General features: G+C 45.6%; 4 protein-coding genes and 1 non-coding gene across 5 annotated transcripts; 3 read left to right on the top strand and 2 right to left on the bottom strand.

The window, feature by feature from the left end:
* The first annotated feature begins 343 nt into the window (after nucleotides 1-343).
* LINGO4 (leucine rich repeat and Ig domain containing 4) lies at nucleotides 344-5,385 on the top strand. The gene is made up of 2 exons (XM_066366131.1): nucleotides 344-466; nucleotides 2,906-5,385. The coding sequence occupies exon 2, from the start codon at nucleotides 2,919-2,921 to the stop codon at nucleotides 4,710-4,712; it is 1,794 nt and encodes a 597-aa protein (XP_066222228.1). The 5' UTR covers nucleotides 344-466; nucleotides 2,906-2,918; the 3' UTR covers nucleotides 4,713-5,385.
* Nucleotides 5,386-19,513: 14,128 nt separating this feature from the next.
* On the top strand, nucleotides 19,514-40,597 carry TDRKH (tudor and KH domain containing). Its single transcript, XM_066362491.1, has 14 exons — nucleotides 19,514-19,612; nucleotides 31,284-31,432; nucleotides 33,240-33,346; nucleotides 34,249-34,438; nucleotides 35,210-35,349; nucleotides 35,462-35,783; nucleotides 37,187-37,347; nucleotides 37,528-37,700; nucleotides 37,934-37,998; nucleotides 38,273-38,424; nucleotides 38,644-38,742; nucleotides 38,952-39,048; nucleotides 39,231-39,320; nucleotides 39,481-40,597. The coding sequence occupies exons 2-13, from the start codon at nucleotides 31,309-31,311 to the stop codon at nucleotides 39,281-39,283; spliced, it is 1,683 nt and encodes a 560-aa protein (XP_066218588.1). The 5' UTR covers nucleotides 19,514-19,612; nucleotides 31,284-31,308; the 3' UTR covers nucleotides 39,284-39,320; nucleotides 39,481-40,597.
* On the bottom strand, nucleotides 20,492-20,567 carry TRNAS-AGA (transfer RNA serine (anticodon AGA)). Its single transcript has one exon. It is a non-coding gene; the product is annotated as a tRNA-Ser (tRNA).
* Nucleotides 40,598-42,292: 1,695 nt separating the features above from the next.
* Nucleotides 42,293-45,560, bottom strand: OAZ3 (ornithine decarboxylase antizyme 3). The gene is given in 6 exon segments (XM_066362494.1): nucleotides 42,293-42,478; nucleotides 43,416-43,501; nucleotides 43,985-44,160; nucleotides 45,090-45,164; nucleotides 45,166-45,226; nucleotides 45,493-45,560. Coding segments are annotated over 6 exon segments (561 nt in total). The 5' UTR covers nucleotides 45,513-45,560; the 3' UTR covers nucleotides 42,293-42,335.
* A 4,151-nt stretch (nucleotides 45,561-49,711) lies between these two features.
* Nucleotides 49,712-56,792, top strand: MRPL9 (mitochondrial ribosomal protein L9). Its single transcript, XM_066362492.1, has 7 exons — nucleotides 49,712-49,910; nucleotides 50,103-50,259; nucleotides 50,719-50,843; nucleotides 51,053-51,103; nucleotides 52,617-52,718; nucleotides 53,215-53,298; nucleotides 53,404-56,792. The coding sequence occupies exons 1-7, from the start codon at nucleotides 49,758-49,760 to the stop codon at nucleotides 53,536-53,538; spliced, it is 807 nt and encodes a 268-aa protein (XP_066218589.1). The 5' UTR covers nucleotides 49,712-49,757; the 3' UTR covers nucleotides 53,539-56,792.
* The last annotated feature ends 12,242 nt before the right edge of the window (nucleotides 56,793-69,034 follow it).

Consider the following 69,034-nt stretch of genomic DNA (forward strand, 5'->3'; position numbering starts at 1 on the left):
CCCAGACCTCCCCTGACGCGAATCAGGATGTCTGAGAGACCCTCTGGAGCTGCCCAGCTGCTTCCGCTGCCTGACCCCAAGCCCCGGGGGCTCCAGGGCTGGCCTCGGTGCCCCCCCTCGCCATCCCGTAGCGGCGCTTGCTGCAGCCCTCCCTGGTTGCTTTATTTATTTATTTTGCACCAACAGGGTTGCTGCAGACTCATTCTCGCCTGGTTTAAAAAGAGAGAGAGGAAAAAAAAAAAAAGAAGAAATGCTTTCTGGCTCTTTTTTCTACCTCGGTCTTGGCAGCAGCGGCCGCAGCAGCAACAGCAGCAGCGGGCAGGCAGGCAGGCAGGCAGGCAGGTGGTCAGGGGGCAGTGGGAGTGAGCACCAGGGGAAGTGTGGGCCGAGGGGCAGCTGGAACGGGACGGGCCCCAGCCCTGGACAGATGCAGTGCCGAACTTGATGCAGCCCTCCGGCTTCTCTGGTAAGTGCCCCCACCCCTTGTCCCAGTGCTGCAACTGCCCTTCTCCATAACATCCTCAGAGACAAGGCCAGACCCGTGTGCCTGACAAGGCTAGAGGGTTTGGGGCCTCACCCCCACCGCACCCCCAGTCAACCATTGATCCTGGCCCCACAGGACTTTGGTGAGAATACTAAAATGTTCCAAGTGCCCCCCCCCCCCCAGGGTAAGGACTCCAAAGAGATCTCCCTTCATCTCCCCAGTGTTCCCTCTACCTTTGAGAAGGATCTTCCTGCTCAGTGATCAGTGTGGATATTTCAGAAATCTTTCCTCCAAAAGCTCCCACCCCACAAAGGACCCCATGCCTCAGTCAGGTCTGCTTTAAAGAAGATATCCAGGTTCAAATGTGTCTCTGGACTGCCACACAGGGACAAGAAGAAAACATACTATTCCTTGAGGGGATGGTATCCCAGACCCCTGCCCAGTTAAGGACAGAGAGAAGTGGTTCTGACACCAGTCTCTTCCTGCAAAGTGGCCGGAAGCCAGTCAGTCCTGTAGCCATGGAGATTGGCAAGGGAAGTTTGTGATTAAATTAGCTGCCTTATAAATAAAGAAAAGGAGTTGGCCCCAGATCCCCCAGCCCCTGGCCCAGGAGACTTTGGGAACTAAGAGGGATGTCACAGCAGTGGGAAGGAGGGAAGCTGGGCTACATGCTTCACTGCACTTTTGCTGAATGCAGAGCCAGAGGATGAGTAGGAACTGCAGTGGTAGTGATAAAGGGCTAGCTGTCAGGGGGACTTCCCAACACAGGCACAGGGAGAATGAGCGAGGCTGGGGCATTTGTCTCCCTGGAGAACTCTTAGCATGCCATAGATACCTGTTTGGTTGGGGTAGGGACTAGAGAGACTGCTCAGCAGCCTTGCCTGTCCCATACATTCTTTCTCAAGCTCAAGCCTCAGTGTCCTATATCCCTCTGCTGTTTTAGTCTCTTTCTTCAGTTTCCCAAGTCCTACAATCTCTGAGGTAGCTATAGAATAGCCGCCACAGTGAGCCTTCTGGAGGAGGATGTAGAGTAGAAGGAGAAGCAATCACACCATCTCTTAAGCTGCCCCTCCTAAGTTCCGTGTGGGAGAAAATGAAGCCTGTAGTAGAAAGCTAACCCTTAGGGCCCAGTAAGCCTGAAGCCTGAAAGCCCAAAGGTGATCAGGATCTGCAGCTAGAAAGAAACCCAGGCACCCTTGGGTTTCTTTGGCCATCCCTTGCCAATTCCAAACCCTCCCTTGTTTGAGGGTCCCTGTTGGCATTGAACAGCATGAGTCAAGGATTCTCACCATCTCCTCTGTCACCTCAGTCAATGTCTGGTGGCCACTGTATTTAGTCTTCCTGATTTTGTCCAGGCCCCTGGACCCAGAAACCCACTTTAAGTGAACAGAGTGTGCACACAGCCTGCGCCCAGAGATCTGCTGTGTCAACCAAGGGCTGCCTTGCTCCCTGCCCACCTTGTCTGATCAGGTGCGGTCCCTGCCTTGTCTATGCCTCCCTGGCTCACAATCTGCTCTAGTATATTGCTCAGGCAGCTGAAGCCAAAGGAAACAGAGATTTCCCTCAGGTTCACACACTGGAGGGATACAAGAGAAGCTTAAGTCTGAGAACCAAGCAACAAAACTCCAAATTTGGGCATCCCTTGGGTCCCTCACATACCCCAACATCATGTATTGGGAGGAGTGATTGCCCTTGGGGTCCTTGTGAGAGGTTCAAATGGCACCTGTGTCCTGTGCCACGGCTAATGTGCAGCTTGGCTGTCGTCCACACAGGCATTCTGGGGAGACTGGGTCTTGCTAGTCCAGGGCCTCAGGCTCTGTGCCAGGATGGAGGAGGTCAGAGAGGCAGTCACTGGAAACTGGGGGCTGAGGCCCGAATGGTTCACAGCTTGGGCAACTGACTCAAGGTGAGGCCTCTCCAATCATGATCCAAGTCTTTGATTCCCCAGGAGCCTTCGACAAAGATACAGATGGACAATATGGGAGGAGAAAGTGGACAGAGAGGGACAGAGAAGTGCTTGGGGAGAGCAGACATCAGGGAGAAAGGACATGAAACATTTCTGGATCTCATAGATGTAAGGGAGACTCAAAATTACCACCTGCTGCTTCCTATCCCTGTCCCTGTCCCTGTCCCAGTCCCATAAAACTTCCCCAATGAAGTCACACTTGACTAGGGCTCCATGAACTAGTATCACTTGGCCTACAGGCACCCAGAGCCAGGAAGAAAGGAGAGATTCCCCAAAGAGGAGCCCTAGAAGGCCCCACAGAGGTGCACCTTGGAATTCTTCCTGGTCTGCACCCCACTTCCCGGCAGTGCTGAGATGGGTAGCTCTCTTTCTGCTCAAAAGAGACACAGGGAAGTGCAGGGTCACCATCATCTGAAGCCACTTTCCAAAAAGGGCCATGTCATCATCTGTTCCAGGATTGAAGAGGGGATGGCTACAGCTCCAGTAGCTCCAAAGCAGGCCTGGCCCCCCTGGCCCCCCTGGCCCTCTCTCCTTTTCTTGCTCCTCCTGCCCGGAGGCAGCAGTGGTGGCTGCCCAGCTGTGTGTGACTGTACCTCGCAGCCCCTGGCAGTGCTCTGCGCCCACCGGCGGCTAGAGGCTGTGCCTGGGGGACTTCCACTGGACACCGAGTTCCTGGACCTGAGTGGGAACCGCCTCTGGGGGCTTCAGCAGGGGATGCTCTCCCGCCTGAGCCTGCTCCGGGAACTAGACCTCAGCTACAACCAGCTGTCCACCCTGGAGCCAGGGGCCTTCCACGGCCTGCAGAGCCTACTCACCTTGAGACTTCAAGGCAATCGGCTGCGAATCATGGGGCCTGGGGTCTTCTCGGGCCTGCCTGCCCTCACCTTGCTGGACCTCCGCCTCAACCAGATTGTCCTCTTCCTTGATGGAGCTTTTGGGGAGCTGGGCAACCTCCAACAGCTGGACGTTGGGGACAACCACCTGGTGTTCGTGGCTTCGGGGGCCTTTGCAGGGCTGACCAAGCTGAGCACCCTCACCCTGGAGCGCTGCAACCTCAGCACAGTGCCTGGCCTGGCCCTGGCCCGGCTGCCGGAACTGGCGGCCCTGAGGCTTCGAGAACTGGATATTGGGAGGCTGCCATCGGGGGCACTCCGGGGGCTTGGGCAGCTCAAGGAGCTGGAGATCCACCACTGGCCAGCCCTGGAAGCCCTGGAGCCTGGGAGCCTGGCTGGGCTCAATCTGAGCAGCCTGGCCATCACCCGCTGCAACCTGAGCTCCGTGCCCTTCCAGGCACTGCACCACCTGAGCTTCCTCAGGGTCTTGGATCTATCTCAGAACCCCATCACCGCCATCCCCGCCCGAAGGCTCAGTACTCTGGTGCGACTCCAGGAGCTCCGACTGTCGGGAGCCTGCCTCACCTCCATCGCTGCCCACGCTTTCCATGGCTTGACTGCCTTCCATCTCCTGGACGTGGCAGATAACGCCCTTCAGACACTCGAGGAGACAGCTTTCCCTTCCCCGGATAAACTGGTCACTCTGAGGCTGTCTGGCAACCCCCTGACCTGTGACTGCCGCCTCCTCTGGCTGCTCCGGCTCCGAGGCGGCCTGGACTTTGGCACATCCCCGCCTGCATGCGCTGGCCCTCAGCATGTCCAGGGGAAGAGCCTGAGGGAGTTCTCAGACATCCTACCTCCAGGGCACTTCACTTGCCAACCAGCCCTGATCCAAAAGTCTGGGCCGCGTTGGGTTATTGCAGAGGAGGGGGGACATGCTGTTTTCTCCTGCTCTGGGGACGGAGACCCGGCCCCCACTGTCTCTTGGATGAGGCCTCCAGGGACGTGGCTGGGAAGGGCTGGGAGAGTAAGGGTGCTAGATGACGGGACGCTGGAGATCCGCTCGGTGCAGCTACGGGATAGAGGGGCCTATGTATGTGTGGTCAGCAATGTCGCTGGGAATGACTCCCTGAGGACCTGGTTGGAAGTAATCCAAGTTGAGCCACCAAATGGCACTCTTGTTGACCCCAACATCACCACGCCAGGGGTCCCGGGGCCTTTCTTCCTGGATAGCAGAGGTGTGGCTATGGTACTGGCAGTGGGCTTCCTCCCCTTCCTCACCTCAGTGACCCTCTGCTTTGGCCTCATTGCCCTCTGGAGCAAGGGCAAAGGACGGGTCAAGCATCATGTAACCTTTGACTTTGTGGCACCTCGGCCCTCTGGGGATAAGAACTCTGTGGGAAACCGGGTCACTGCCAAGCTCTTCTGACCTTTCCTTTCACACTGGGGACCCCACCAAGTCAGCTGGAGATATCAGAGGGGAAGGGAACCAAGGCCACTTAGACCAGAACCCAGTCACGGCAGCGCAGGTCTCCCACACCCCCAGCCTGCGCTGCGCCCGCAGCTGTGATGCCTCCTGGTAGTCTGCCTCATGCTTCTGCAGTTTGAGAATAGCACTGCCATCTTCCCTGAAGGTCCCGGGAGCTGGAGATACAGACCTTGTAGTCAGCCCAGCCCTTGCCCCACAAACACAAAGCAGGAACTAAAACCAAGGCATCAGTCTGCTAGTCTAACCACAAGGCTTTCTTCACATACACTTATACTCTTTAATAACCAATACCAATTGCCAACCACAGCTACAAGGTTACTTCAGGGGAAAGTGCCGTTTGTTTCTTGGAGTCTCTGTACCTCAATCAGCTGGCCTCCCTCTCTTTCTGCTCCATCCCCTTTCCCAGGCACAAGGAACCGGGGCCAAGAACCTCAGGATGGGGAGGACAGACTGACACTGGCACTGTGTTCTCATGAGCCTCCACCACCTGCCTCTGTCTGTCACATTAAACCTGCTGCCTAAAGGCCATGAGAGTAGCAGCCCAAACTAAACATGATTTCTGGAGTTTTCTTTACTTCAGACTTGTCCTGCCCCTTATTGCTGTCAAATCTCCCCCTTCCTACCCTTTCTGCCTGCCTTTTGAGCATGTATTCCAATAGCCTTGCCTGAATCTAATAAACAGGAGTTTGTGCAAAAGGTGACCCGCCAGGCCTGGAGAGAGCAGCACTCTCTGCCCATTTCCGTTTCAACCCTTTTCTCATATTCTGTATCGGGATGGGAGGAGCAACCCTCCACCTCACAGGGGTCCCTCTGCAGAAATCCAACCCAGGACACCCAGCTCTTCCATCCTTTGTCATTCTTGTCGGGATCTCTCTCTGCTTCCTGTGTCACGATCCCTACTGCCCTTGAGGGAAGGCAAGAGGGGAACTACTAGAAAATGACTAGCAAAAGCAAGAATCTGCCCTTGTCAAAGGAGAGACCCAGAACGCAGCAGGACTCGACTTGGAGGAGCAGGGGAGGAGGGGCACCGAGAGCTGTGGTGAAAGGCAGAGGCAGGAGGCAGCGGCAGGGATGCCCCCGTTCACTTCCACTGCTCTTCCACATTTCCCCGGGTGCCTGCGTGTTCTCAGTGTACCCCAGCTGTCTCCAGAGAGAGGTCAATGTCTGACGGAGACCTCTCATGCAGAGGCGGGGTGGGAGGAGGAGATGCTGACTGCCTCCAAGTATGCTTCAAATAGAGGACAAAGCGGAGCCAGGAAAAGTAGAGATGCCGAGAGCTCAAGGGATAACAGCCTTGGCAGCATCAGAAGGGGGTGGGGGTGGAGGAAAGGAAAGGAGCAGGGAGGAGGGGCCGAGAAGTGCAGTCACATGGCCCTGGAGAGCCTCTTTGCAGCAGCAGCAGCCGAGGCCTCTGCCCTCAAGAGCCCCCACCTACCCCTCACCCAACAAAATACAAGCATCATGAACCTCCCGATTCCTGCTGCTGCTGTCCTTATTCTGAGGAGTCCACTCATTGCTGTCCCTAACAAGAGAGAGGAGCAGGTACCTCGAGGACACAGCAGGACTTAACCTCCAGGCTAGCTCCTCATGGGAGCTACACTGCTACAGTCACTGCATCCTCCTCAGTGGGGCAGAGGTAGGGCGGGGTCCAGAGATGAATGCGAGAACCCGACGTTTGAAGATTGAGGCTGGAGAATCAACAGTCTTGAGAAGTGGGTATCCCTGAGCCTCCAACCCTACCCTCACCATGTACACACAATTCTCTTAGTATCCTAACAGCCTCCGATTCCGGTGTATAAGACGCCAGGAATGCTTCCTGGTGGGGCACAGCTCTCTCCTTCCTTCCAAATTCTCCACCAGCAGTTTATTAGGTTGGGACTTGGGGGTCAGGCGCTAGTGTTTCTCACTCTAGTTGCCCACTCGGCAACACAGAAAAGAGTGGAAGCCACATTGCCGTTTAGAGAAATCTCCGAGAAGTCCCTGAGGCAATGGGGACAGATGACACAGATGACATGTGTCTGGAGCAGGAGATGACCAATATAAATAGAATGGGAGTCACATATATAAGTTCAAATTTTCTAATATATTAAAAAGGCCAAAATAAACAGATACAATTAATTTCCATACTATATATTTTATTTTATTTAACCTAATATATGCAGACTATTATCATTTCAACACATTATCCATATAAAAATTAGTAAGGAAATATTTTACATTGTTTGCCATATTGTTTTGAAATCCAGTGTGTATTATATACTTACAGTACATTCCAATTCGATCACCAGTTTCACCGGCTTGAAATATCTGATTTGTTTAGGTTTCATAAAATTCACTGTTGAAAAAGTTAATTCACACATTCAAGCCATTCCGAACATATTAAAAGTTTTCCAATAACTAAACCAAAAATCAGGTTTCACATTTACATTAATGAAAATTAAATTTAAAATCCCACTGCTCAGTTGCACTAGCCATCTTTCAAGTGCTCAATAGCCATGTGTGGCCAGTGGCTACTGTGTTGGACAGCACAGCTCCAGACTGCAACTCTGGGCACAGACCAGGACCTCCTTGACAAGAGATGGGCAAAGTAGCCCTCAACAAGCACATTCAAGCCAGGGGAAATGCCTGTGGAGGTATTCCCATTGCCACCCCCTATGCTCCTTACACAGTGTTTCCAGAGACCTCGCGAAGGGAAGCCCATTAATGTAGCAAGGTAACTCAGATGAGCACTTCGACAGCTTGTAAAATCAGCAAGCCAGTCGTCATCACACCTATCTGGGAAGGCTGCCCTACAGGCTGGTGTGTGTGTGTGTGTGTGTGTGTGTGTGTGTGTGTTGACAAGTGTGTGAACGCAACCAGGGACATGTGTGGCTGTGCGCATGTGTGTGCATGTGCAGGGATGTATGGTCCACATCATTGGCACAATCCAATGGCACTCTCTCCGGGATGGGACAGAGGTGGAGAGGAAAAAGTAACATTTATTAGTGGGCCTAGTCTATGTCAGTGTCTTATCTTCGTTTTCTCCTGTAATCCTCGTATCAATTCTCTAAAACAGGGCATCTTTGCTGACAGAACTAAAGGTTAAATGGATTAAGTTGAGTACACAGGGCTAGTTAGTGAGGGAGCTGCATTTGAACTCACAGCTGGCTCAAAACCCAAAGGCCTCCACCATACTGCTGTACTGCTCTAGCCACACTGCATGCTCTTCTAACCCCTTCCCCAGGGCCTCTGCACTGCTGGGCCTGCCCTGGGAGAGAGGAAAATCTAGGGGTCATCCTCCACCTGGCTAGCTCTGAACAACTGTTTTAGAGGAACTGGAATCTGTTGTTAATCCTTACCTTCCTTCAGGAACTCTAATGCAACTGATTCTGGAAGCTCAGGGCTGGTTGGTTTTACTTTCTTCTCAGTCCCCTCTTCCAATGTCCTGGCCGCCTCTTTCCCAGGAATCAGCAGAAAGCAGAATTTCCAGGGATCAGACAGACTAAACTGAAATGCCTCACTGACAGCCACATAGCCTCTATGATTAAATACAGAAATTTCAGGTTTCCTGGGTCCTTTTCTGGGTTCCCACCTCAACAACACTTGAGTTTACAGAGCAGCTGCTCAGGGATATCTTGTATTGCGGAGCAACCTGTGAGCTGTTTCAAATTTGAGGGGAACTCGCCTCTGCCCACCTTCTGCCTACCCCTGTGTAATGCCGGTGGCCGAGGTCAGGCAGGTTCTCACTGAATTTGGGCAGACGGTAGAGGAACTGTGGAGCCAGAAAGCATTGGATCATACCCATTTATTGGAGGCTCACAAAGACAGGCGAACGAATAAACAAAAGGGAAAGAGCTAATAAACAAAGGAAAACCTGCTGTTTGCAATAAGGACAAGGGAGCAAGGAAAACCACACCTCGTGAAGGTGGGAGAGGGATCTGGAACCGCCACCCAGGGGAAGCACCCACAGCCTCATACAGGCTATGCACATGTGACTGCCATGTGCTCACGCACTAATCAAGCAAAGTGCTTGCAGCCAGTAAACCCGTGAGCTAGCCTAACACAGCTGCCCCACACCCTGCTTGACCAAACCTTCCTGAGGTCATTCCATCCACCCTCCATACAGCCCCCTCCACCTCTCCTCTCTTCCATCTCGGACATGGTGTCACCTAAGCTGCGAGAAATTTGGATCCAAAGATACTCTGGTGGCATTTCAGACTCACATGTTGGTTTCTAATGTATATATAATTTGATTTATTTTAGAGGGAAGTGAGAGAGAGAAAGAAAGAGAGAAAAAGGGGGTAGGAGTGAGAAGCAGTTGCTTCTCGCCTGCACCTTGATCAGGCAAGCCCGTGATTTTGAACTGGCAACCTCAGCATTCCAGGTCGATGCTTTATCTACTGCGCAACGACAGGTCAGTCTCTGATATATTTTGATACCTCTATTTCCTTTGTTGTGCTGGGTCCCTGATTCAAGGGATGAGAAGTCTGCAAGGCAATGATTGTCAACTTTATTTTTTGAGTCACAGACCCCTTTGAGAATACCTGCTGCAAGCTATGAACAAAAATGTTTACAGATTGTCCACGGTCATCCTGAAGTCATCACAGATTCCACAGAATGCGGGCAAAGCACCTCTGCTGAGGGAAGTCTCAGGCGGCAGGGAAAAGTTGAGGGCCCAGTCCAGGCAAAGAGAAAAGCCTGGGAAGGACTATGGTGTGAAGTAGAAGTTAGCACAAGTAAGAGCAGTTGGTAGGATGGGCTGTAACGCTGGTGGCTGAGGCCAAACAGGTCCACACTGGTTTCGGGCAGATGGTAGAGACACTGCAGAGCCGGAAAGCATTGGGCCATTCCGTTTAATAAAGTCTCACAATGGCAGGCAAGCACACAGGCAGGGGAAAACCTCTTCTCAGGCAAACGAACAGCTATATAGGCCATACACACATGGCACTGCCCCACGCTCATGCACCAGTCAGGCAAAGGGCTTGTAGGTGGTAAACCAGCGAGCAAGCCTAACACAGCTGCCCCTGTGGGTTGCTCGCCTCACAAGATACATTACATACATTCCAAAAAATGACAATTACAAAGGTACCTTTCACAATGTCTCCCTGAGCACGCTGCCCAGGGAGTTAGCTGAAGACCCACCTCCAACTCCCCACCCCACAGTGCCAACAAGGCCACCCATGGGGGGGGGGGGTACAGTACAGGGCCATGTCCATTGAGAGCAATAAGTGTCCTTGGTGAGTCTGTGCAACTGGGTGAGAGCAGCTTCCCGATGCAGGAGGGCCTCCACAGGTGCCAGTTCCCCCCATCAGGGTCTCTCATAGTACTGTCCACAAGCGACATGTCCATCCATCAAAGGAGCCAGTGCCCCTCTCTGATCGCAGTCCAAGAGTCAGTTCACGATAGACATCCCAGCTATCTGTGCAAATCACCAAGGTAAAAGTCCATTACAGGCAACTAGCCACACAGCTCTTTATTAACAGACCTCAGTGCCTTTCCATAAGCGCTCTGTCCGTTGCCACAAACCCCATCCAGACCTCTCAACAAGCTCACAGGGTCTGGCGGGGTCAAACACATTCAAGGCCTGTGTTGCCTCAACAGTTCTCTTTGCTGCTGCTGTAAAACAAACAAATAAACAAACAAACAAACACCTATTACCTTCTAATGCCAACACCTGCTGCACATTAGAAGGGATCAGTGGATTTTCCATTTCACACGAGGCCTCTGGCCCCTATCTGTCCCTGATGGATGGGTCCCTCGCTGTGGAGCAGCTGTGTTAAGCCTAACACAGCTCACGGGGTTACCAGCTGCAAGCACTTTGCTTGATTAGTGTGTGAGCACATGGCAGAGGCATGTGCATAGCCTATATAAGGCTATGGGGGCTTACGCTCGAGAGAGATGAGAGATTGGGGACTGCGGATATGCGGACTGCCCGCCGGCCCACCACTGTGAGGGGCCATTTTGCAGTTTGTTGCCTGAAAGGTGGTTTCCCCTGCCTGTGTGCTTGTCTGCCATTGTGAGACTTTATTAAACAAAATGCCCAACCTTTTCCAGCTCCACAGTTTTTCTACCATCTGTCCGAGTGGACCTGCCTGGCCTCGGCCACCGGCATTACACTTACCCTTCCCCCTATTCAAACTGGAGCAACGGGTCCTGGGGATCCTGCAACATGACCGCCAGCCATTTTCCTGACAGATGCCAGGGCCACCCACTTCCTCTGCTTTTTCAGCAGCTGGAATCTCTGTTCTGACTCAGGCTGCCACCAAGTCTCCCACAAGACTTTATTAGGGTTGCCATCTAATTTCTCCCTATCTGCCCCGGCCGCAATCAAATCTACCCACATCTGTGTTCAGGTAACCTTTACAGGCCCATTTCTTCTGTTAGTCAGGGGGTGGGGGGGCAGCATGGGAAGCAGCCCTCATGCCTTTGTGGTCCATCTCTGTTCCAGAGAGCATCATGCCATCCACCCCCTATGTCCCGCAGCCACACCAAGCATGCTGCCAGCGGCTCAGTGGGTTTCTGCCTGAATTTCACCCCCAAATCCATTGGCTCTGCCTGGGTGTAGGGCTGGACCACAGAGTGCTCCACTACCTGGGGAAGAGGCTGTGGCTGCCCCGAGGGACTCTTGGCTGCTGGGTCTTTACCTTCTTGGCAACTGCCAGCCAGGCTCTAAGTCTGTGGACAGCAGTTGCAGCCCGAGCCTCCCCCTCAGAAGAGGGGGAGTTGGAAATGCCTGCTCCTGTTGACTCAGAACCACTCCACTGGCAGGAATGCAGCTCCAGCTTCTGTGCCTGCTCTGGATCCTGCAGCTACCAGCTCTCGGACTGAAGCTGAGACTTAGCTTCTGAACCCGCAGTTGTTTCTCCAACAGCCATCACTGCCAGTGTTCAGCTTCCAAGGCAAACTGGAGCTCACGAACCTGCAAATCCTTCTCCAGAGATCGCTCCAGTTCCAGGCACTGTTGCTGTTCAGCCTGAACCTCACACTGCAACTCTCGAACCCAGTCAGCCTCGCTTTCTAGCACTCGCTCCAGTTCACGCTGCCACTGGTTCTCAGCCTGCAGTCTGACTTGCAGTTCTCAGGTCTGCAGCTCTTTCTCCAGTGACCATTCCAGCTTGTGCCGTTGTTGCCTCACAGTCTGCAGTTCACCCTGGAGCTCTCAACCTCGGGCCACCTCTCGCACAGAGCTCTCAGTTTCCTCTCGCAGGGCTATAAAAATCACCCAGCCTAAGGCCCCCAAAAGGACAGCCACAGGGAACCATACACTGGAGAACAACTACCACTCCTCCACCCCACCTTCGAGGGTGTTGGCAGCTCCATACCAGTCTGCTCCAAATCCTGCCCACTACGCCAGATGTAATGCCAGTGGCCAAGGCCAGGCAGGTCCACGTTGGATTTGGGCAGATGGTAGAGAAACTGTGGATCTGGAAAAGTGTTGGGCCATTCTGTTTAATAAAGTCTCACAACAGCAGACGAGCACATAGGCAGGGGAAAACCTCTTCTCAAGCAAATGAACAGCAAAAATGGCCCCTCACAGTGGCGGCCAGGCAATCCACAATCCCTAATCGTTTTGAGCGCAAGCACCCATAGCCTTATATAGGCCATACACGTGTGGTGCAGCCATGCACTCACACACCAGTCAGGCAAAGGGCTTGCAGCCGGTAAACCAGCAAACAAGCCTAACACAGCTGTCCCCAAATGGACCCTGTAAGAAAACACTTCCAGCTTCTCCCCTCCTCATGCCCCTTCTCCCACCATTATCCATCTCAGAGAAAGGCAGGCGACTTTGGGTGGGACTTTTGTTCTAAGGAGTGAGGTGGGGATTCAGGCTGGAGAGCACTGAGATGGCCCATGCTCCCAGCTGCTGGTTTCTGATGAACAGCCTTGAGTGCTGGGGAGGAAGGGGTGACAGCTATAATGGGCAAAGAGAGTGTTCTGTCGTCCAAAAGCTCAGGCAGCTGAATATCATATGAACAGATTGCTTGCATGTTGTCCACGAAGGGAACTGTGATCAGCCAAGGCTGACCAGGCTATTGTGTTTGAGAACCCCTCACAGCCCAGCCCCCTAGCTCAAGTCTACTTTCACAATTTGGCTTGTTGAGTAGAAACATCTGCCTACTGAACTCTCTAGGCAACCCAGACTTCATGTTAACTAGTTGCCCTATGCCTCCTGCACTCTGTTCAGAAAACCCTTCAAGGAAAAAGAATGAACTCTTTGAAACTGGAGAAATTTAAAAATTATAATTCACGCAATGTCATCCTCTCACAACTCAATCTTTCAATCATGATTTGAGCTCTTACAGGGGACATTAGATGACAAATTTTATATACACAGAGACTTGAGAGTTTGGAATCATCTCACCTAAAGTAGTCCCTTCTACTCCTCAACCTCCCTATCCAACTAAATAAAGTCAACTCTTCTTCAGAAAATTTCCTGGAGCCTGAACAGGCAGTGGTGCAGTGGATACAGCATCAGACTGGGATGCGGAAAACCCAGGTTCAAAGCCCTGAGGTTGCCAGCTTGAGTGGGGGCTCACCAGGTTGAGCGTGGGGTTGCTGGCTTGAGCGTGGGATCATAGACATGACCCATGGCTGCTGGCTTGAGCCCAAAGTCACTGGATTGAAGCCCAAGGTTGCCGGCTTGAGTAAGGGGTCACTTGCTCTACTGTAGCGCCTCCCCCCTTCATCAAGGCACATACGAGAAAGCAATCAATGAACAACTAAGGAGACTAAGGAACCGCATGAACAGTTGATGCTTCTCATCTCTCTCCCTTCCTGCCTGTCTGTCCCTCTCTCTGTCTCTATAATAACAACAACAACAAAATTCCTGGAAAAAGTGATTACACCTGCTTTACACTATTCTGATTAAAAAATTTCTCCTCTGGTTTAATTTTAAATCCTTCATTTTAGATTTCCATTTTATTTCCTCTTTTTTTTTCCTCCACCTCCCAGTGGAGCTGGACAACCAAGGACCCATAAAATAGGTCTGTATTTTTTATAGCAACAGTGGACATTTTTCCTTTACCTTTTAAAGGTAAAAATAACTACAGCAATTAAGGCATTCAAATACCTAAAGATAATCTTAAGCAATATGTAAATTCTATATGACAAAACTTCAAAACACTACTGATGGGATATCAATGACTTAAACATGTATATAGGAATATTCTATACAATAAATCTCCCTTAAGTAAAATTGCTCCAATCAAAATAGCATTAACAGTACAATGAAAAACAAATTGTGGCCTGACCAGGCGGTGGTGCGGTGGACAGAGCATCGGACTGGGAAGCAGAGGACCAGGTTTGAAACCCTGAAGTCACCTGCTTGAGTGTGGCGTAGCTGGCTTGAGCATAAGATTATAGACATGACCCCATGGTCACTGGCTTGAGCCCAAAGGTCACTGGCTTGAAACTCAAGTTCGCCAGCTTGAGCAAGGGGTTACTTGCTCTGCTATAGCCCCCCGGTCAAGGCACATATGAGAAAGCAACTGAAGAAAAACTGAGGTGCCGCAGCGAAGAACTGATGCTTCTCATCTCTCCCTTCCTGTCTGTCTATCCTGATCTGTCTCTCTGTCTGTCACACATAAAAATAGAAAAGTAAACTGTTGCATATTTCCACAATATACTATTACACAGTAATGAGAATGAATGGATTAAAACTACATATAACAGCCTGGTGGTGGTGCAGCTGATAGAGCATCAGCCTGGGATGCTGAGGACCCACGTTCAAAACCCTGAAGTCACCTGCTTGAGCGCAGGCTCACCAGCTTGAGTACGGGCTCATCTGGCTTGAGCGTGGGATCATAGACATGATCCCATGGTCGCTGGCTTGAGCAAAGGATTACTGGCTTGGCTGGAGTCCCCCTAGACCACCCCCCGTAAAGGCACATATGAGAAAGTAATCAATGAACAACTAAGGTGCTGCAACTACAAGTTGATGCTTCACATCTCTCTTCCTTCCTGTCTGTCCCTGTCTGTCCCCTTCCCTCTTTCTCTTTCTCTCTCTCTCTCACACACACACAGAAAAATTACACACAATATCACTGACTCTCACAAAAATAATGTTGCACAAAGGATGCCAGACACAAAGAATATATACTGTGTGATTTTCTTCATATAAAAAACAAAAAGAAACAAAACTAGTTTCTGCTATAAGGAATCAGTAGAGTTTGACCAGGCGGTGGCACAGTGGATAAAGTGTCGGACTGGGATGCGGAGGACCCAGGTTCGAGACCCCAAGGTTACCAGCTTGAGCGCAGGCTCACCTGGCTTGAGCAAAAAGCTCACCAGCTTGGACCCAAGGTCGCTGGCTCGAGCAAGAGGTTACTCGGTCTGCTGAAGGCCCGTGGTCAAGGCACATATGAGAAAGCAATCAATGAACAACTAAGATGTCGCAACGAAACACTGATGATTGATGTTTCTCATCTCTCTCCGTTCCTGTCTGTCCCTATCTATCCCTCTCTATGACTCTCTCTCTGTCCCTGTTAAAAAAAAAAGGAATCAGTAGAGTGGCTACCCTTGAGGGGAATAGTAACTGAGAAGGCATACAATGGTGACTTCAGGTGTGCTGTAATGTTCTGTTTCTTAATCTGGGCACTGGTTACACAAATGTGCTCCATTTTTGAAAATTCACTTTTTATTATATACTTTTCTATATGTATATAATTTTAAAATTGTGGTAAATTATAATGTATACTAATTTTTTAAAAAACAGTATACTAGTAGAATATAAATGAAGAGACCAATGGAACATGAAAAACCCCAAAACAGACCAAACTACATATGGCTATTTGAGTTTTATAACTGTAGCATTCAAAAATAATGGAGGAGCCCTGGCCAGTCGGCTCAGCAGTAGAGCATTGGCTTGGCATGTGGAAGTCCCGGGTTCTGTTGGGGACCAAAAAATCAACAGGATTTTTAGAGTTTAGATATCTAGGGGACAGAGGTGCTGGGAGCTGATTGTAAGCTGACAGTCTGCCCAACTCCCCACTCACCTGCCTGATTGAGTTGCAAGGGGCTGTGCTTCAGTACTCGTCCTGCCTCCCATGTTCCCTGGAAAAACTGGAAGGAAGTTACTTCTTTGTATAAGGTTGTGTATGTTAAGTATAGGTGGGGGTTTTCTACAGTGTTGGAGTTCTTGGGTTGCCTTGGAAACATCATTGCTAATTTACACCTTGCCCAAAATAATAAAAAAGGATGTGGCTAGGGTGGCAACCATGTTTTGCAACTCAGCCAGGACAGTAATTTTACTGCTGGCAAGAAGCTGTGGCTTCCTTTCAAAACCCATCTTTTATGTCTTTAGTTCTTTGTCTATTTTCATTTAATTTCATACCATTTCTGCTTGAGACCCTGGACTATACTTGTTGTGTGGGTTGTGATAGGGTTCAATTCCCGGCCAGGGCACACAGGAGAAGCGCCCATCTGCTTCTCCACCCTTCCCCACTTCTTCCTCTCTATCTCTCTCTTTCCCTCCGCAGCCAAGGCTCCATTGGAGCAAAGTTGGCTGAAGATGGCTCCATGGCCTCTGCCCTCAAGCACTAGAATGGCTCTGGTTGCAATGGAACAACGCCGCAGATGGGCAGAGCATCGCCCCCTGGTGGGCATGCTGGGTGGATCCTGGTTGGGCATATGTGGGAGTTTGCCTCCTCACTTCTAACTTCAGAAAAATATAAAAAAAAAATTTAAAAAGGAAGAAATACAGGTTATTCAATAAGTAGAGTAAGGTAAAACAAAATAAAGTTAGATTTCTATCTCACACCTTTACACCAAAGTAAATTCCAGGTGAACCTAATATTTAAACATACAAAAAAGACACTGTGGAAGTATTTGTGAAAAACACGGAATAATTTATAAATATCTTAGGTAATAGGAGGCTCTCCTAAATATGATATAAAACTCAGAACTTATCAAAAAGAGTGCTGACAGCCAGACCAGGTGGTGGTGCAGTGGAGAGTGTCGGCTTGGGATGCAAAGGACCCAGGTTCAAAACCTCAAGATCACGGGCTTGAGCATGGGCTCACCAGCTTGAGTGCAGAGTCACTAACTTGAGCAAGGGGTCACTGGCTTGGCTGGAGCATCCCCCACCATCATGGCACATATGAGAAAGCAAGCAATGAACAACTAAGGTGCTGCAACAAAGAACTGATGCTTCTCATTTCTCTCCCTTTCTGTCTGTCCCCCACTCGCTCTCCCCCCTCTCTAAAAGAAAAGGATACTGACAAGTTAAACTATATAAAAACAAAAAATATTTGCATAGCACAAATGTCACCATAAACAAAGTAAAATACACAGATACAGACAACAGTGTAGCAAGCCCCAGAGGGAAAGGCAGGCGGAGGTAGGGGGAAGGGGGACAAAAGGGGGTGAAATGGGAATGGAAAGAGACTGCATAGGGCATGGGGGCACGGTGCAGGGTGTAGTGTTATATTCAGTGAGACACTTGAAACCATGTCAACACAATACATTAAAAATAAATATTTAAAATTTTTTAAAAGGTAAAAAGACATAGGATAAATGGGGAAAAGAAAAATATTAATTTTAACTTACACAATGATAAAATATATTAAAATATGAACAAAATATGTGAACAATTTACAGAAAAATAAAATATTGCCACTTAAACATAGAAAAAGATGCTCAACCTTATAAGAGAAATTAAAATTACAATGAGACGCCATTTACACTCAAAAATCAAAAACTTTGGCCCTAGCGGGTGGTTCAGTGAATAAAGCATCCACCCAGCATATGGACGCGATAGGTTCGATTCCCAATCAAGGGCACACAGAAAAAGAGACCATCGACCTCCCCCCCCCCCTCCTGCAGCCAGTGGCTCGATTGGTTCCAGCGCCCAGGAGCTGAGGATAGCTCCTCGGAGTGCATCAGCTTCAGGTGCTAAAAACAGATCGGTAATGGAGTATCCCCCCACACACAAAGACAGGGTGGTCTGGGCCCCTGCAAGAGTCTGCCTCACTATCTCCCCTCCTCTCACCTAAAACAAAAACAAAACTTTAAGAAGTTTGATAACACACTATAGAAGCATGTTGATGGGAGAGAAAATTAGTAAAACTTTCATGGAAGGCAATTTGGCAATACTAACTATACTTACCAAAATCCTTTCAAACATTGCTGGTGGAAGGAAAATAAGAAAAATCTTTGTGAGAGGAAGGGAATTTGCAAAATTTCATCTATCCAAATAACAGAACAACATACAAAATTCTCTGACCTAGTATTTGCAGCCCTAAGTATTTATTATACAGATTTGCAAGAGCCAAATGAAATACACTTGGGTATCAATATAGTGGTAAGTACGGTTATTGAACACATCAATATATCCCTCAGGCTTACTATGAAACTTATCATCAGGCAGGCAGATATGTACTGCTATGGAAAGACATCTAGACTATATAAAAGGAAATTGCAAAATAGTATGCATAATGTTATCAACTGAGTAAAACTACAAAATATACGTTTACTATAGAATATCTTGTGAAAATTCACAAAAATCTGGTTAATATTGGTTGCTTCTGAAAGAAAGAAGACTTATTCAACAGTAATAACCTTTATTCCTTTTGAATTTTGTGGACTGTGCATGTGTTACTTATTCAAAACAATAATTTTTTAAATTAATCCAAAACGAAAAACTGAGTACCTAAGGTATCTCTCTAGCTAACCGAAGATAAAAATCTTGCGTTCATTCAACGTTCACTAAATGCTTATGCGCCAGGTATTGTGACAGAAGCTGGTGCGAAAGATCTCAATTCATGGAGCGCCCAACCCTCGGCCGCCAGGCTGAGTCCCCGGTGCAGTGAGAGGTGCGGCCGGGGAGGGGCGCGGGGTCTGCTCGCGAGACCAGCAGCCGCGGGGGCCGGAGCAGGGCCAACCGTCCCTAACGGCCCAGGACCCGGAGGGCGGCTGGAGTTACTCCTACAAAGCAAACCGCCGCTTTCAGAAACCCACCCCGTTCCTCGCCCGCCCCCCCTCCCCGAAACGGCCCCTCTGCTCCTGTCGCCCGGCATTTCCCTTCATCCCCAGGGAAGGGCGGCCCGCAGCTCCCTTACCCCAGGGCACACTCAGAACTCGGGTCCTTCATCTTCCCTGCTGTGCGCCGGTCCTCTTCAACTGTTCTTTCGACTGCGGCATAGCAGACCCTCGCTCTTTGCCGCGCATTTTCTTCCCCTTGACCTTCTCTCCATCTCTACGAAGGCTATTTCATGTCTCCCCCCCCAAAAAAAAAAAAAAAAAAGTTTCCCATGTCTCCCGAGCCACTGCCACACTATGATGACCTACGGAGGCAAAAGATCGCAAACAAGTAGTAGAGCATTCCCAATGGTCAATGTGTTGTGGACCGGCACTGGCTTTGTACAAAGGCACTAATTTTGTGCGAATGGTGATACCCAAGAGTGATTCAAGTCCTTCGCTCACACTCGAATCGCAGCCTGCGGAGCGCAGGTCTTTCTGCAAGGCTCAGGGGGTGGAAGCCTCCTCGGTGATTGGCCTAGAGGTGGGCAGGGAGGACTCGGGGAAGCCTCTAATTGGCTCGTTTAATTCTCAGGTGCAGGCTTCAATAATCAGAGCCTGCTGTCCCTGGGTCCTATTGGCCGACATGGTGGGCCGGCTTTATAGTCCATCGGGGTAGCTGGGTATCAGTACGCTGTTGCCGGTCGCTCAGAGGCAGCGGCGGAGGGATTGGTGGGAGCCGGCCATGCGATTGGTCGGGCTGCGAGCTGGACGTTGATTGGTGTGGGCAGGTGAGGTGGAGTGAAGGGAGGTCCGCCAGACTGCGCGGAGAGGTGCGAGTGAGGGGGCGTCGGCCGCGGGGCTGAGGTGCGAGAACGATCGCGCGACGGCTGCCTAGCGGAGCGGTAAGGCCCGGGAGCGGAGGCGGGGGCAGTGGGAGAGGCCGGGTGAGGACGCCTGACAACAAGGAGACGAAAATGTGGGGCTGAGGAAGGGAGGCGTCCGAGCGCCCCCGGGCGAGGCCGGAGTGGGGGGCCCAGGGGCTGCCGTCTGAACCCCGGGTGGTGAGGTACTACTTGGGACAGCTTTTTCCTCGGAGGACAGAGCCATCTCCAGAGGAAGTGCTATGGGCTCAGGGTTAAGCCGTCGCAGACCCAGTGCCAGAGGGTTTACCCGTCGCACTCTTCCATGGACTGGTCGGTCCTTTTTGAGAACCGTTATCGGTTTATCAGTTTGCCTTTTATTTTCCCCAGCTTTTAATTATCTCTAACAGAATTACTATGTGCTGTCGTCAGAATAATAAATTGGAGGGGTTGTTAGTTTTCCTAGTTTCCCTCCTTCTTAACGCGGCTATTAACGTGAGTTTTGGCTGAAGACTCCCTTGCTAAAGTCCCATTTTTATAGCTTCTGTTCTCAGCTTGAGAGAAATGAATTGAAGCTTTTTTTTTTTTTCTTTTTTCATTTTTCTGAAGCTGGAAACAGGGAGAGACAGTCAGACTCCCGCATGCGCCCGACCGGGATCCACCCGGCACGCCCACCAGGGGGCGATGCTCTGCCCACCAGGGGGCGACGCTCTGCCCACCAGGGGGCGATGCTCTGCCCATCCTGGGCGTCGCCATGTTGCGACCAGAGCCACTCTAGCGCCTGGGGCAGAGGCCACAGAGCCATCCCTAGCGCCCGGGCCATCTTTGCTCCAATGGAGCCTTGGCTGCGGGAGGGGAAGAGAGAGACAGAGAGGAAAGCGCTGCGGAGGTGTGGAGAAGCAAATGGGCGCTTCTCCTATGTGCCCTGGCCGGGAATCGAACCCGGGTCCTCCGCACTCTAGGCCGACGCTCTACCGCTGAGCCAACCGGCCAGGGCGAATTGAGGCTTTTTGAGGCTTTCTTCACTCACTGGTTTAAAAATAAATGTAGCGGCCCTGGCCGGTTGGCTCTGGTAGAGCGTCGGCCTGGCGTGCGGAAGTCCTGGGTTTGGTTCCCGGCCAGGGCACACAGGAGAAGCGCCCAACTGCTTCTCCATCCCTCCCCCTCTCCTTCCTCTCTGTCTCTCTCTTCCCCTCCCGCAGCCAAGGCTCCATTGGAGCAAAGTTGGCCCCGGGTGCTGAGGATGGCTCCATGGCCTCTGCCTCAGGCGCTAGAGTGGCTCTGGTCGCAACATGGCGAAGCCCTAGATGGGCAGAGCATCGCCCCCTGGTGGGCGTGCTGGGTGGATCCCGGTCAGGCGCATGCGGGAGTCTGTCTGACTGCCTCCCCATTTCCAGCTTCAGAAAAATACAAAAAAATAAAAATAAATGTAGCAAGGATGAGGAAATTGAATGAGGTACTTCAGTTCAACAAGCCTATCACCATGTTTTAGATATTTTCTAGGTTCTGATTATTAAGAGATACTGGAATGAGAGGTCCTTTCCCTATGGAATTCACCATGTAATATGATTCCTGTGTTTGTGAAATGATAATATAGAAGTAAGTCTTAGTTTCAGATAGTTATTAGGAGAAGTTTAATACAAATTGCAGGAAACTTGGAAATTAGCTTTTGCTGAAAACCATCACCCTAGCCGCATTCCTCACCTTAAAATGGTCACGTGTCTCTTTTCTTTACCCAGCTTCCCCTAGGTCTAGGAACTGTGGTCTTAAATTCTGATCCTCTTCTCTTCACATTCAATCTGAAGTAATAAAACACAAGCTAGCATTCAGTTTTCTACAATAATCTCTATATCCATCCTATTACAAGGGATCCTCAGGTTACGACACAGTTCCATTCCTATGACAGTGACATAACCCGAATTTTGGTGTAAGTTGAAATACACCCTAGCCTAAGTTACTTACCAATCCTAACACAGTTGTAAAAATCATAATCTAGAACATAAAAACACAAGCCACAGAAAAAGAAAAAGGACATAAATATCCTGGACTGTACACTGTACTGGAGTAACAAAAAACATGACAAAAAATGAGCAAGCTGAAACACGTCTCAATTCTTTAAAAGTGTTTATGGGAGCGAGCATTGTAAACTCGAAACATCGTATGTCAGGACTATCATAATCTGAAGACCTCTGTATTTCCCACTTTTATTTTTTCTGAAAAGAAACTTAAAACAACGTGAAAGAATATATTGATTGTAAAAAGCTGTAGTTGGTCTATCAAGTAGATACTCACTCTTTGAGGCATCAGCTGATAACAATTAGCACAAACTTCATTTTAATATCCAAAGAAGAGTTAGTAAAATTTGGCTTCCAGTTCAAATAGAAGTCACCCCATAAATGTATCCTTGTCAGAGCCCTTCTACCTATGCTGTCTGCCTTTACCACCAAGTTTCTGGTTGTAATTCATGCTTATGGGGCAAAGAAATCATAGAATTTTAGAACTGGAAGGGACCACAGAGATGATTTGATTCCACGAATAATGTTGCAACTGGGGAAATTGAGGCTGAGGTGATAAAGAAATTTTTCTATGGCTACACAGCTAATTAGTTATTTCTACAATGTGGTGTGAAATGTGGTTTGAAGACCAGTCACGAATAGCACCTCTTTAAGGAGACTTACAGGACTAATAGCACCTTTTTTTCCTCCTAGTTTAGAAACTATCAGAATCAAGGCAAAAGGATATCTGATATTCCTCTGGCTCTGCGACCAAATCCCTTCAGTCCTGATCCTTATACTACATTGGGTTTCATCGCTATGGGCTAACCTGTGTAATGCATGTGCACCCCCAGCTCATCTGGTTTGAGCAAAAGCTCACCAGCTTGAGCCCAAGGTCGCTGGCTCGAGCAACGGGTTACTCGGTCTGCTGAAGGCCCGCAGCCAAGGCACATATGAGAAAGCAATCAATGAACAACTAAGGTGCCACAACGAACCCCACACACCCCCTCTACCACCAGATCATCAATATTCTCTTATCTCAGGTGCCAGATCATCAATATTCTCTTATCTCTACCAGATGCTCAACTGAGAAACCTGGTAGCCAGCTCCTTGGTTGACCCTCTAATGTTTTCATAATCAATTACTAAATCTTGTGTGTTCTACCTGTTAAAACTTGCTAATTCATCTACTTTTCTCTGTCCTTGTCACTGATAACCTGGGATATCTCCTGAATTAGTCTCCCTACCCTCACTGTTGCTGCCTTCAATTCATTCTTATTACAGACACAGCTGTTAATCTACAAGTACCGGTAATGCACACGCATTACACAGGTTAGCCCATAGCGATGAAACCCAATGTAGTATAAGGATCAGGACTGAAGGGATTTGGTCGCAGAGCCAGAGGAATATCAGATATCCTTTTGCCTTGATTCTGATAGTTTCTAAACTAGGAGGAAAAAAAGGTGCTATTAGTCCTGTAAGTCTCCTTAAAGAGGTGCTATTCGTGACTAGTCTTCAAACCACATTTCACACCACATTGTAGAAATGACTAATTAGCTGTGTAGCCATAGAGAAATTCCTTATCACCTCAGCCTCAATTTCCCCAGTTGCAACATTATTTGTGGAATCAAATCATCTCTGTGGTCCCTTCCAGTTCTAAAATTCTATGATTTCTTTGCCCCATAAGCATGAATTACAATCAGAAACTTGGTGGTAAAGGCAGACAGCATTGGAGTTGGGATAGAGTTACTGCTCTTGTTCACAGGGCTGGATTTATTTCTCCAAAACTTTGACACCTACAGACTACTGTCTGTCAAGATAAGACCTTCCTGCCTGACCAGGCGGTGGCGCAGTGGATAGAGCGTCGAACTGGAATGCAGAAGACCCAGGTTCAAGACCCTGAGGTCGCCAGCTTGAGCCCACCCAGCTCATCTGGTTTGAGCAAAAAGCTCACCACCTTGAGCCCAAGGTCGTTGGCTCGAGCAAGAGGTTACTTGGTCTGCTTAAGGCCTGCAGTCAAGGTACATATGAGAAAGCAATCAGTGAACAACTAAGGTGCCACAACGAACAACTGATGATTGATGCTTCTCATCTCTCTGCATTCCTGTCTACTGTCCCTATCTATCCCTCTCTCTGTCTATAAATAAATAAATAAAATCTTTAAAAAAAAAAAGATAAGACCTTCCCTGCCTAATAGGAAGCTTCGTGAAGGCAACTACTAAGTCGGTCTGAACTGTGGTATCCCCAGGGTCAAGCAGACATTGGATACTGTATATTTACTGGTTTGAATGCAGGAGAGAAATGATTTGCATTTTTTAAAGACTTTATTCATTTTTGAGAGAAGAGAGAAAGAAGTGAGGAAGGAGCAGAAAGCATCGACTCCCATCTATGACTTGGCCAGGCAAAGCCCAGGGCTTCAGCCCAGTGACCTCAGCATTCTAGGTTGACACTTTATCCACCTAGCCACCACAGGTCAGGCATGATTTGCAATTTTTTTTTAATTTTTTAAAAAGATTTTATTTACTTTACGGAGAGAGGAGAGAGAGGTTGGGGAGAGGGGTAAGAAGTATCAACTCAGTTGTTTCACTTTAGTTGTTCACTGGTTGTCGGATGTATCTTGTCCAGGGTTGTGAACCCACAACCTCAGCGTTCCAGGTTGATGCTCTATCCACTGTGCCACCACAGGCTCCGCAAGCTCAGGAGATTTTTAGGGCAGTGAAAATACTCTATGTGATACTATAATGGTGGATATGTCATTATACATTTGTCCAAATCCATGAAATGTATAACACCAAGAGTGAACCCTAACGTAAAGTACAGACTCTGGGAGATAATGGTGTGTCAATGTAGACTGTGGGAAATGTTGCTAACCTAAGAGTCTGTCAGAATATGGGAGCAGGGGATATTTGTGATATCTTATACCTTCCTCTCAATTTGGCTGTGAATAAAACTGTTCTAAAAAATAAAGTGTTTTATTTTTAAAAGAATATAGTTCTGAAAATTTTTTTACAAAGGAAAAACTCCCTAACCTCCTTGTAGGAATAGTCAATTAAAACCTCCTATATTAGCCCTGGCCGGTTGGCTCAGAGGTAGAGCATCAGCCTGGCGTGCAGGAGTCCCGGGTTCAATTCCCGGCCAGGGCACACAGGAGAAGCGCCCATCTGCTTCTCCACCCCTCCCCCTCTCCTTCCTCTCTGTATTTCTCTTCCCCTCCCGCAGCCAAGGCTCCATTGGAGCAAAGTTGGCCCAGGCACTGAGGATGGCTCTATGGCCTGTGCCCCAGGCGCTGGAGTGGCCCTGGTTGCAACAGAGCAACGCCCCTGGTGGGCATGCCGGGTGGATCACGGTCGGGCGCATGCGGGAGTCTGTCTTAATGCCTCCCTGTTTCCAACTTCAGAAAAATACAAAAAACAAACAAACAAAAAAAAAAACCTCCTATATTATATGATAACCTCTATATAATCCTGCCCTGGGTCATTTTATGGCAAAATTACTTGAATGTTGGGGTGACTGGAATGGTTAGAAGGACTGGCAGGTTTAGGAGTAAGCATCTAATCACATACTGACTAAAACACAGTGTAAAGCAAACAGGGAAACATTAGCTCCTACTGGCAAGTTCCCTTCATGAGGACAAAAGGGAAGTCAAGTTGAACAGATAAAATACATTTCAGATCTCTAGAAAAAAAAAAATGAAAAGGTGGAAGGTAATACTTGACAAAGGAGACAGAACTGGGGAGAAGGAAAAGATGAAGTCACAGCATAAACTCAGGAAATCAACCCTAGGACGAGAGTTAGTTCCTGCCAGGTTCTCTTCCCAGACATACACATGGATGGCTCCTCTGTCCTTTAAGTCTCGACTCAATGTCAGCCCACCAACAAGGCTTCTTCACCACCTTGTGTAAAATAGGAAATCTCATGCTCACTCAATTCACCTCTGGCAAGTTCCATGCTCCCTGTTGATGTTCTATTCCTCACTTATTCCCACATGACACACTTCCAGTGGTCAGCAAGCTCATTAGTCAACAGAGCCAAATATCAACAGTACAACGACTGAAATTTCTTTTGAGAGCCAAATTTTTTAAACTTAAACTATATTGGTAGGTACACTGTTACTTAGTTAGGGTACTCCTAAACTGGCCTTTGCTAAAAGCATCCTCAACCTGACTGAGCTGCATGTGGCTTGCTGGCTGTGGTTTGCAAATCACTGCTAATGATTTGCATTTTAATAGGGTGGTTTTCACCTGTGACCCATCTAAGAAACCTTTTAAATTCTAGCTCCTCCCAGCTGTTGCATTAACAAAAAATTTATAGTATCTTTGCATTGCCATGTAATTAGTTGTTTTGGTGTTAATCTTTCCTACTAGGCTGAGTATTTCAGGGCAAGAGTTCTTACTCCTCTTTGTGTCCCCAGCATATTCAGCCTACAACAGAGAGCTAGTACTATCTCTAACTAGGGCACATTAATAGTGAAGACAAGCTTTGCACATTAGAGACCGTATGAGAAAATACAGGAAATAACCAGTAGATAAAAGAAGTAAAATCTTTTCTAGACACCCATAATAAACCATATCTTTTGGGGGTTTTTTTCCTTACTTCCTGTTTATTCCAATAAACCATATCTTAACATAGGAAAATGGTAGTTCTTTTGGCTCAAGAATCACTTAAGCCAAAAATCTTTTATGAAACCAGGCTTGTTTCCTTTCCTTTGGTATATAAAAAGATGTTTACATGATACCACCCAAACTTTCAAAGAAAGAGTTGAGAGGTTTTATTTGCAGCCTACTTGGGATAGAGGAGAGTGAGAGAGACTGATTTTTATCCTGTTAGGGAAGGAACCTCAAATCTCAACCCCACATTAAAACTCAACCCTTTTCTTCCTACCCACTAAAAGGTGGGGGAGAGGAGGATGGAGCAGCCCCAATCTGTCAGGTTGATACTCAGTCTCTAAAAGTGATATGATACTGGATCCACTTATTAACTAACTGATAGCCTAGAATTATTTTTATTTTTTTCTTAAGGCCATGAGTCTGGGCAAGAGAATAGATTAAATTTGTTTAAAACTATTGGCTAGAAAAATAAATTTGAAAATTTGAAAAATAAACTTATAGTAGTTCTCTGATGACTTTTATTCATATCTGCTGGTCAGTAAAGCTGTCTGAGGCCAGATACAAAACTGGGTTCTCTGACTGACAGTAGTAAGAAATCCACCTGCAGTCTCCTTAGGGAATTTTTATGTGCTCCTCAGAATGATATTTCTGTGCTAGGTCTTCTCATCACTCTTCCTGAAAGGCTTTCAGGAAAAGCACATATAGAACCAGTTTTATTCTGAAATAAGTTTTTTATTAATGTTATTAGACTTAATAGTATAGAACCATTTTTTTTCCTTGGCGATCATAATCATATAGGTTGAATATTTGTACCTGGAAGCAAAGTGTAGCATAAATTACATTTCCTCACTCATTTTAAAGCAAACCTTGTTAAAAGCCACATTGTGTTTTCTGCTAGATTGTAATATCTGGAAATAGACACTATCTTTAGTTTTTGTTGTTTTCTTTTTCTTTACCACCCACAGGATTTTTCAACAGTATTTATTCATTTTTTGAATTGAATGTGTTGACCAAAATAAAAAATGAAGATACCAGATAGTTTTACTGAGAATTTAAAAGGAGGGGTGGAGGTGCTTTCAAAGTCACTTTAAAAAGTTTATAATATGCAAATAATAACCCACACTCTGGGTAAGAAGTTGGGTGAACTCTAATTGTGGGTATTTGTCTGTAAGACTGGAATTAATATTTTCTACTTTACAGGATTGTATGAAGATTGAATGATATATGTAATGTGCCTAGTATCTACTCAGTACACATACATACCTTTACATCTTTGTCCTTAAATGCCATAGTAGCATTTAGCACATCTACTTAATAAATATGATTGAACTGCACTGATGAAGCCAGTGGTATAGCAATGACAGATACACCTTGCATCCAGTGTGAACCAGGGCTGTCATGGAGGCATCGTTCGCAGGCGTCTCCAAACTACGGCCCTCGGGCCGCATGCGGCCCCCTGAGGCCATTTATCCGGCCCCCTGCCGCACTTCTGGAAGGGGCATCTCTTTCATTGGTGGTCAGTGAGAGGAGCACTGTATGTGGCGGCCCTCCAACGGTCTGAGGGACAGTGAACTGGCTCCCTGTGTAAAAAGTTTGGGGACCCCTGGACAGGGCAGTGTGAGCTAAGGAGGAACTCACCTGACATCAGCTAGGGGGAACCCCAGAGATCTCAAAAGAAGTGGTAGTGGTAGAGCTGAGACTTAAAGAAGGAATAGGATTTTGCCGAGAATACCAGATGGGCTAAGGGGTAAGACTAGGAAGTGAGAAGTGACACATCAGAGCACATCATATCCGCTAGTAGAGAGAGGTTTAGAATATAATGGGCAGCAACCCTAGCTGGATAGCTCAGTTGGTGAGCATCCCAGAGCACAGAGGCTGCTGGTTCAATGCCTGGTCAGGCACATACAGGAGGAAGAGATCTGTGTTTCTTTCTCTCTCTCCTCTCTTCCCTCGCCCCCCTCCCTTCCTTCCTTTCTTGCTAAAATCAATAAATAAAAAATTTTTTTTAAAGAATACAGTATAGTGGTTGGCAGAGATCAAATTACAAAGAACCTTTTATGCCATTAATGAGTTTACATGCAAGCAACAGAGTTGCTGAAGAATAGGAAGTTTATTAACTCAATAAATGATTTTTTAAATTTTATTGATTAATTTTAGAGAGAGAGGAAGGGGGACGGGAAAGAGAAACATTGATTTGTTTTTGCACTTATCTATGCATTCATTGGTTGATTCCTGTATATGCTTTGACTGGGGATGAAATCCACAACCTTGATGTATTAGGATCACACTCTAACCAACTGAACTATCTGGCCAAGGCAACAAATGATTATTGACCCAATATTTATCAAGTAGCTACTGTTTGCTAAGCACTTGTGAAGTTTACATTCTAATGGGTAGACAATCAAAATGAAGACCTTGCAGGTCATTATAATGACTGGCTTCTAATCATAGTGAGGTGGGAAGCCCTGGAAGGTTTTGAGCAGAAGGTAATGTTATATGACTCTAACTGTTGTGTTAGAGTCATATAACATTATGACAGGAGCTGTGACAGTGAATTCAAGAAGAATAAACTGAACGAACAATGGCAAATGCAGGGACATAATTAAACAATTGCAATAATCTAGGCAGGAGATAATGGTGGTTTAGAGTAGATGGTGGTCATAACAGTAGAGAAGTAAAAAAGTGGTCATATTCTGGGTAGTTTGTATGTACAATGAATAGGATTTGCTGACAGGTTGGATGTATTGTTTGAGGGAGAGGATGAGCAGGATATTTAGCCTGAGAGACTAAAAGAAGGGAGTTACTATTTGCAGAGATGGCAGAGACGAAATACAGGAAAGGAATGAGATCAGGAACTCAGTGTCGTACCTGTTTGAGATGTCTCATATGCAGTTGGATTTACAAATCTGTTGTTCCAAAAAATGGTCCAAGTGGACCATTTGGAATTTGAGAATTCTCAACCTATAGATGGGATTTAAAGCCAAGCTGAAAATGAGACTTGATGAAATCACCAAAAAAATGAGGTAGAGCAAAGGACGGAGCCCTGAGGCATTCCTGTGTTTAGAGATTTAAAAAACAGAAGGATCTAGCAAAGGAGACACTTGGAGCAGCCAGAAAGAGAAGGAAAACAAAGAAAGGATGCTGTTGTGGAAGCCAAGGAAATATTTCAGAGAAGAGGCAGTCACCAGCTGTGCCAGGTACTGGGGCACGGTCAGGTAAAATGAGGACTTAGCAATGTGAAGTCACTGACTGACAGGAGCTGTGACAGTGAATTCAAGAAGAGAAATTGAGCACAAAAGTATTAGCACTCTTTAAGTTTTCCTGTAAAAGGAAGGAAAGAAAGAATTATTTGGAGGAAGAATTGGAATTGAGAAACGTTTTCTTTAAGAAAGGAGAAATAATAGCATGTGTGTCTGCTAATGGAAAGATCCAGTAGAGAGGAAAACATTAACGAAGCCACAGAAGGAAGGAGAGCAGTGTTGGTGAAGCAACACTTTTATGAGAGACTTCAGTGCTAGGAGCTGAGACAGTTCATCCATGGCTGCAGAAGAGAAGAGGAAATATTTAGGCACAGATCTAGGTAGGTGGGTAAATGTGGTGGAAGTTTGTTTTCTCTGAGTGGTTTACTTTCTTGGTGAAATAGGAAACCAGGACATCAGTTGAGAGAGAGGACGGAGAAGGAGATAGTAGAGATTTGAGAGGAGATAGTATGGATAATTGTCTGAGAAGGTGAGGTGTATATGGAATAAGGAAATATAGTGAGAAACATGTTAAGATTTGCTTGGCAGCAAAATGAAGATTCAGTGTCAGAGTATTTGACTTGTCACTTCTTACTGGGCACTGTAAGGACAGTAAGAACACTTTACAATGGTCTCTAGGAGATGTGAGAAGCTTCTGCACCAGGTGCAGTGTTTTCGTGTCATTAGCATGTAAATTAATTGAAGCTGCAGATATGGATGAAATCACCCAAAGACAGCAGAGTGACAATAGCAGTGGGTAGAGGCCACTGGAAGACAAGCCCAAAGCTCAGAAGGCCCCTCCAGTGAAATAGGGGAAACCAAGAAAAAGGGGAATGGAGGTAAGATTAGATAAGACTTGTACATGCCATGAGGTTGATTATCTGGGAAGTTGTAGTTTTGGTGGAGCAGGGTGAAACCCCCCCCTTTCTATTTACTGCTCACTATTAGTTGAGCAGTGAACAGAAACCAGTACAGACAGTAAATACTCGACTCAACAAAGATAAGTAGAAGTTGCAAAGCCCAAAACTAGGCCTGGAAAGCCATTCCTTACAGACAACAGCTGCAGGAAAGGCCTAGAGATATAGAAGGGCACATATAAGGAACTTTTTTTTTGCTTGTGTTTTGTTTTGTTTTGTTTGGGGGGGTTTGTATTTTTCTGAAGCTGGAAACAGGGAGGCAGTCAGACAGACTCCTCCTGCATGCGCCCAACCGGGATCCACCTGGCACGCCCACCAGGGGGCGATGCTCTGCCCATCTGGGGTGTTGCTCTGTTGCATCCAGGGCCATTCTAGCGCCTGAGGCAGAGGCCACAGAGCCATCCTCAGAGGCCGGGCCATCTTTGCTCCAGTGGAGCCTTGGCTGCCGGAGGGGAAGAGAGAGACAGAGAGGAAGGAGAGGGGGAGGGGTGGAGAAGCAGATGGGTGCTTCTCCTGTGTGCCCTGGCCGGGAATCAAACCCAGGACTCCTGCACGCCAGGCCAACGCTCTACCACTGAGCCAACCGACCAGGGCCAGGAACTTTAATTAGTTTGATACAGAAATCTAAATACATATTTTAAAATACTCATTTAATAAAATTTTGATTTTTGTCTTTTAAAACTGTGATCAATGTATAGTTCTTCTTGGGGTGGATGAAGTATGCCTGCTTCTATTTTATTGTATGTGTGTGTGGCCTTTAGCTAACTTTTAAAAGTTACCCTGAGACCTTTTATATGATACAGATTTTAAAACTACTCAAGCTCTTAAAATGAGAAAGTAGGCAGTAGTATTCTCTTTAATAATAATAATAAAAATAAAATGTGTTCCCATGTCTCTCCGCCAGTCATAAGGGTAATTGGATGAAAGTTCATTATTTTCCTCATTGGCTTATTTCAGGGTGTAAGTCAGATTACAGCAGAAAATGTCCACTGAACGGACTTCTTGGACAAGTTTATCCACTCTTCAGAAAATAGCACTGGGCCTTGGGATCCCGGCTAGTGCAATGGTTGCCTATATCCTATACCGCAGATACAGGGAAAGCAGAGGTATGTGAACCCAGAGCTCTACATATGGAAATGTTCAGATGTGTTCCAATCTTGTTAAATTGAAATGACAACTGTCCTTGCCAGGTTGGGGATCATTTGTTGGGTTGTAATTGGCTTTTGGTGAAGGGGTCTTTGACTGAAACTATTTGTTTTTTTCTCTTCTGTATCCTTTTTTTTTTTTTAAGATTTTATTTATTGCCTGACCAGGCAGTGGCACAGTGGATAGAGCATTGGACTGGGGCGCTGAGGACCCAGGTTTGAAACCCTGAGGTTGCCAGTTTGAGCATGGGCTCATTGGGCTTGAGCATGAGCTTACCAGTTTGAGCACGGATTGCTAGCTTGAGCCCAAAGGTCGCTGTCTTGAAGCTCAAGGTCACTGGCTTGAGCAAGGGGTCACTCTCTCTGCTGTAGCCCACCCCTCACCTCCATCAGGGCACATATAAGAAAGCAATCAATAAACAACTGAGGAGCTGCAACGAAGAATTGATGCTTCTCATCTCCCTTCCTGTCTGTTTGTCCGTTCCTATCTGTACCTCTGTCTGTCTCTCTCTGTCTCTGTCACCAAAAAACAAACCATTTATTTATTGATTTTTATGGGGAAGAGAGTTGGGGAAGAGAATTAGTTGCTTCACTCTAGCTGTTCATTTGTTGCTTGTATATGTGCCTTGACCAGGCAGGCCCAGGGTTTAAACCAGCAACCTCAGCATTACTGGTCATCACTCTATCCACTTCACCACCACAGATCAGGCTGCTGCTGCTGCTTCTCTCTCTCTCTCTCTTTTTATTTTAGAGAGAGGAGAGAACAAGAGAGAGAGAAAGGGAAGGGAAGGAGTGAGAAGCATCAACTCATAGTACCCAACAAACCCGAGGTTTCAAACTGGCGACTTCAGCATTCCAGGTCGAGGCTCTATCCACTGTGCTACCACAGGTCAAGCTCTTTCCTGTATTCTTTTTTTTTACAGAGAGAGAGTCAGAGAGAGGGATAGACAGGGACAGACAGACAGGAACGGAGAGATGAGAAGCATCAATCATTAGTTTTTTATTGCAACAACTTAGTTGTTCATTGATTGCTCTCTCATACATGCCTTCAGCAGACTGAGTAACCCCTTGCTCGAGCCAGCGACCTTGGGCCAAGCTGGTGAGCTTTTGCTCAAACCAGATGAGCCATGCTCAAGCTGGCGACCTCGGGGTCTCGAACCTGGGTCCTCGGCATCCCAGTCCGACGCTCTATCCACTGCGCCACCACCTGGTCAGGCTCTTTCCTGTATTCTTAATGTGAAGCTATCATTTCTATGAAATGAAGACTTCATTTTATAATTCTCTTGATCTTTTTTCCCTTTGGCAACATTAACACTGCAATGGGTTCTTTTTCTTTTCCTTTTTTTTTTAATATCCATAATCTTGTCTTTTTTTATATGCTCCTTATATCTGTTAGGAGAAGACTAACTATAGGGTTTAATTTTTCCTAGAGGCTGGACCTAGAGAAATGTTTTATGTACAAACGAGAAGTTCTGACCCTAATGGACTCCTCTGGCAACTTCTAGCCTTCGTTCTTCTCCAAGAGAAATAGTTTGTTTAAATTCCAACACCTTTTGGTTGCAGCGCCAAATGCTTTTCCCAATTTAGCATCTGAAATGGTGTCTTTGGGCTGTTCTAATTCCCACTCAGATGCTGTTTCTCCCTGTCACTGTGGTTGAGATCCTCAGTTTATCTCTTGGATCAGCATCTGTTTGACAGATTCAGAGAAGGGCTGGTAGTAGCTTTGGCTGTTATCTGAATCTGATCTGATGATCCATGATCTGTACAGAAGAGCGGCTGACGTTTGTTGGGGAAGATGACATCGAGATAGAGATGCGAGTGCCCCAGGAGGCTGTGAAACTCATCATTGGCCGGCAAGGAGCCAATATTAAACAGGTAAGTGTGTGAGTCAGCAGTCTGCTTTCCTGGAAGTGGATTCTACTTCTCCTTCTTTGCCCCATCCCACAAAACCCACCCACACTATGTATATATATATATTTTAAAGATACAGGAACTTTTTAGCTAATATGCTATTTATCTTCTAGAAATGAGTACTTTGCTCCCTAGAGAATGGATTACTTAGCTTGAAATGGGGATTTTTGATTTGTATGGCTTGAACCATTCTTTTCTATGAAATTAACAAACTCTCATTGGCATTAAATATTGAATAGCTTCCTGAGTCTTCTTACTATCTTCATTGTTCAGGTGGAGTGTCAAGAAAGCAAAACACACTGCCTGACCAGGCGGTGGCGCAGTGGATAGAGCGTCAGACTGGGATGCAGAGAACCTAGGTTCAAAACCCTGAGGTCTCTGGCTTGAGTACAGGCTCAACTGGCTTGAGCAAGAGATCACTTGTTCTGCTGCAGCCCCTCAGTCAAGGCACATATGAGAAAGCAATCAATAAACAACTAAGGAGCTGCAACAAAGAATTGATGCTTCTCATCTCTCTCCCTTTCTGTCTATCTGTCCTTATCTGTTCTTTTTATGTCTCTCTCTATCACCAAAAAAAAAAAAAAAAAAAAGAAAGCAAAACACTTCATTCTCTCATCCAAGAAGTATTAGGAGGAAAGAGGGTAATAAACACCAAAAGAAACTGTTTAACTGCTGTTTGATTAACAGTTGATTAGCTTTGTCACTAATCTCCTTCTGTAACTACCTATAAGTGAAAACTGCATATAACACCCTGATTTAGCTGATAATTGTGTCCAGTTCCATCTACCCCAGGGTTAGGTTTAGAGTGTTCTTAGCTAAAGGGGAGTTCTCCCAGAGTTTATTGCCCTGTATGCTTTTCTCTGCAGCTGCGGAAACAGACAGGTGCTCGGATCGATGTGGACACGGAGGACATAGGCGATGAGCGGGTGCTGCTTATCAGTGGTTTTCCTGTTCAGGTGTGCAAGGCCAAAGCAGCAATCCATCAGATCCTGACAGAGAATGCCCCAGTGTCTGAACAGCTCTCAGTTCCCCAGAGATCTGTGGGCAGAATCATAGGTACCACTGGACAGCTTCCTCTACTGTTTCCTTTTTTATCTTTGCCTTTCTTTCACACCTTCCCAAGAGTTTTTCCTGGCCTACTTCTCCTTCACCTCGCTAAGGAAAAAAAGGGACACTTGAGATCAGAGCTTTACTTTTTTGCAGAGCTGTTGATAAAGCAAACTCATTACCTCAAGTTGAGATAATGCTCTGAACTTTGCAGATAGGTTCCAAAGGGGTTCAGGTAAAGGTACTTACTTACCTCATAATAAATTTTTAAAGGGAAGCTGAGGATGCTCATGTCATCCAAAATCTTTCAAGATAGTGCTGTAGAGAGCACCTTCATACTTTTCCCTAGAACATTACTTATGCTGCTGTTAGAGACAGAGACATGTCCTGTTCTTAGCCCGATGTTTCACACACCTTGTAGGGTCTCTTCTAACAAATTGGGGATGTAAAGTGTGCTGGGTGGTCAGAAAATGGAAATGACATGAAGAAATTAACCTAGCCAATGTTAGAGTTTAAATAGGATGGATGGAGAATATAAGCCATAATTACCTTCTTACAGTTGGGATTTTAGTATCTCTTGCTTTCCATTCAGTATTTTGCATTCTGTTCAGTTTGCAATTGGAAACTTGACTTTCTGCTCCTAATATATATAAAAAATTGTCTATGGCCATACCACCATGAATGTGCCTAATCTTGTCTAATGTATACAAAATTGTGATTTCTCTAGTGGTTAAAGTTGGCCAGAATGGAGGACAGGAGTTTATGTATTGTTCAATGCAGGGAGAGGTGGTGAGACGATTCGTTCTATCTGTAAGGCCTCTGGGGCCAAAATTACCTGTGACAAAGATTCAGAAGGGACATTACTACTATCAAGACTTATAAAAATCTCAGGAACACAGAAGGAAGTGGCAGCTGCCAAGGCAAGTAGCTCATAGACTTGAGTAATATCTGAGAATGAGAAGAACCCTTTATTCCATCCTGGGTCAAAATATTTGACCACATAGCTATCATCCCTCCTGTTATTTTCCACAGCATTTGATACTAGAGAAAGTTTCAGAAGATGAAGAACTTCGGAAGAGAATCGCTCATTCTGCAGAAACCAGAGTGCCCCGCAAGCAGCCAATCAGTATAAGAAGAGAGGAAGTGACAGAGCCAGGCGCAGCTGGCGAGCCAGTTTTATGGCGGAACACTGGTGCTAGCGTGGAGCAGTCTTCACTGCTGGAAGCTCCTCCCTACACAGGAGGTGGTGACATGGCTATCGGAGAGCCAGAAGAAGGTTCCTGGGAGAAACCTAATGGTGACGGCTCGCAGAAGTCTGGAATGCAGACCAGTCCAGAGACGTCCATGTTTGAAAGTATGGAACAGAGAAGGAACCCATTAGCTATGTGGAAGCCAAAATAATGGCTTAGATAACCCAAAATAACAAGCAATAAAAAATAATTGCTATTTTTTTTTACTATATTTATAAGTTTTAATCACAGATTAACCCTTCTGGTAGGATATTACTTGGAATAGTACTAAAGATAATATTTTTCTGAATACAAACCAACCAATGATGGAGTATAATATAGAAATATGGTAGCTCACAGGAAATTAGTCTGTGAGTAATATATCAAATAATGAATTTACATGATATTCTTTCTCCAAATAAACTTTTTTTTTGTGACAGAGACAGAGAGAGGGACAGATAGGGACAGACAGACAGGAAGGGAGAGAGATGAGATGCATCAATTCTTCATTGTGGCTCCTTTAGTTGTCCATTGATTGCTTTCTCATATATACTTTGACCAGGGGGCTACAGCAGAGCAAGTGACCCCTTGCTCAAGCCAGCGACCTTGAGCTTCAAGCCAGTGACCTTTAGGCTCAAACCAAAGACCATGGGGTCATGTCTATGATCCCACGCTCAAGCCACCGACCTCAGGGTTCTGAACCTGGGTCCTCCGCATCCCAGTCCAATGCTCTATCCACTGCGCCACTGCTTGATCAGGCCCAAAAATACCTAGTAAACAAGTAAAATACTCAGCCCAATTTATTTTTCTTGCCTGTCTCATTGTTTTTAAAAATCATAACCATTGAGGAAGAATTAAAAGGCTGTGAACTTTTTTTTTTCTGCATAGGTATGAGATGGTCAAGGGAAACCCCAGCCCCTGAGAGGTTCACAGACTTGTCCAGGGTCACATAATGAGTCAGTGCAAGAATGGAATCTGAACAAGCCCACATCTGTCCATGTATCTTTTCACTAGTCCTGCTGCAGCTAGCATATGGAGAATTTACCATCATTGGTGACTGATTTGAATATATGGCAAATGACTAAGAATGTAAATTCTCTTATTACTCAATTATATAGGAAGGTACAGAACATAGCTTAGTACCTTTCTTCAGGCTGTTCTTGTATGATTCATCCAGTGTCCCTCCAGCCACTTAAAAAAAATTTTTTATTTTAGAGGAAAAGAAGGGAAAAAGAGAAAGAAACATCAATTTGTTGTTTCATATTTATGCATTCATTGGTTGATTCTTCTGTGTGCTCTGACTGGAGATTGAACCTGCAACCTTGGTATATAGGGACGATGCCCTAACCAACTAAGTTACCTGATTAGGGCTGCTTGAGCCGCTTTTAAAATGGTAATAGCCACTTGGTATCTGTACTTTTCATCTCCTGATGTGGTCTCCTCATTCCAACCAGAGAACATTCTGATATGGTTACCATATTAGATAGTGATGATTTCTGCAGCTTAACTTGCTTATACCTGTGTTTAGTCCCCAGTCCTGACTTTAGTTTCCATGCTGATGAATTTCTGGAAGTTTATGTCTCTGCTTCTGAACATCCTAACCACTTCTGGATCCAAATCATTGGCTCCCGAAGCCTGCAATTGGATAAGCTTGTCAATGAAATGACCCAGCACTATGAGAATAGTCTGGTGAGTTGCCATAGGGACAGGGCCAGGTTTGATGAAAAAAGGGCATATTTTTTTGACTGTGGTATATTTCCTTCCTTTTCCTGTAAAGCAACTACTCATTCTTTCTGATATTGCCTGTTTGTTTGTTAGCCTACCCGTTCCTAACTCTACCTGCTCCTAAGTCCTTATCCCCATGTATAGCCTGAAGACTTGACTGTGCATATAGGAGACATTGTAGCAGCACCTTTACCTACAAATGGTTCCTGGTATCGAGCCCGGGTCCTTGGTACCTTGGAGAATGGGAACCTGGACCTCTACTTTGTTGACTTTGGAGATAATGGAGATTGCCCACTGAGGGACCTCAGGGCACTCAGGTCAGTGTGGAGGCCAGGGTGGGATCAGGCTGGAGTGCCAACTATTGACTCATCCCTGGCCACAGGGTGGTAAGCTAGCTTTCGGCACTCATCACTAGGGGGATTTAGGAGAACCTGTTTGTATAGAGCAGAAGATTATCTTCTCCACTGGTTTAGTCGGTGTGTCTAAAGGGAAGGAATGTAAGAAGGCCCTTCTGGTAGTAGGAGTCTAATTTCAATTTCTTTCACTTTAGGAGTGACTTCCTAAGCCTTCCATTTCAAGCAATAGAATGTAGCCTGGCACGGATCGCACCCACAGGTAAATTGGTCACAACACCTATTGACCTTGGCTCCAAATAGAGTAACTTTTATACAGCACATGGGAGGAGTTCTTACATTCCAGGGCTTTTTGAGTTCATGGGGCTTAGGTGTGTTTTCCTCACCAGCACTATAAAGCAACAGCCAGAAACTTGCCGGGCAGTCAGACATAGGTGCCTTCTGAGTAGAAAGGTAGTTTCAATTTCTCTCCAAGGTATAATCCCACCCCTGTCAACATTGACCCCTTCTTAGGCTCTCCCTGCAATCTTTGCCAGGTGAACAATGGGAAGAAGCAGCTTTGGATGAGTTTGACAGACTTACTCACTGTGCTGACTGGAAGCCACTGGTAGCTAAGATCTCGAGCTATGTCCAGACTGGGATCTCAACTTGGCCCAAGATCTACTTATATGATACTAGCAATGGGAAGGTAAGATTGGGTTTCACTTATTGCTCACCAGCTATTTAGTATAATTATCATCACATTTACTTTTTCTTTCCCAGAAACCCTATCTGATGTTACTCCTACTCCATAAGATCCTGCTTACCATCCCACCAAAGGAATATCTCAAGTGTCTTCTGCCCTGTTTCCTCAGATTTTCCTTTCCTTACAGAGAGAACATCATTCCCTTTTCATTTTTCTTCTCAGAAACTTGATATTGGGTTAGAACTAGTTCGTAAAGGATATGCAGTTGAGCTTCCTGAAGACATGGAAGAAAACGGAACTGTCCCAGACACAGTGCCTGATGTGAGTGAGCCATTGTGGGCATTTAGAGTGCTGCTTTGGGGCAGGTCTTGTGCATACATGACATTCTGCGGACAGCTTTCCCAGATTGTCAAAGGAGGCATTGTGTTCCTCTCAGCAGCCAAACTCAGCTTCCTGAACCAGATCCTGTGAGCAAAGTGAGAGTTCCCACCAGCCAACAGTCATCCTTTTTCTCATTTTCATCCTCTCAGGCCGCAGGAACAGATGTTTCTCTCAGCAGCACGTTCACTGAGACCAGGAAGAGCCCTGAAGAGATAGCAAACACCCTGTCCTGCCTCAGCTTATCAGGTACTGACAGCATGTCCTCCCTCGAGCATCTTTGGCAGTTACCATTCCTCAGTCCGTCTCTGCAAACTAGGCAGCCTGTAAGACTTGCCTCTTAACCAAGGTGGTCGTGGAACATCCCTGAATCTCAGAGGCAATGCCTGCTAGACTAGGGTTAACTTTCTCGTCATTTCTGCTCTATGTAGAAGCTGCCTCTATGTCTGGTGATGATAACCTTGAAGAGGACTACTTAATCTGAAGTCCGGTTCAGCTGCCTCAGCCATCTGCTTTGCTCTGTGAGTGGAGCAACAGGAAAAGTAATAAGGGTGACAACAGGGGCCTTGCATTGTTCTCTCTCCCCCACCAATAGTACTTCTCTGCATCTGCTTTCCTGTAGCTTATCTTGTTCTCAGATTGAGACCTTTCAAGCTTTTTTGTGTCTTTGTGTTTTGGCAGGATTTGGTACCTGGAGAGAGGAGCCTGTGATAAAGAGATCTATGCAGTCCTTCCTTTATTACACGCTCAGTCTGGCTTGCTGTGGACCAGACGCCCTTTCCGCTTCCATAGGATGAACAGAAAGAGTGTTGGGTAGAAGGAGACAAATATATGCCCCCACTCCACCCCAGCACCCTTCCTTCCAGCATTTGAATACTGCTGCATTCTGTCAGGCTGCTCAGCATCTGGCTTGTTCCCCTCTGCCAGTCAGAGTGCACACTCCTGCTACGCTGTGTCCTTTCTGAGGCTGGGAAGCAGCCAGGGTTTGGTCATTGGAAGTGATGATTCTGCACACTTCTGATTCACCGCATCAGGTGACTCTGGCTAAGGGAAGTTCTTGACTGCAGTTGAGTCAGGAAGCAAAGGCAAAAATCAGCATATTTATATTAAAAAAGCCTCAGGAAGTGGGAAGGAGAATGCTGCCTCCCACCCTCTATTGCTCATGTTTTTGGAGACAGGTTTTTTTAAAACAGTGCTCTAGCTCTTTCCCTGTACACTTTGGTTAAAGTACACTTTGGTTAAAATATAAGCAAGGAGAGAGGTGGCTCGGAAAATAAATTTCTAGTATAGTATCTATAATATATATGTATATACACATACCCAGAGAGAGAGAAAGAGCACATGTATAATTATTTAAAGCATTTGGGAGGTTGTTTGTTGAATAAAGTTCTCAAAAAAATTACCCAAAACTCAATGCTGATTGAATCACAAGATGGAAGCAGGCCTATAGGTGTCTTCTGAACCTAAATCTGGTGAAAACTGCAAGTACCTCACATAGAGGGGCCTGTCTTTGAATAAGTGTTTCAACATTGTATAGATCATACATTTTCCCTAAAGTTGCTAGAACCAGTTTAGGTTTGGGCTGTGTAAATAAGACCCCACCTAAAGTATTTGGAGGAAAAAGCCTGGATTAGGATTCCAGAAACCTGGGTTCTAGGAATAGATCTCTGACTTTAGGGAGCCTACTTCCCTATAGCCTCTCTCCATTTCTGACAACATTGTGAGGACTCAGAACTATGAAGGTACTTGAAAGTAAATATAACATGGGTGGTAGAATAATGGCAAATGAACATTTATTTTTAAGGATCAGCAAAGTAAACTGGAAAACTTGAAATTAGCCCATAAGGATGTGTGTAAAAGGGTTTTTTGTTTGTTTTTATTAAATGAGAGGTGGGAAGGCAAAGACAGACTCCTGCATGCACCTCAACCAGGATCCAACTGCCAAGCCCCTACCAGGCAATGCTCTGCCCGTCCAGGCTGCTGCTCCATTGCTCCACAACCTAGCTATTTTAGCACTTGAGGCACGGCAATGGAGCCATCCTCAGCACCCAGGGCCAACTTGCTCGAACCATTGGAGCCATGGCTGCAGGAGGGGAAGAGAGAGTGTTGAGGGATTGGGAGGTGGAGAAGCAGATGGTTGCCTCTCCTGTGTGCCCTGACAAGGGATAGAATCCTGGACTTCCACACACCGGGCTCTACCACTGAACCAACTGGTCAGGGCCTTTTTTTTTTTTTTTTTAATTTTAAAGAGGGAGGGGAGAGAGTGAGACAAAAACATCCATCTATTCTTGTGTGTGCCCTGACCAGGGATCAAACCAACAATCTTTGTGTATCGGGAGGAGGCTCCAACTAACCTAGCTTTTCAGCCAGGGCATGCAGGTTTTTTAATCTAGGAATTAGAGACTGAGGTCTACTCATTTATTGCATGGAAACTCTTTTCCCATAGCCACGATTTTCAAATTCTCAGTACCAGTTAGCAGAGGCACTCCTGTAAAGGAGCAGCTCTGATGAGTAGTCTTGGAAAAATCAACAAAGGGCTGACATTGATCTTTCAGACCTTGGCTCTGCCCTGGAATTGGAGCCACTCTACAGGATCACAAGATCACTTAGTCCCCAGTTTCCTCAGCCTTTACTGTTAGGTAGAGAGCACGCCTAACAAATGATTCATAAAACTTCTTGCTGTGGAAAATGAGTGGTGTCTCATTCCTAGCTTTAGTTTACTATGTATAAAAGTTCTTTTCATGTAGCCTTTAAGTCTTGTCAGTTTACATACATCCCATTCTTATGGGTTCCTTATTCTTCCAATACAACCCTGTACTTTTCTTGCTGCCAGGAATGCCCTGCTCTGTGCTTCCTATTATTCTGTCTGTTGAAATCCCTTTGAGTCAAAGCCTTGAGAACACATGTGCTTTCTCTCATTTTCACATCCAAAGAAGGAATTAGCACTTGTCTCCAATTTGGACCGAAATAGATGAATGAAAATCCTGGCAGGTGCTCAGTAAATGGTTAGAATAAAAGGGGAGAAATGCCTGACTGGTGATAGCACAGAGCAGCAACCTGGGGCACAGAGGTCTCTGGTTCAAAACCCCAAGGTTGCTGGCTTGCTTGTGGGACCATTGACATGATCCCAAGGCCACCAGCTTGAGCAAGGCGGCTAAGGCACATATGAGAAGCAACCAGTGAACTAAAGTGAAGCAAATATGAATTGATGCTTCTCATTCCCTCCCTCTCTCCCTTCCTGTCTCAAAAAGGGGAGGGGATGGCTTTGGGGTGCAAGGAAGGCAAAAGAAGCCTAAAATCCTTGGGTCCCTTCTCTGTTCAGGTCCTTCTGATCTTTTCAGTAATTAAATGTTTCTCCTATAGTGAATTAAGCTCTAGGGTCCATGTTCCACTCCAGCCAACCCCACCTTGCCCCCAAGAACAGGACGCTTGAGGATTGCACTACCCTTTATTCTTAGGATAGCAGGTGTCCAGAATCACATCCTGCGTCTCATTTATCAAGGCCCCAGCCCCTCACAGAGTAGGAATAAGCTTGTTCAGGGAGGCTTACTGGGCAGGTGGCCCAGGTCTCTTTCAAGGGGATACACCATGAAGATGACATTATCCCAGTGAGGGAGGTCAGGATGACCTGGTCTGACCAGCTCAAAGCCCATGTAGCTGAAGGCCCGTAGTAGGGCACCTGTGAAAGGAGAGAACAAATTAGAACACTCTGAAGCTCAATACCAGGATTCCCCTAGAGATTCGGGGTTTTTCCTCTAGGGCAGCGGTTCTCAACCTGTGGGGTCGCAACCCCGGCGGGGGGTCTAACGACCAAAACATGGGTCACCTAAAGCCATCAGAAAATACATATTTCTCAACCTGTGGGTCGCTACCCTGGGGGGGGTGGGGTTGAACGACCAAAACACAGGGGTTGCCTAAAGCCATGGGAAATTAGCAACCCACAGGTTGAGAACCTCTGCTCTAGGGATTAGCTGTGGGGAGAGCAGTGAATTGCTGGCATTAGGATGACGTGCCTCGGAGTCAAACAGACAAGACTCTGACCCTGGCTTTAACATTTACCATGCTTTGTGACATTCTATGAATTAACCCTTCTGAACTTTTTTCTCATTTGTAAAATGGGAACTATAGAACTTTCACAGAGTTTAAGATTAAACAAGATGTTTATGATGTAACGATGATGTAAACTCAACCATCCTTTGTCTTATATCCAGCAGAATACAAAGTCCTTGAGGGAAGAGGTAGTTTCTGTAACGTTTGCTCCAAGCCTCTGGTTAAATTCACTTCTATCCTGGCCTTACGGCTGACCCTTGGACACTATTGGTGCTTAATACATTTGATACCCTGGACACTGTTGGTGCTTAATACATTTGATACCCTTTCTGCCCTACCAGCCACATCCCTTGAATGAATTCTGTGTAATTTCACCAGTGCTTCTTTAGTCTGGCTTCTGAAATCCACAGGGACCTCCCACTTGTAACTTGAACCGAATACTAAGTACCTTCATTTCCTTAGGGGGGAGGGCTGAAATGCTTGAGCATGGCCTTTTTAAAGAGTCGGGGAAGAGGATCCCCTAAGAAGAAAAAGCACCAAGGGCCAAAGACAGAGCAGATCCCTACCTCTGTCATTCCGGTCATTTTGGAAGTTTACAAACACAGAGTCCACACTGGTCTTCTCCTCCACATACTCGAGTGTTGCAATCAAACTAGGAGCCAGAGAGAAAAAATGGTTAATGAAATGTTAAGCGAACTCAGTATCCAAAATAAATCTTACTGGTCAATTTTTACTAACCCAAGCCACAAAATGAAAGTTGCTGAACTAATTTTGACAGGTTTTTCTCTGAAGCTGAAGGATAGCACACTATGAAGCGACCCATGCTGTGGATAGAGTCTGGAGGAGGGGCTACTCTATGTAAAGCAAAGAGCTGGACAGCACATCCTATACAACTGTTTATGGATCCTCACTTCTGTGTTTCTGATTCTAAATCCAGCAGCCTCCCATGTATCGTAATTCACCGAACCCCAGATCTGGGCTGGCTCACAGGCCTGTCTACATGCCAATTCAGTGGTTCAATTGTATCCAGCTCCTAAGTCAGTCCTTACTGGTTAGCACTAGTGGCTGATGATATGATGAAAGAGTGAAACTCTAACCTTAATCCCTACTCACTATCCCATCCAGGCTCAATCACCTTTCCTGGTTGCCTTGATCCAAGGCCCGATATGGGAGATCCAGGAAGAGTCGATGGTCACACAGAACGCCGTGCCAGTGGGCAGAGGTCTGGGGGGTAAGGCGAAAGTGGAAGTCTAATTGCACTGGGTCCTGGTGGGGCAGAGGGTCTGTAGCTAGCACCGTCAAATTCCCAGCCTGGAAAAGGAGTACAGATCAGACTAATTGTCTCCTGCCTTTTTCTTTTTTATTCACTATTGAGAAAGGAGAGAGAAAGAGAGAGAGAAGGGGGAGGAGCAGGAAGCATCAACTCCAAACATGTGCCTTGACCGGGCAAGCCTGGAGTTTCAAACTGGCGACCTCAGCATTCTAGGTCTATACTTTATCCACTGCGCCACCACAGGTCAGACTGTCTCCTGCTTTTGTGTGCGTATAGTCCTCACATATTAGAGTTCAGGTCAATTTGAGTGTCTGAGGAAGCAAGGAGGGGGCTGGTAGAGAGCCTGGGAGAATTTGAGCCAAGGTCTTATTCAACAGTATATGTCTCTTAACTCTAGGACCTAACTCCATCCTGTCATGGAGTTCTTGATAGTGAACACCTGAAATCTGGAGTCGATGTAGGATGATTGCCTGCTAAGCTCACCTCGGGGGTGCACTATCCGTTTAGAAACTGACATTTACACCTGAGAGTTTGTTCTTTAAACAAAGCTGTGTCATCTGTTTACTGTCTCACTGATAATACTCTTCCACTTTTTTCCATCATATGGGTTTTCTCTCAATTCTCCCATGTCCTATCTAAAATGCAAAGGTCACATATAAGCATGTTATTGCAAAATGATACAGAGCAAGTACAGTTCTGATTCTAGTCCAGGTTAGCATCCGAACAGCCTTATGTCCCACAAGTCTTAATACAGTCTGCTCTTTGTTCCCACGTCTTCTTTTCCCATCCTGCTTTTCACCAGCACCTTAAGATCTCTAGGCCAGAATCTTTGTATATACAGCAAATGGCATTTACACATGAGCTTTAAGATCTCATCTGGCTCCTTCTATGATATATTTTCCATCTAGCTAATGTTTCTTCTCTGCAAGGTACCATTACAACAGGCACCAGCTCACAGTCCACTTACCGAATACAGTTCTTTAAGCTGGTTGTGGTTACCTTGCTCGGTGCCTCTGCCCACCTGGAGACCTACTAGGGACTCAGGAGCACTGAAGGCAGGAACGGGGCCGGAGTGTCAGGTCCTCCCGTTCCTTATACGTGATGCTGGTTGGGAAAAAGAGGCCCAAATTATTTTAAGTCTGAGATAGAGAGAGGGTCATAACTTCTAGGAACATAAGACCAAGCTCTGGTACTATCTTCTGTATCTTCCCTAACCCAGCCTGCATCTACTTTCCCAGACCAGTTGGAAAAATTCTAAAGTTCCACCTATTTTGCTATTATCTCTTACCACGTGAGAAGTTCTTTCAAATTCTCTTATATTTCCTTACAGTTTATATAAACAAGGACAGGTAGAGTTGAAAACTAAGTACCTTTTATAACAAGGCAGCATCTTCTCCCGGACGGTGACCCGGTATTTATAACAATAGAGGTAATAGGCGTATGGTGACCAGATTGGGTAGAGGTAGTTCCGTGTTTTTCCCTTCTTGATATAAGAAAGGGAGTAGAGAGAGGGGCGCAACCTGTAGCAAGGCAGTTTCTCAGTTCAGTGCCTCCCAGTGGCAAAGTGAGGTTTAGAGATGAGTGACAGAGGTTTAGGCAAGCTGGTGCCATTGTGACCAGGTGGGCACTATGACATGGGCAAGGAGTCACTTCAGGACTCTGCTGCGCCCCTCCCCCACCCTTCCCCTTTAGCCAAGTATGTACTTCACGATTGTAGCAGTGGTAAACAGCCCTGCCCAGCATTTGTGCCCTTCCAGCGTGCCCCCACAACATACATACACACACACCACTTACCTTAAAATTCAGCAACTAAAGGGTTAGTGCAGGTGTCCCCAAACTATGGCCCTTGGCTGCATGCAGCCCCCTGAGGCCATTTATCCGCCCCCCCCCCACTTCCTGAAGGGGCACCTCTTTCATTGGTGGTCAGTGAGAGGAGCACTGTATATGGCGGCCCTCCAACGGTCTGAGGGGCAGTGAACTGGCTCCCTGTGTAAAAAGTTTGGGAACCCCTGGGTTAGTGTCTCATACTGCAAGAGGCTTCCAAGATCCTTATCCAGGGTCTGACCTGATTCAGTAAAATATTTTTATCAGCATCCTTGTAACAACCCAGGGGTGCTATATGTTTTTGAACTTTCTAATTGCCCTGTAGGATAGGAATTGCAAACTAAATATCTCCAGGGGGTCCAGACAGCTAAAGGAAATTAGTGAAGGGTGGGGGAGGGGAGCAGCAGGTGAGGCTATAGCAAAATGGAAAGCTCACATCCAGTCTCAAGCCAACACGACTCAGCTCCCATCCATGCAGTCGCCATGCAGAAATGCAGACTATGGCACCAGATTGTATGATTTTTCAACAGAACTGGAAAGACAAGCTTTTGTGGTAAATTTTTCCAATTTTTAAAAAATATTGACTACTAACAGTTAAAACTTGATTTTTTTTGTTTTAAAGGCAATATGGTGAGTAAAATTTAGATCTGGGCCACAAGTTTGAGACCTCTGCATATTCATCCATTCAACAAATATTTATTGAGGGCCTACTATGAGCCAGGCACTATCTTAGGTGCTTGGGATACATCAGTAAACAAGGAACCCTGCCCCATGGAATGTATCTTCTAACAGAAGCACATCTAAACAATAAGCATAAGAAAATAATATATTTATCAATTTATTAATTTTTATTTTTAATTTATTGTGTTCACATGGTTTCAAGTGTTCCACTTAATATAACACCCTCCACCCACCGCATCCTGTGCCCCATGCCAAGTCTCTACCCGTTTTACCCCCTGTGCCCCCTCCCCCTACTTCTATCCAACCTTTCCCTCTGGGAATTGCTACCTCATGTTGTCTGTATGTGTTATGTGTATTTAATTTGGCTAATCTCTTCACCTTCTTTGATCCTGTCCCCTCTTAAGAAAATCATTTACTGTATTAGGAGGTAATATTGAAATATAGAAGAGAAGGGCTCTTAGCATGAATAATTTTTGGCAGAACTTACTTTCTCTAAAACAGAGACTTTTAGCAGAATGAACTTTTCCTAAAAGACTCCCTATTTCTGGCCTTGAGGCTAGTCTCCCAAACTGTGGCCTTGGGCTAGCTTTGCAGGGTGCAGGTGTTCTCAAAATGTTTCTCCCTGAATTAACCCTATAGATAAACATTGTAGGAAAGCTTGTTTCACTGCTTTGTTTTACTGCTATGCTTCCTCTCCTCCCCATTCCTCAATCAGTATGTAATTTTGCCTTTAAAAGCTAGTCTCAGACTAGTCGGGACTGCATTGATTTAAACAACCTAGGTCTCCCTGGGGTTGCACAGCTGGTTAAAGACTTCCTAATTTGGCTAATTGATTGTGTGGCAAGACGTCGGTCTCTTGCTGTTCCAATACAACAATATGCTATGAAGAAAAAATAGAGCAGGACAAAGGATCAGGAGCGTGAAGGAAACAAGATAGGTTGTAGTGATAAATAGGGTAATCCAAGTAGGCCTCATTGGAAAAATGACTTCATCAGACTTGAAGGCAATGAGGGAGTTAACCAAGCCGACATCTGGGGGTAAGAGCACTCCATGCCTACACAACACCCAGTGCAAAACAAAAATCCTAAGGAGAAAGTGTGCCTGGTGTTTTCAAGAAACAGCAGGAGGCCATTGTGGGTAGAGCAGTGCGAGCTATAGGGAGAGGAGAGGGAGATAATAAGGTCAGAGAGCTATCAGACCAGATTTCATATGATTTGTAGACCATCTTAAGGACTTTAAAGGGGAAAGTTTCAAAAGTTTTGGCTGGAAGAGTGACATGATCTGTCTTAGGTTCTGAAAAAGATTCTGACTGATGTAAATAAACTGTAGAGTGTTAAAGGGAGATGTGTCAGGAGACTATTACAGTAGTCAGCATAGTGTCTTATTCCAAGGTGGAGCACTGGAGGTGCTGGGAAGTGGTCAACTTCTGTAGTTTAAAGGTAGAACCCACAGGATTTCTTGTAGTATGAAAGAAAGAAGTTGAGTCCTAGAACTGAAAGGAGGGAGTTTCCATCAACTGAAACGGGAAAGGCTCTAGGTGAGGCACTTTGAGGCAAGAGGATAGAGATTGGTTTAGTTTGGAGCATGTTAACTTTGAATAGTCTGTTAGAACTCTAAGGGGAAGATGACAACTAAGTAGTTGGATCTTCAAGCCTAGAGTTTATAAGTCTAGGATGGAGAGAGAAATTTGGAAGCCACTGACATACTAATAGTACTTTTAGGCCATGAGACTGAATGAGAGCATCAGGAGTATGTATAATGAGAAGAGTAACCATACAAAGACTGAGTCCTGGGGTCACTCTAAGAAGGGAGAAAAAGAGAAATCATCAAAAGGAGACTGCAGAAAATTGGTGAAATAGGAAAATAACAAAAACAAAACTGATGTCCTGGAAGCTAAATAAAGAAAATATAATTAGGAGGAGGGACAGCTTGTCAAAGGCTGTTTATGGGTCAAATGACATGATGCACAGAGCATTTTTTTCCAAATCTCTGCCAAACAGACTCCATTCATTCCATTTATCTGGTCTTCATTCTAGGACTGAGACCCTCCTCAGAAAGTATTATCTGGGCCTTTCCATAATTTCCTTTTTCTATGGCGTATCTCCCTTATGATTTAGAATATTTTAAATTGTCCGGAGAGGAGGGTTAGAAAATAAACACAGAAAAAGGATGGGACCTGGAGGTCTCATTTCCAAGCTGATGGCTTGCAAGAGCAGCCTGTGCCCCCCAAACATTTGATTTATAATGCAGAGGGCAAAGCCATTTGCAAAACAAAAAGATCTCTGATACAAAATCACATTTCTGAGGCAAACCAACAATTCTCCCAAGAGCCCAAAAAACTCTCCACCATGAACATTTTAACTTCACAAAACAAAGAGTAAAGAGAAAACAGCCTCCAGTTTCTTTGAGGAACATGGGGGATGGGACAGTGGAAACAATCAACTTCCCAGCTAACATGGAGGTGTGGGTAAGAGCCTAGCCTTTAGCAACTTAAGCCTTAAACTGCAAGGATCTTTGTTAGTTTACAGTCTCCCACAGCCAACCTCTAGCAACCCAATCAAGCGAGGTGGCGGGATGGATAGCAAGGACCTTGTCAACTTACTGCTAGTCCCCCACACCTCTGTCCCCCAAAAAACTAAACTGCAAGGACTCGGTCAGCTTGCAGCTTGTTTCCCAAATTAAATATTAGCTTAAATACCGCAGTTGTAACGATTAAGAGGTAAATGAGTTCTGGGTTGGCATAGTTTTCCAGAGGAATCCATCCTTTGTGAGATGGCAACCCTCCTCCCTCAGTATCCAGTAGACTGGACAGAAGGGACTGCCAAGAGCAGCATCAAAACCGAGAGGGCGATCGTGTCTTTTCCGTGTCAGTCCACCTAACAGTCATTCCACTGTCAGTAGCGATGGGCGTCCCTCCCTCAAAAAGAAACAGGAAGACGGGAGGTAAACGCTGAATCGGGGAGCGTCCTGTCGACTCGGGTCTGCGGGCAGCGACGAGGCGGGGAAGGATTGCTATGGCCCGCGCCTGGGCCCGGCCGAAGAAGCTGCGCCTCTCAGGCGCGCCGCGGGCACCTGGCGGGGGCCTTCCCTGCGCCGGCGCCGCGCCTGCTCCGGCCGTCTCCGCGCCGCGATGATGGCGGCCCCAATTGTGGCTCGGGGTTGTTCTCTGCTGCGGGCGGCCGCTGAGCGGCTGCTGCAAGGAGGAGTCCGGGCGCAGCTCCGGCCACGACTCGAAGGGGGCACCCCAGGCCCGGAGCGCGACTTTAGTCTCTCTCACAGTCGGGTGCGAGCAGGGTCTGGGTTACGGGACCCTTGACCGTGGTGGGGCCGTTTACGCCCGACTCGTTTCTGGAGGCGCGCTGAGACGTGGTGGGGTTCCAGCCTGTCACCGCGGGCTCTCCTGGAAGGGCGGGTGGCGCGGGTACGAAGGGGCCTCTTCGTGGAGAACCACTCACCCTCGCTTTTCGGCCTCCAGAGCACGATCATCGTGGAGCGCTGGTGGAAGGTTCCGCTGGCCGGGGAGGGCCGGAAGCCGCGTCTGCACCGGCGGCACCGCGTCTACAAGCTGGTGGAGGACACGAAACACCGGCCCAAAGACAACCTGGAGCTCATCCTCACGCAGTCGGTAGAGGGTAAGGCCCGGCAGAGGTACTTCTATCCCAGGCAGGTTCCGGTTGGCATCATCTTTTTTCTGCCCTTTCCTACTTTGTGGAAAAGATCAGCTCTCTCTTTGAGAAGAGAAAGCCATACAAGCACTGTGATTATGATGTTGGTCTCCTGAGTGACCAGTTAAAACAGGGATGCAGGAACATCAGTTAGTGTGTGAGTGCGTGAGGGCAGGAGGCCAGAGGCCTATGTGCCACAGATACTGAAATCCTGTGTTAGGACAGCGCTTCACTTTGTGCAGAGAATTCTAAATCAGGCCCGAAAGAAACTAATTCGAAGTCTCTTAAATCTTGGTCCTAGTGAATATTAATATTTCTTCTAGGAAGAATAAGAACTGAGAGAATAAGAACACTTCTTTCTTTGATCAGCTTCTCTTTAGGGACTCCTAGCTAGTTCTGACCTATTGTCTCTGTTTGCTTTGGCAGGTCTGGGAGTCAGGGGTGACCTGGTTTCAGTAAAGAAATCTGTGGGCCGGAATCGACTACTTCCTCAAGGACTGGCTGTATATGCATCCCCTGAAAACAAGAAGTTGTTTGAAGAGGAGAAAATAGTGAGCTCAAAGAAAGGCAGAAGGAGGAATAAAACCTTAAGATTTCCCCTAGTAACTTCCATCCTTTTTATCTTTAACTTGAAAATTAAATAGGGACTAGAACAGGAATCCCAGCCTATGTCTCATATTGTAATACTTTATTATTATATACCACAGGCTCACTTTTCTTTCCTTTTTTTTTTTTCTTCCATCTTTAACTCTTTTTCTAGCAAAGAAAAGAAGGAAAATTAGAAAAGATCCAGACCAAGGCAGGTGAGACGGTGAGTAGAAACATAGAAAGTCTTTATTTATATGAGTCACCAACCTCTTCTTGAGAGGTTCTCTGATTTCCTTGAAGTCTCTTGATCGCAGACACAAAGGGAGGGGGAAAGGGAAGTGCTGTGGCTGCCATGACTGGTATTGAGACCTGGGAAATCCTGATCTGTTGGGTGAAGTGCCCTAGCTTACTGAGTGTGGCCCCAACATGGGCACCAGGGGACCCATGGAAGAGTGTGAGGTGAAGGCTCTGCCCTGGGGATATTTCCAGGCAACTTGAAGAGAACATAAACACATTCAAAAGCAATCAATAAGTGCAAGACAGTAAATTATAAAAGTAACATGGACCAAAATGGATTAGGGTGATTGGAGAGGGTTTTTTTCCAGATGGGATTAAATGAGACCTTGTGGGATTAGTAGGATTTGGTTAGGACATGAAGGCATGAAAGGTATTCGTAAGGGAGAAAAAGTTTAAGAAGATAGTTAAAGCATGTTTTAACATAAAAAGTAGACTAGTATAGCTAAAGCAGAGGACTTGCATAGTATAATATTAAGAAACAACTGGGTGAATAGGGAATTGGGGTAGGATATACAAAACATTAAGTCTGAGGCAGGGGGTGGGCAAAGGGTAAAAGGGGAATGGAAAGATTTTGCATGGGGGGTACAATGCAGGGGGTTATATTGAGTGGTATACTTGAAACCGTGTTAACACAATAAATTAAAAAAAAACATATTGACTCTTCAGCTAGTGAGTTTATACTTTATTCTGTAAGCAAAGAGGAATCATTAATGGGGTAGAGGTGGGTTTGAAGAGCCAGAAGTATTGGGTTAAAACAGTTTGTCAAAGTCATTTCATTATGAGCCTGACCAGGCGGTGGCACAGTGGATAGAGGGTCGGACTGGGATGCGGAAGACCCAGGTTCGAGACCCCGAGGTCACCAGCTTGAGTGCGGGCTCATCTGGTTTGAGCAAAAGCCCACCAGCGTGAACCCAAGGTCGCTGGCTCCAGCAAGGGGTTACTCAGTCTGCTGAAGGCCCGCAGTCAAGGCACATATGAGAAAGCAATCAATGAACAACTAAGGTGTTGCAACGTGCAATGAAAAACTAATGATTGATGCTTCTCATCTCTCTCCATTCCTGTCTGTCTGTCCCTGTCTATCCCTCTCTCTGACTCACTCTCTGTCTCTGTAAAAAAATAAAAATAAAAAAATAAAGTCATTTCATTCTGAGATATACCAGTGGCCACCATTAATGAAGAAACTTGGCCTGTTTCTCCTTGATTAGCAACAGCCAGGTGTAGGGGTCATTCTTCTCCAAAGTGGCGCAAAAACATCATTCCACAATATCAGCCTTGAGACAAGAATGTTCTCTATCTTTTCCATTGATTTTCTCACTTGTCTTGGCTGTGAGGCAGAAATTATGTCCTATTCTTGAGCTCTTAGACCTTGTGCCTCTTGCTAACATGTTTCCTTTCCTTTGATTCCAACCCTAACATATTCAGTTTATAATTCCTCTCAGACCGTGAAGTTTCTGAGAAGCTGTCACCTGGAGGTGGGGATGAAGAATAATGTCAAATGGGAGCTAAACCCTGAAATAGTTGCCCGCCACTTTCTCAAAAATGTGAGTGTTCGCAAACGGTACTGAGGGTGGAAGCACCTCTGGGAAGGAAACTCAGGATTGCTCCCTTTGTTAGCACAGGTGTGAGTCCAGCCGGAGTCAGGGAAAGTGTTCTTGATTGGTTCGCAGGGGTGTGCGAGGGAAATGGCTAAGGACTGATGGTGGTGGGCACACAGGATTTGAAGATAGATAAGATGGTATCATTTATTTCATCTTTAGTTAGGGAAACCCTGAGGAAATTTGACTCACTGGAGAATTTTTCTTTTATGAACGAAGTAATTTTGGTTTCCAGTTCGGTTTTTCTTTGTGAATCCTCCTCCTTTCTGAGAAATTAGGACTGAGTTTCTCTGCCACCGTCCCTGGAGGTCTGTGCCCTCCTTTGGGATCAGCCAGGATAAACTCCCCAGTTTTCATCTCTGTATAGGAAATTCTAGGACCCCTTTATGAAGTTCCTAGAGTGGCAGACATGTAAAGAGCTTTTTCTGTGATTTTTCTCCAGCTTGGTGTTGTGGTAGCTCCACATGCATTAAAGTTACCAGAAGAGCCCATCACACGGTGGGGCGAGTATTGGTGTGAGGTGACGGTCAGTGTTTCACATACCTTTTCTGACTGGGTGAAAAGCTGGGGTTGGGTAGTGTTAGCTCTTACCTGCTTCACTGATCTCTGGGGCTTCTTGTTTTGTGTACAGGTAAATGGACTTGACACTGTCAGGGTACCTATGTCTGTGGTGAACTTCGAAAGGCCCAAGATCAAAAGATACAAGTATTGGTTAGCCCAGCAAGCTGCCAAGGAAATGGCTCCCACCAGCTCCCAGATGACCTGAACCTACTCTTCCTCAAAAGTGGTGAAGCAAAACCTGAGGCACAGTGGGGCGAAGATGAGCCCACTCTGACCAAAGACGGACTTCTAGAGAGCATATGTGGACATCCGACTAAATGGCATATTCATGGTTCAGTTTTCCACATTTGCCATCCCCATCTTCAACTTATCACATCAGACTTATTGTGGCTGCCCTGTACAAGAAGTTCCAAGCTGTAGATTTCATAAGCTGAATTAATAGACCAAAACAGTCTAGATCCTATTTCCTCTTCCTCCATTGGAATTCATTGGGACAGATGGAAGAGCTGGCCATTGTCTTTAGTACTTGGCTCATCCTTATCATCCAAACTGAACTTTTATGTCTCAAGAAGATGTAAAATGGTTGCATTCTTGTTAGGTGTTTACTGCACTTGAGTAGACTGGGGACAGGACATCCACATGGGGTGTCCTCTTGAGTTACTGTGGTTTGCTGCTAACAAGGGAAAAAGAATGCATTTGGCAGGCTACATCCAATAGTTGCTATGGGCAGGTAACTCAAGCTGTTTTGTCTCTGATCTTAAAACTTATTCTCATGAGGTATATTGATAAAGTCATCAACATGAGTAAACACAGTGGGTTCTATTCTTCTAAGGCAATCTTGGGAGAAATGAAGCTAGGAGGAAAAAAGCTGAAAAAGGAAACTTCTGGTTTTTTTCTTGAACCAGGTCCTAAGATTTTGAAAAAAGATACATTGGTTTCCAGACCAGAGTTAAGATGGGGCTGGTCATTAGGTAATTATGGAATAGGTGTCCTGCTTGGTAAGAGATGAGGGAAGTAGTTGTGCATAAGTTCAAGGTCCGTTAGTGGGAGAAAGACCCAATTGCTGACAAGTGAATTATGCAAGAGTCATTCAAATATGATGAGAGGTCGTGCAATTCAGGAAGGGTACAGATAGGACCAATGACTTTTGCTATCCTTAATAGAACACCAGAGAGCTTGGTTTCTGTCATTGTATTTGAGCCAGTTAAGCTACCACTCCAAGACAAGCACTTTGATTCACTTTCATTCCCATGATGCCATCCCAACTAATGAGAGGTCTGTCATCAGTAGTTGCACTAGTAACTACCCAACCTCATACTTGCCAGAACTCTATAACTCAGTTGTTTGAAATTTGCCATTTCTGTGATTCCTATCCCTACTGTCACTGAAATAGAAAGCTCATTTAACATACCATCTTTCCATACCATCACCATCATGAAGCTTTCTGAAATTAAGCAACTGGAACAACTAATCTGAAAGAATTTAAATACTTGCCAGGGTGAGTTCCTGGCGAAACAGACTGAGTTGGAGATTTGCATGCAGGAAGTTTACTGGGGAGAGTTTTCTGGTCCAATACTTGTGTGGGAGTAAAGGAAACGATTGGGTAGAGGGAGAAGTTGAGCTGATGTAGTCTCAAGAAAGACCTCAGTTCACAAGCTCAAGGATGCAGAGATGTGTATCCTGTGGAAACAAATGGCCAGACCAGTATGCCCCCACTAGGAAAGGGGCATGACCTAGGGGGGGGGGGGGTGGCTGACCAGGCAAACCGTTCCCAGAGGGAACTCAGATGATAGCTATCAACATACTTGTCAGTCCTGAAGGGAGACTGGGCAGCACACCACAGTCTCCACTGCAGGCCATGTCTTGCACTGTTCAGATCTGTTTGCTTCGTAAGTTCTAGAATGATCCCTTCAGGATTCTGATAGGCCTTTTTGCCCAGGAAAACTTAAAACATGAAGGTCTGAGACAGACACAGATAATCCCTACTGCTATAGCTAGTCTTAAATCAGCAACTGTTACTAGTCTCCCTCCTATACTAGCCATTCTAGTTACCCACCCACACCCCCTCAACTTGTACTTCTCCTGGTCCAGATGGTTACCTGATAAGGTGCCCAGTCATCATGCCTTTCTCAGGCCATGACTATTCGCCCATTTATCATCCAAATTAGGCAAAGGAGAAAGAATCCACACCTAAGTAGATGTCCTGGATGCCAAATATATTCCCTGTCCACCCTACCTCCTGATTATCAGGGTCAGCTACTCCTGCCAAGATAGTGATTCCTTTCCTCATCTTGTCTTCTTGGTAGTGATCTGAAGTAATCTAGTGGCAGCCACACACTTGTGTCCACTGATAAAAGATATTCCCCTTCTGGGAAATAGGACTTCTAAATCCTCAGAGCCCAGAGTTGGGATAGGAAGCAGTTTCTCCAATCAGGTTACTTGGACTAATGGTAATGGAGAACTACCCTTATGTCCACTCCTTAGCAACAGCACTATAGGATGGCTATTGATCCAGGCATGTACTGCACCTGGAGGATGGTGACTCATCTTCACAGGATATCATCTCCAAGGTGGTGCCTCAGCTGTGCCTTCAACAGGCTGTTCCATCGCCCTAGGTCCCTGGTTGGCAAACTGCGGCTCGCGAGCCACACGTGGCTCTTGGGCCCCTTGAGTGTGGCTCTTCCACAAAATACCATGTGCGGGCACTACCTCGATAAGGAATGTACGTACCCATATAGTTTGTTTAAAAAATTTGGCTCTCAAAAGAAACTTCAATCATTGTACTGTTGATATTTGGCTCTGTTGACTAATGAGTTTGCCAACCACTGCCCTAGGTACTATGGTACGTGATCAGACTAGTGGATTGCACGGTTGTATTACCAGTGCTGTCCCTCCTTGCTATAATGTGGGTCTCTTGATACAGTAGTGTTGTAGAAGGTCTCAAGCTAATGGATCAAATATTCTGTAAGCCCTTGGATGGTAGTGCTGAATAAGGCTCTGCAGACCAGAAAGGCAAACTCATACCCATAAAATATATGAATTCCTGTCAAGATGGAACATTGTCTCTTCTAAGGTAGGAAGGATTTAATATAATCAACTCATCACCAAGTGACTGGATGGTTTCCTTGAGGAAATAGTGGCGTATCAGGGACTTAGTGTTGGTCTCTGTTGCTGGCGATTTGGACATTTGCAGTAGCTGTAGCTAGATCAGCTTTAGTGAGTCCTTGATGTTGGGTTCATGCATGGTTTCCACTATTGCTTCTCCATTCACATGCTCATTTTGCCATCCTTGGGGTGCCCATGACAGTGACTGGCTAATACCAACTGGCTAAGTCATTCAGTCTACTTGGTTTGGTGTTTTTTCTGTGGTGGATGTCCTCTTGTGGGCATTAACATGCAGTATAAAGATCATCACAGTTTGTATCCATTCTTAGGTAAATTAAATGCCTTTTCCTCAGACTTCCTTGTCTTCAGCCTTCCAGTTTTTCTTCTAACAGGCTTCTGATCAACCAGCAGAACCGTTGCCCATAAGTCCACATTCTTTCTTCAGGCAGCTGCACTCTACCCACTGGGAAGATTTCTCCTCACTGCTGTCTTTCAGGGCCACTTCTAAGTGGGGCCATAGTACCTCCACAGTCTATTTTCAGCTTACTTCCACCTGAGACAACACATACATTAACCAAGCCCAGCCTTTTTCCTCTTTTCTCATCTGGTCATAAGGGACTCCCTCTGCTCCCTGTGGTGATAGATGTGAACTGAAAGAGAAGCTTCAGTGCAACAGTGCTGGGTGCCAGCTGGCTTTTGTCTTCTCGCACTGCTTGTGCCCAATTCTGTATGTATCACTTTCGTCTTATGAAGGACTATGGAGGAACCCATTCAACCTTATGACTTGTGGTTCTGACAGAACCCAGATTATAATATGCATTTCTGGTTATCTGAGCACTTTATGTCCCATGGACAAGCATTTCTCAACTAGGACTCAGTAGCATGACAGCAGCAATCTTTTGAAAGGTATATAGTACTCTTTCAGATAGCATGGCCTTGTTCTAGAACCAGTGGGGTCGTGTGTGACTTCTTATTGAGGCTTGCCATAAACAGTATGTGACATCTTTTCCCGTCACCGACACTAATACAATAGGTGTACCATTGTACCACAGTTAGGACCTGCTACAGAGCCTTTTCTTGCTCTATGTCCCACCAAAGTTGGCAATCTTTTGTGTCACTAATATATGTGTCAGCACAGTATACCCAAGTGTTGAATATGCTATCTGTAGACTCCAGAAAGATTTACCAGGCATTGAGTTCCCTCAGTAGTGAGATAAAAAATTTATTTTGGAGGGCCTGACTGGGTAGCTCAGTTGGTTAAAGCGTTGTCCTGCTACACAAAGGTTGTAGGTTCAATCCCCAGTCAGAGGACATACAAGAAGTACAACTAAGTGGAACAGCAAATCAATGTTTCTCTCTCTCTCTCTTCCTTTCTAAACAACAACAAAAAATTATATCATCCCAAAGAAGGCCAACATGAAGTTCCTGAAACCACATCTATAATCTCATTCCAAGATAGTTCAGTTTATCAAATTAGTGGCCATTTAGGCCCTAAAGGATGCAGGGATGGTGTGGCATGTTAAAAGCACTGGACTTCTAAAAACTTGACTGAATATTTGTAGGATTTATTTACCACCATTTCAAGAATGTTTATACTACCAAGACTTCCAATGTACTTGCCATTTCTTGCTCATCCTGTGCAATGATGTCATTAAGACAGTAATGTGGCCCTGGCCAGTTGGCTTAGTGGTAGAGTGTTGGCCCAGCATGTAGAAGTCCTGCGGTAGACCATCTGCTTCTTCACCCCTCCCCCTTCTCTCTCTCTTTCTCTCTCTCTCTCTCTCTCTTCCCCTTCTGCAGCCATGGCTCGAATGATTGAAGCTAGTTGGCCCTGGGCATTGAGGATGGCTCCATGGCCTTGCCTCAGGTGCTAAAATAGCTCTGTTGCCCAGCAATGGAGCAGAAGCCCCAGATGGGAAGAGCATCTCCTGGTAAGGGGCTAGTCTGGCGGATCACGGTCAGGGTGCATGTGGGAGTCTGTCTCTTTGCCTCTCCACCTCTCACTTAATTTAAAAAAAATAAAGACAGTAATGTGATATTTTATGGAAAGTTCAGATGGTCCAGTTGTCTTCAGACTATATGTGACCGCCTGACCTGTGGTGGCACAGTGGATAAAGCGTCGACCTGGAAATGCTGAGGTCGCCGGTTTGAAACCCTGGGCTTGCCTGGTCAAGGCACATATGGGAGTTGATGCTTCCAGCTCCTCCCCCCTGTCTCTCTCTCTCCTCTCTCTCTGTTTCTCTCTCTCTCTCCTCTCTAAAATGAATAAATTAAAAAAAAAAAAAAAGAATCAGACTATATTGTGACCGACGGTGAGAGAGTTTACATGGTCCAGGCACAAGACTTTAAATGTATATTACTGTTTATCTCAATAGTGCAAGCACATTTTTTATAATTCTTCTTATAGCAATGGAAAGGAATATATTATATTACTCAGATTAATGGCCACCAACTATGTACCTGAGGTTTTGTTAATCTGCTCCAGCAAAGATACCACATTTGGTACAACTGAAACTACCTGTTGACTGAGACTGTCATGATCCACAATCATTTTCCAGGAACTGTCTGGTTTTAACAGGGGCCAGACAGGTGAATTGAGTGATGGGCAACACCATCCCTGCATCCTTTAGGGCCTAAATGGCCACTAATTTGATAAACTGAACTATCTTGGAATGAGATTATAGATGTGGTTTCAGGAACTTCATGTTGGCCTTCTTTGGGATGATATAATTTTTTGTTGTTGTTTAGAAAGGAAGAGAGAGAGAGAGAAACATTGATTTGCTGTTCCACTTAGTTGTACTTCTTGTATGTCCTCTGACTGGGGATTGAACCTACAACCTTTGTGTAGCAGGACAACGCTTTAACCAACTGAGCTACCCAGTCAGGGCCTCAGTATGATATCTCTTAACCTATCATGGTTAATGTAGTTCTGACAACTATTAAATATGTCCATTTCTTTTTTTTTTTAAGATTTTATTTATTGATTTTAGAGAGACAAGAAAGAAAAAGAGGGGGAGGAGCAGGAAGCATCAACTCCCATAGGTGCTTTGACTTGGCAAGCCTGTGGTTTCAGACGAGATCGGGCGCGTTCAGGGTGGTATGGCCGTAGACAAGCCTGTGGTTTCAAACCAGCAACCTCATTCCAGGCCGATGCTCCATCCTCTGCATCACCACAGGTCAGGCAGAAATATGTCCATTTCAATGATCCATAAGGACCCAGTAAAATGACCACTAGGTGGACCTGTGAACCCAGGAGACCCACTGAGAGCCACATCTGGGCCTGAAATCTTGCCCCAAACACTACCAGTCTAACAAGTGGCCATGATGATGCTTCAGATCACTGAGTGTCAAAATGTCAAATAGGACCCTATCTAACATTTCTTGAAATGGTTGAATAGTACTCTTTCTGCAATGTATATTATGCAAATAAATGATCGTAAGTCCTTCTGGGATAGGACTGAGGGAATTATTACCTATACAGTTGTCACAGTGTTTCAGGGTCCTTTCTCCTAGGGACCTAAACTTCTTCATTCTTCTGTTGTTTCCAGCTAAAAACTGGCTCAGGAAGAAAGACTTCTACTTCTGCCTATGAATCATAGCTAAGGAAATTGCCCTCCCACTGTAAGCAACTATAAAACCAGACATAATTGTAACAGAAATGTTTATAGATATTGGAAAGCAGGCAGTACAGAACTTTACTAACTGAAAAAGGGAAACAAATGTGGTGAGCCCTATGATTGCCTTAGTTTATTGCCTTGAGGTGGCTTCCTGCACTGTGCCACAGGGAGCGTTGCAGAAGGGCAAACCCAAATAAAGCCAAACGTCTCAATGACTGGAGAAAAAGGATTAGAGTTGGTGTAAATTGGATAGGGTAAATTGGATAGGAATTGAGAATTAGAATACTAGAGTTTTGAAGAACTGAAGATGGGTCCCCTCAAACTGGGGGGATAGGGAACGTCTAGAAAGCAGTAGGACAAGCAATTCCTAAAGCTTACACAAGAAGATGGGAATGTTTGCCTGGCCTTAGATGGTGCGTGGATATAGCATCGATCTTGAATGCTGAGGTTGCTAGTTCAAAACCATGGGCTTGCCCGGTCAAGACACATACAAAAAGCAATGAGCAACTAAAATGAAACAACTATACTTCTCACTACCCCTTGCCCCTCTATTCTCTCTCTGTAAAATTAATAAATAAAATCTTTAAGAAAAAAAAAAAGATGGGAATGTGTTCCTGAAAGCCAGTGTGGATAGATCTTATAATACATGGAGTATCAAATAGGGTCTTCCAAGGAACTCAATAGTAGTGGACAATAGAATATGGACTACTATACCCTGGCTGAATAGCTCGGTTGGTTAGAGCCGTCATCTTAATATGCAAATGTTGCTGGTTCAGTCCCCGGTCAAGGTAAATACAGAAACAGATCGGTCTTTCTCTCTTTCTCTCTTTCTCTCTCTCTCTCCTTTCCTCTCTCCTAAAATTAATCAATTAAAAAACAACAACAACAAAAAAAGAATACAGACAACTCTTACAAACCTTGAAAGCAAGCCTCAGAAGTATGAATGTGATACCAAGTATGCCAAAACCAAGTCCAACACTCATTAAAGAAATGTGCCTGACCTGTGGTGGCTCAGTGGATAAAGCTCAACTTGGAATGCTAAGGTCACTGGTTTGAGACATGTGGCTGCCCAGTCAAGGCACATATATATGAGCAGCAACTACTACAAGTTGATGCTTTCTTGCTCCTCCCTGCATCCACCACAGCCTTTCTTTCTCCATCTCATCTCACTAAAATCAATAAAATCTTTCTTTTATTTTATTTTTTTCATTTTAATGTGTGAAAGAAAGGGGAACAGTCAGAGGAAGGGAGAGAGATAAGAAGCATCAACTCTTATGTGCGGCACCTTGGTTGTTCATTGATTGCTTTCTCATACATGCTTTGATTGGGGGACTGCAGCTGAGCCAGTGACCCCTTGCTCAAGCCAGCAACCTTGGGCTTCAGGCCAATGACAATGGAGTCATGTCTATGATCCCATGCTCAAGCCGGCAATCCTGCACTCAAGCTGGTAAGCCCGCACTCAAGCCAGCAAACCTGGGGTTTTGAACCTGGGTCCTCAGCATCCTAGGCCAACACTCTATCCACTGCACCACCACCTGATCAGACAAATAAAATCTTGAAAAAAAGAGGCCATGGCTGATTTGCTCAGTGGATACAGTGTCATCCCAGCATATGGCTGTCCCAGTTTCAATTTCTGCTCAGGGAACACAAGAGAAGCGGCCATCTGCTTCTCTCCCCCTCCTGCCCTACCTTCTCTTTCTCTTCCCCTCCCACAGCCAGTGGCTTGATTGGTTTGAGGGTCAGCCCCAGGTGCTGAGAATAGTTCAGTTGGTCCCAGGTGCTAAGGGTCAGCCTCAGGTGCTAAAAATAGCTTGATTGATTTCAGCATTGGCCCCAAACAGGGGTTTCTGGGTGGATCCTGGTAGGAATGCATGCAGGAATCTGTTTCATTATCTCTCCTCTTCCCACTTGAAAAGAAAAGAGCTTGACTAGAGGGTAGTGGAGTGGAGATAGTGTTGGACTGGGATGCAGAGGACCAGGTTCAAAACCTAGAGGTCACTGGTTTGAGCGTGGGCTCATCCAGCTAGAGCACGGGCTCACCAGCTTGAATGTGGGATCACAGAAAGGATCCCATGGTCACTGGCTTAAGCCCAAAGGTTGCTGACTTGAAGCCCAAGGTCGCTGGCATGAGCCCAAGGTCACTGGCTTGAGCAAGGGGTCACTTGCTCTGCTGTAGCACCCTGGTCAAGGCATATATGAGAAAGCAATCAATGAACAACTAAGGAGCCACAACGAAGAATTAATGCTTCTCACCTCTCTCCCTTCCTGCCTGTCTGTTCCTATCTGTCCCTCTCTCTGTCTCTCTCTGTCTCTGTCACTAAATAAAGAGAGAGAAAGAAAGGCCCTGACCGGTTGGCTCAGTGGTAGAGCGTTGGTCTGGTGTGCAGGAGTCCCGGGTTCAGTTCCCAGCCAGGGCACACAGGAGAAGCGCCCATTTGCTTCTCCACCCCTCCCCCTCTACTTCCTCTCTATCTCTCTCTTCCCCTCCCACAGCCAAGGCTCCATTGGAGCAAAGTTGGCCCAGGCACTGAGGATGGCTCCATGGCCTCTGCCTCAGGCACTAGAATGGCTCTGGTCGCAACAGAGCAATGCCCCAGATGGGCAGAGCATCACCCCCTGGTGGGCATGCCGGGTGGATCCCTGTCGGATGTATGTGGGAGTCTGTCTGACTGCTTTCCCATTTCCAACTTCAGAAATATACAAAAAAAAAGAAAAAGAGAAAGAGAAAGAGAAAGAAAGAAAGAGAGAAAGAAAGAGGGAAAACCTAACCATGCAGTGGCATGGTGGATAGAGCATTGGCCTAAGAAGCAGAGGACCCAGGTTTGAAACACCAAGGTCACTAGCTTGAGTGTTGGCTCATCTAGCTTGAGCACGCAGTTGCTGTCTTGAGTGTGGAATCATAGATATGACCCCATGGTTGTTGACTTGAGCAAGGGGTCACTGGCACAGTGGTAGCCCCCTGGTCAAGGCACATATAAGAAAGCAATGAAAAAAAAAAAAGAAAGCAATGAATGAACAACTAAGATGCCACAATGAAGAATTGATGCTTTTCATCCCTCTCCTTTCCTGTTTGTCCCTATCTGTCCCTCTCTGACTCTCTCACTAAAAAAAAAGAAAAAGAAAAAAGTCTAAAATCAGTCATCTGAAGTCTCACCTCAAGAACTCAGGAAAAAAAAGAGCAAACTAAATCCAAAGCAAGCATGAGCAAGGAAAGAAATAAAGACAAGAAAAAGAACAGAGGACCGGGAAAATGGCAACAGAGTAGGTGGATGATATAACTCCCACCTCCCAGAACCAAAGTGGATTACAACTTAACTTAGGAACAATCATCATGAAAAACCAACTTTGGACTAAACTAAGAAGAATCTATAACCAAACATCACTGAAGAAGCCACACAAGAGACTCGTAGGAAGGACAGAGACCCAGAAAGGGCTGCCTTGCTCCCAGGAGTGACAGGCAGCCCGGAAGATCTCTCACAGCAGGGTGGGTTGCCTGGAGAATTGTGGGTCCTCAGCCCCAGGACTGGACCAGAACCCCAGCCTGGAGCCCAAAGACTAGAGGAGGGGTACGGACAGTATTTAGCTGAAAGAAGAGCCAGGTGACTGTTTGCAAGAGGGAGACAAAACTCTCAGACACAGGTTCCGTCTTAAAGGGGCTGCGCAGAAAATCTCATTCACAGCCACTTACCTGGGACTCCGGAAGCAGGGAACACTAAGAAGACTGGAGTTACGAGAGGAGAGTGTAGTCATGGGGTCACAGGGATAGACTGTGGGGGACAGCGACCCTGACCCCTGTACTGGGTCATTTCCCAAACCTAAAGTGGCCATTTTTCCTGGGAGAACCAAGCCAGCAAAGGGAAGCAATTACCACACCCACCAGAGGCTCTCCTGCTCTAGTCAGTGCAAAGAGATGCTTAGAAGCAGGGGCACATCAGGAATACAGGTTTTGAGTGCTGAGGTCTGGCATACACCACACCCCCAAACTGCTGAGTAACCTCCAAAGGGCGGGAGGGCCTGGCTTTGGTGGCAGCTGCAGTGCTCGGTCCACACGGTAGTGGGGATGGAGCCCAGCAGGGCAGCCTCTGCAGTGTGGGAAAAGGGCAGAGCCTGGCAGACAATGCATCATCGGTGAGGGGAAGAGCCTGGAAAGGCCTCCTGTGGCCTGTGGGGGGTAAAGCCTGGTGGCCCACACAATGATGGCAAGGAGAGGTGTCCCCGTGTGCCCACAGGGTAAAGACCAGAGAGGCAAGAAGTCCCCTGCACCTGTGGGGAAGCCCGGAGGGGTGCCCAAGCTGTGGCCCGTGATCCCACGTGCCCAGCAGTGTCAGTGCCCAAGAGCCTGAGGAGGTTGCGGCAGTGGGGGTCAGGCGGAAAGAGCACACCTTGGGAACAGAGAGGCCACACACACACAGGCCAAGAGTAGATAAAAGCCAGCCTAGTAGTTCAGCTGATCTTTACAATGACATCAGGGACCAGCAGAGGCAGCCACAAATTCTGGATCGCTTGTAGCTCCAAGAAGGTTGCTAAAGGCCAGTCATAAGCAGTGACCCCCACTAGTCTGTGCCAGGTTCCAGCCAGGGAGGTCCAGGGCTGGTACATCCAGTGGCCAGATACGAAGAGCATCAGCCCAGGACCTAACAACCCTAGTTGGAGTGGTATCTTAAGGAAAGGCTCCTCACACCTGACCCACCTAAGGCACAGAAAACGCTGACATAAATAGCAAAAAGAGCAGTGCAGCAGAGAAGTAAACCACAGTGGATTACGAATAACAGCTGAGGCCAACAGAAGAAGATCTAGAAACAACACCACTGGAAGCTAGAGGCAGACAACACCAACCCTATACTCAGCTAGCTACACAAACAACACATCCAAAGGAGCAGTCTATACAGAGACAAAATGGGAGGACAGAAATGCAATTCAAATGAATCAACAAGAGAAATTCCCAGAAAAAGAACTGAATGAGATGGAAATAGCCAAGATATCATATGCAGAGTTTAGAATAATAATTGTTAGGATGCTCAAGGATCTTAGAGCAACAATAGATGGACATAACAAGCACCTAAGCAAAGAGGTAGTAAGCATCAAAAAGAACATGGAAATCATAAAAAAAGAATCAGACAGAAATGACAAATGCAATATCAGAAATGAAGACTACACTAGAAGAAATTAAAAGCAGGTTGGATGAAGCAGAGGACCAAATCAGTGATTTAGAGAACAAGATAAGCGAAAGCACGGAAAGAGAACAGCAAAAATAAAAGAGGATCAAAAAGTCTGAGGAAACTCTATGAGAGCTCTGTGATAACATGAAGAGAAACAACATCCATATCATAGGGGTTCCTGAAAGAGAAAACAAGTGATAGAGAACCTGATTGAAGAAATCATAACTGAAAACTTCCCTAAATTGATGAAGGAAAAAGTCACACAAGTTCAAGAAGCTCAGAGAATCCCAGTAAAGAGGAACTCCAAGAGACCTATACCAAGACACATTATAGTTAAAATACCAAAGCTAAGACATAAATAAAGAATACTAAAAGCTGCAAAATAAAAGCAGTCAGTCACCTACAAAGGAGCCCCTGTAAGGATGACATCCGACTTTTCAACAGAAACATGTGAGGCCAGAAGGGAATGGCAAGAAATATTCAAAGAAATGCTAAACAAGAGCCTATAACCAAGACTTCTTTATCCAGCAAAGCTATTGTTTAAAATTGAAGGAGAAATAAAAAGCTTCCCAGACAAAAAAACAAACAAACAAACAAAAAAAAAAAACCTCAAGGAATTCATTACAACCAAACCGATGCTGCAAGAAATGTTAAGGGGGGCTGTTGTAAATGAACAAAGGGAGAAAAAAAATCCAGTAAAAGAGGAATGTAGATTTAAAGAAAAAAATGGCAATAAAAACCACTTATCAATAATAACCTTAAATGTAAATAGATTAAATGCTCCAATCAAAAGACTTAGGGTGGCTGAATGGATAAGAAAACAGGACCCGTACATATGTTGTCTACAAGAGACCCACCTCAAAACAAAAGATACACATAGACAAAGTACAGCAATGGAAAAAAATATTTTATGCAAATAGGAATGAAAAAAAAAACCAGGGGTAGCAATACTTATATCTGACAAAATAGACTTCAAAACAAAGGCTATAGTAAGGGATAAATAAGGTCACTACATAATGATAAAGGGAGCAATCCAACAGAAGGATATAACCATTGTAAATATCTATGCACCTAATATAAGACCACCTAAATATATAAAGCAGATTTTGATGGACAAAAAGGGAAAGATCAACAGCAATACTATAATAGAAGGGGATTTTAATACTCGACTAACATTACTGGATAGATTCTCAAGAAAGAAAATTAACAAAGAAACGGCCTTAAAGGACACACTAGATCAACCTGAATTAATAGATATCTTCAGAACCTTTCACCCTAAAGCAGCAGAATATAAATTCTTTTTAAGTGCTCATGGTACATTCTCTAGGATAGACCATATGTTAGGACCCAAAATGAATCTTAATAAATTTAAGATTGAAATCATATCAAGTATCTTCTCTGATCACAATGACATGAAACTAGAAATCAACTACAATAGAAAAACTGAAAAACGTTAAAACACTTAGAAACTAAATAGCATGTTATTAAATAACAAATGGGTTAACAATGAGATCAAGGGAAAAAATCAAAAATTTCCTTGAAACAAATGAAAATGAACATACAACAACTCAAAATTTATGGGACACAGCAAAAGCAGTCCTGAGAAGGAAGTTCATAGCATTACAGGCATACCTTATGAAGCAAGAAAAAGCTCAAACAACTTAACCCTACATCTAAAAGAACTAGAAAAAGAAGAGCAAGTAAAGCCCAGAGGAAGTAGAAGGAAGGAAATAATAAAGATTAGAGCGGAAATAAGTGACATAGAGGCTAAAAAACAATACAGAAGATCAATGAAACCAAGAGCTGGTTCTTAGAAGAGGTAAACAAGATCAATGAAACTTGAACCGGACTCACCAAGAAAAAAAGATAGAGGACTCAAATAAATAAAATTAGAAATGAGAATGGAGAAGTAACAACTGACACAGCAGAAATACAAGGAATTGTAAGAAAATACTATGAAGAACTGTATGCCAAAAAACTAGACAACCTAGGTGAAATGAACAAATTCCTTGAAACATAAAATCTTTCAAAAATCAATCTGGAAGAAACAGAAAACCTAAACAGACCGATTACAACAAATGAGATTAAAACAGTTATCAAAACACTCCCAAAAAACAAAAGTCCTGGGCCAGATGGCTTCACAGGTGAATTCTACCAAATATTCAAAGAAGAACTAACTCCTATACTTCTCAAGCTATTTCAAAAAAGTCAAGAGGAGGGAAGACTTCCAAGATACTTGATAAGATTTCAATCTCCTTTATGTGCGAGCATAATCCTTATTCCAAAATCAGGCAAAGACAATACAAAGAAAGAAAACTATAGGCCAATATCCCTGATGAATTTAGATGCTAAACTTCTCAACAAAATATTAGCAAACTGGACCCAGCAATACATTAAAAAAATCATACATCATGATCAAGTGGGATATATTCTGGTGAGGCAAGGCTGGTACAATATTCACAAATCAATCAATGTGATTCATCATATAAACAAAAGAAAGGAGAAAAATCACATGATATTATCAATAGATGCAGAAAAAGCATTTGATAAAATCCAGCACCCATTCATGATTAAAACTCTCAGCAAAGTAAGAATTCAGGGAACATACCTCAACATGATAAAGGCCATCTATGACAAACCCACAGCCAACATTATAATCCATGGGCATAAATTAAAAGCAATCCTCTTCAGATCAGGAACAAGGCAGGGGTGCCCCCTTTCACTACTCTTATTCAACATAGTTCTGGAAGTCCTAGCCACAGCAACCAGACAAAAAGAAGAAATAAAAGGCATCCAAATTGGAAAAGAAGAAGTAAAACTATAATTATTTGCAGATGATATGATACTTTAGAAAACCCTAAAGTCTCAGTCAAAAAACTACTGGACCTAGGCCCTGGCCGGTTGGCTCAGTGGTAGAGCGTTGGCCTGGCGTGCAGAAGTCCCAGGTTCGATTCCCAGCCAGGGCACACAGGAGAAGCGCCCATCTGTTTTTACACTCCTCCCCCTCTCCTTCCTCTCTGTCTCTCTCTTCCCCTCCTGCAGCCGAGGCTCCATTGGAGCAAAGATGGCCCGGGCGCTGGGGATGGCTCCTTGGCCTCTGCCCCAGGCGCTAGAGTGGCTCTGATCGCGACAAAGCGACGCCCCAGAGGGGCAGAGCATCGCCCCCTGGTGGGCAGAGCGTCACCCCTGGTGGGCGTGCCAGGTGGATCCCAGTCGGGCGCATGCGGGAGTCTGTCTGACTGTCTTTCCCCGTTTCCAGCTTCAGAAAAATACAAAAACAAAAAACAAACAAACAAAAAAAAACTACTGGACCTGATAAACAAATTCAGTAAGGTGGCAGGATATAAAATTAATACTCAGAAATCAGAGGCATTTTTATACACCAACAATGTACTGTCTGAAAGAGAAATTAAGAAAACAATCCCCTTCACTATTGCAACAAAAAAATTAAAGTACCTAGAAGTAAATTTAACCAAGGAGATTTAAGACATGTACTTGGAAAATTATAAAACATTGATAAAAGAAATCAAGAAAGATAAAACAAGTGGAAGCATATACCATGTTCAAGGGTAGGAAGAATAAACATCATTAAAATGTCTATATTACCCAAAGCAATTTATAAATTCAATGTAATTCCTATTAAAATAGCAATGGCATACTTCAGAGATATAGAACAAATATTCCAAAAATTTATATGGAACCAAAAAAGAATACGAATAGCCTCAGCAATCTTGAAAAAGAAGAATAAAGTGGGAGGTATCACACTTCCTGATATCAAGTTATACTACAAAACCACTGTACTCAAAACAGCTTGGTACTG

This window comes from Saccopteryx leptura, chromosome 2 (genome assembly GCF_036850995.1).
Source record: "Saccopteryx leptura isolate mSacLep1 chromosome 2, mSacLep1_pri_phased_curated, whole genome shotgun sequence".
Classification (NCBI taxonomy): domain Eukaryota; kingdom Metazoa; phylum Chordata; class Mammalia; order Chiroptera; family Emballonuridae; genus Saccopteryx; species Saccopteryx leptura.

What these genes read in the sequence shown, in the direction of transcription:
- LINGO4 (XM_066366131.1), top strand. Translation starts at nt 2,919, where the DNA reads ATGGCTACAGCTCCAGTAGCTCCAAAGCAGGCCTGGCCCCCCTGGCCC.
- TDRKH (XM_066362491.1), top strand. Translation starts at nt 31,309, where the DNA reads ATGTCCACTGAACGGACTTCTTGGACAAGTTTATCCACTCTTCAGAAA. An exon ending in AGAGACGTCCATGTTTGAAA is followed by an intron (nt 35,784 to 37,186) that starts GTATGGAACAGA and finishes ACCTGTGTTTAG; the next exon opens with TCCCCAGTCCTGACTTTAGT. An exon ending in AGGGACCTCAGGGCACTCAG is followed by an intron (nt 37,701 to 37,933) that starts GTCAGTGTGGAG and finishes CTTTCACTTTAG; the next exon opens with GAGTGACTTCCTAAGCCTTC.
- MRPL9 (XM_066362492.1), top strand. Translation starts at nt 49,758, where the DNA reads ATGATGGCGGCCCCAATTGTGGCTCGGGGTTGTTCTCTGCTGCGGGCG. An exon ending in TTAGTCTCTCTCACAGTCGG is followed by an intron (nt 49,911 to 50,102) that starts GTGCGAGCAGGG and finishes TTCGGCCTCCAG; the next exon opens with AGCACGATCATCGTGGAGCG. An exon ending in CCCGCCACTTTCTCAAAAAT is followed by an intron (nt 52,719 to 53,214) that starts GTGAGTGTTCGC and finishes ATTTTTCTCCAG; the next exon opens with CTTGGTGTTGTGGTAGCTCC.